At 42.4% G+C, this 71,192-nt stretch overlaps 4 protein-coding genes across 7 annotated transcripts; all 4 read right to left on the bottom strand.

The window, feature by feature from the left end:
* Positions 1-8,861: 8,861 nt before the first annotated feature.
* Positions 8,862-13,297, bottom strand: LOC147303194 (uncharacterized). Its single transcript, XM_086281229.1, has 8 exons — positions 13,020-13,297; positions 12,052-12,162; positions 11,354-11,447; positions 10,658-10,740; positions 10,473-10,577; positions 10,078-10,217; positions 9,711-9,823; positions 8,862-8,982 (listed from the first exon to the last, which is right to left on the bottom strand). The coding sequence occupies exons 1-8, from the start codon at positions 13,174-13,176 to the stop codon at positions 8,862-8,864; spliced, it is 924 nt and encodes a 307-aa protein (XP_086137355.1). The 5' UTR covers positions 13,177-13,297.
* Positions 13,298-32,596: 19,299 nt separating this feature from the next.
* Positions 32,597-36,864, bottom strand: LOC147303193 (C-type lectin domain family 12 member B-like). Of its 4 annotated transcripts, none has more exons than XM_086280100.1 (7): positions 36,708-36,864; positions 36,204-36,320; positions 34,608-34,718; positions 34,416-34,528; positions 34,029-34,163; positions 33,446-33,552; positions 32,597-32,717 (listed from the first exon to the last, which is right to left on the bottom strand). In XM_086280100.1, exons 1-7 carry the CDS (start codon positions 36,862-36,864, stop codon positions 32,597-32,599), a joined length of 861 nt encoding a protein of 286 aa, XP_086136226.1. The 4 variants fall into 4 exon arrangements, with proteins under 4 accessions (XP_086136226.1, XP_086136227.1, XP_086136228.1 ...); XM_086280101.1 differs by having other exon boundaries at positions 34,029-34,168; positions 34,424-34,528; XM_086280102.1 differs by having other exon boundaries at positions 34,416-34,507; positions 34,650-34,718.
* A 10,442-nt stretch (positions 36,865-47,306) lies between these two features.
* On the bottom strand, positions 47,307-59,937 carry LOC147303192 (uncharacterized). Its single transcript, XM_086279981.1, has 7 exons — positions 59,685-59,937; positions 59,456-59,566; positions 49,283-49,372; positions 49,134-49,196; positions 48,739-48,878; positions 48,156-48,262; positions 47,307-47,427 (listed from the first exon to the last, which is right to left on the bottom strand). The coding sequence occupies exons 1-7, from the start codon at positions 59,827-59,829 to the stop codon at positions 47,307-47,309; spliced, it is 777 nt and encodes a 258-aa protein (XP_086136107.1). The 5' UTR covers positions 59,830-59,937.
* Positions 59,938-61,737: 1,800 nt separating this feature from the next.
* On the bottom strand, positions 61,738-68,990 carry LOC147303191 (uncharacterized). Its single transcript, XM_086279966.1, has 9 exons — positions 68,954-68,990; positions 68,204-68,407; positions 67,025-67,135; positions 65,801-65,866; positions 63,713-63,802; positions 63,565-63,627; positions 63,170-63,309; positions 62,587-62,693; positions 61,738-61,858 (listed from the first exon to the last, which is right to left on the bottom strand). Exons 2-9 carry the CDS (start codon positions 68,346-68,348, stop codon positions 61,738-61,740), a joined length of 843 nt encoding a protein of 280 aa, XP_086136092.1. The 5' UTR covers positions 68,349-68,407; positions 68,954-68,990.
* Positions 68,991-71,192: the final 2,202 nt, after the last annotated feature.

Here is a 71,192-nt window from a genome sequence, read left to right as displayed (position 1 = left end):
CAGAAAGCTGCAGAACAACAGAGTAACACAGACGAACCGATGAGGAACACAGGCAGGCACACACTATATATACAAACACAAGGTAATCAGGTAATGACACACAGGAGGGGAGCACAGCTGAACCTAATTCACAAGACGACAGGAAGACACAAGCTGACACAGTGATAACAGACTTACTTAGACTTAGTTCCTCCTACGCCGGGCGGCGCATCGGGCAGCTAGTGATCTCCATCGATGTCGGTCAGCAGCGACTGCTTCAGCTTCGTCCCAGGCAATGTCGACAGTTCTCAGATCGTCCATAAATGTTCGACGCCATGTGGTCTTTGGTCTGCCTTGCTTTCGCTTGCCAGTGCGTGGACGCCATGTCATGGCAATCTTAGCTGGGCGATGAGGGGGTAGGCGTAAAATATGTCCTGCAAAGCGGAAGCGCCTTTCTGCAACAACATCGGCTAATGGGCGGGTGCCTGCTCTTCGTAGGACCTCCTCATTTGTTATTCGGTCCCGGTAGGAAATTCTCAGGATTCGCCGCAAGCCACGTTGTTGAAGCACATTCAGGTGTTGAATAATTGCACTTGTTGAGCGCCAGGTTTCACTAGCGTAAAGTGCAGTAGGGAAGACGATAGAGTTCAGTAGTCTGATCTTGACCCTTACATTCAGGGAGGTCGAGTTCCAAATAGGTTGGAGACGTCGCAGGACTGGCGACTGGCGTCGACATCCCGATCAGAGACCCCGTCATTCGAGATGATGCTGCCAAGATATGTAAAATTCTCCACCTCTTCAGCACGTTGTTGGTTGATCATAACAGGAATGCGGGCACGTGCATAGCCAACTCGGAGTACCTTGTTTTTTTTGGTGCTGATTCTTAATCCAACTTTCGTTGCCTCCCTCTGCAGGGCCGCGGTCAACTTTTGGAGGTCTTCCTGAGTCGAGCCCAGCAGGGCGATGTCATCTGCGAAGTCCAAGTCAGTGAGATTACGCGCTTCGTTCCATGGGCACACCGATGCCAGCTTGGTCAACTGATCGTCGCATGATGAAGTCAATTACCAACAGCAAAAGACCAACGATGGGTCGAACACTTCCGCGATACTCTGAACCAACCTGAGCCACCCCAATGGTTCGAGGCCAAAGACCTGGCACCTTCCATGGATCTTCTTCCTGTCGATATCGGACAAATCAGCATCACTGAAGTCAAGACAGCGATCCGACTCCTCAAGAGTGGAAAGGCCGCAGGCCTGGACGAAATCCTCGCCGAAATGCTGAAGCATGGCGGACCCCATCTTGAAGCCGCCCTTACAAGACTCCTAAACGCCTGCTGGTCAACATCACAGTGATAACAGACACAGACCTTCAAAGTAAAACAGGAAATTCACAAAGACAAGCTCAGGGACACGAACAGAGCACAGGAGGGAGAACACTAAAGCACTAATCACATGAACCAAACCCTAAGAACTAATACAAAATAAGAATGAACACAACACATGAGATGACACCAAAATGAACACAAAACGCTGGGTCAACGACCAGGACCATGACACCCAGAGACTTACAGAAAACCATTTTCATGTGTATGTAAGCGTTGCTGCAAAGTCCCCGTGCACTCTATGTCTCTAAGCTTTCGACCTTCGAAAGACAGAGTGCCAACTCATATGAGCACATTTGCATTGTGTATAATAAAATAATTAAAACAGCTGCATTCAATTTTCAACCCTAATAAACTAACTCCAGATTTCCCTCAGTAATCCTGATTCATGTTGTCACAGTTCACCTGGTGAAGAGCACATTCCCAAAGGATTCTTTTTTCCCAGAGCATTTTAGCATGACACTCTTTGATTACCTCTCCATCACAGATATTTGTTTTTATCACAAAGCTGCTCTTGACAGTCCTGATAGATTTGAAACCATATTGGAAAAGATTTGTGAGAGCTGTTGTAAAAACTTTATCCCACCTTAATAGATCCATCACTAATGCACTGAACTCTTTAGTAAGAATTGGGAGCTCCCCCCCAAAACTGTGTCCTGTTTTCCAATCAGCTGTTTGTGTATAAAGTGCTGTCTCTTTGAGACATCTGTTATGTTCCCTGTATGTCCCTCTGTGATCTCCAGCTCGCTCTTGTTCATTAAATATCTGGATGTTAAAGACTTCTTTTTATTCTGAGTCCTGCGTTCGAGTCCTTCCCTCTCTTCCACACCTCGACCTGACAGTTATGTCTTAGACTGGATGTCAAATAGAAGTGAAGCTGAAACATTTTGTGACTAAAAATAATATGAGACCATTTTTAGATGTTTAGGCCTCTAAATATAAATATAACTTCCATAGTTCAATGTGTTTAAATATGTGCATTTGCAAACTTTTTGTTTAATATTAATATTTTATATCATCATGAAATGTCACCACAGGGGGCAGCATAGAGCCAGAGAGTGTTAGTGTAGCTGTTCAGCCCTATAGTAAGAAACAAGAAGACTGATGAAGGAAAACACACAGGTTTGTATGAAGTCACACTAACTAACCAGCAGTAACCCACCTTTGATCAAACTGCTTTTATACAAATGATGTGAGGATGTAAAAGGAGCGTTTTGATTATTTATGAATGTATTGATTTAATATGACAATAATGGGGGTGGGGCCACCAGACCTGTCAACACTGGCTGAGTAACAAAAATATGAACACCAGACGAGAGTTAAACATTTTCATCATTTTCTTCCTGTGACTGAAAATCTCTTTGATTGTCTCTGATATCGTCTGTACTGTCGTAGATGTGCATGTCCTCTTACACTCTGATGCCTCTTCCTTCACCTTTCTGCTCAGATAGCTGAGTCACAGCTGTGCTTTACTAACAGTTATCAGAATCAGAATCAGAATCAGAATACTTTATTGATCCCTGGGGGAAATTATTTTTTGTTACAGTGCTCCATTTTAAACCAACATTAAGACAAGACAGACAATACACTAACTAAGAATAGTACAATATATACATATATATACATACATACATACATAAGTCACTTATAAATAAATATTTGGAAAAGAAACATGTGTAGCTGTAGCAGCAAACAGTGTGTTAAGTGGATGCGTTGTACAGGGAGATGGCCACAGGCAGGAATGATTTCCTGTGTCGTTCAGTGGTGCTTTTCGGTAATCTCAGTCTCTCACTGAACGAGCTCCTGTGACTGACCAACATGTCATGGAGTGGGTGGGAGGTGTTATCCAACATTGTCTTTATCTTGGACAGCATCCGCCTCTCCGACACCACCTTGAGGGAGTCCAGCTCCATCCCCACAACATTGCTGGCCTTACGGATCAGTTTATTAAGTCTGTTGGCATCTGCGACCCTCAGCCTGCTCCCCCAGCATGCAACAGCATAGAGGATCGCACTGGCCACCACAGACTCATAGAAAATCCTCAGCATTTTCTGGCAGATGTTGAAGGACCTCAGTCGCCTCAAAAAATAGAGACGACTCTGGCCCTTCCTGTAAAGTGCTGTGGTGTTTTTAGCCCAGTCCAGTTTATTGTCAATGTGTACTCCAAGGTATTTATAGTCCTCCACAATGTCAACACTGACCCCCTGGATTGAAACAGGGGTCAAGTGTTTCCTGGTCTTCCTGAAGTCCACGATCAGTTCCTTGGTCTTTGCCACGTTGAGCTGCAGATGATTCTGCTCACACCACGTGACAAAGGAGTCGACCACAGCCCGGTACTCTGTCTCATCATCCCTGCTGATGCATCCAACCACCGCAGAGTCATCAGAAAACTTCTGAAGATGGCAGGTCTCTGTGCAGTGGCTGAAGTCTGTGGTGTAGAGGGTGAAGAGGAAGGGGGAGAGGACAGTCCCCTGTGGTGCCCCTGTGTTGCTAATCACCTTGTCAGACACACACTGTGGGAGACGTACATATTGTGGTCTTCCTGTCAGGTAATCAACAATCCAGGACACCAGAGAAGCATCCACCTGCATCGCTGCTAACTTATCACCCAGGAGGGTCGGCCTGATGGTGTTGAAAGCACTGGAAAAGTCAAAAAACATGACCCTCACAGTGCTCGCCGGCTGGTCCAGATGGGTGTAGACACGATTGAGCAGGTAGATGATGGCGTCCTCTGTTCCGAGACGAGGCTGATAAGCGAACTGAAGGGGATCCAGATGTGGTCTTACTATGGGTCGCAGCTGGTCTAGGATGAGCCTTTCCAGGGTCTTCATGATGTGGGAGGTCAGTGCCACGGGCCTGTAATCCTGGGGGCCACTGGGACGAGGCGTCTTTGGTACAGGGACGAGGCATGATGTCTTCCACATCACCGGGACCCTCTGCAGACTCAGACTCAGCATAAACAGTTTATGAAAGACTCCACACAGCTGGGGGGCACAGGCCTTGAGGACAAGGGGACTCACTCCGTCTGGTCCAGCAGACTTGCCTGAGTGAAGTCTCCTCATTTGCATCTCAACCTGGTATTGAGTGAAGGTGATGGGTGGGGGAGGGGTGTCAGGAATCTCACAGGAGGCAACATGTGAAGAGAGAGGCTGGCACAGTGGTGTGGCTCTGGATTCCAGGCTGACTGCAGGTGAGGTTGTGGGGGTGGGAGCAGACACTGTGGTGTCGAATCTATTGAAAAACAGATTCAACTCGTCGGCTCTATTCTCACCTCCCTCAGCTCCCCTGCTGTTGGTTGGCCTGAATCCAGTGATGGTCTTCATGCCCCTCCACACCTCTCTCATGCTGTTCTGCTGGAGTTTCCACTCCAGCTTCCTCCTGTAATTGTCCTTAGCCTCTCTGATCTTGTCCTTTAGTAACACCTGGACCTTCCTCACCTCCTCTTTGTTGCCCCCTCTGAAAGCCCTCTTCTTGTTGTTGAGGAGGGCTTTGATGTCCTTAGTCACCCACGGCTTGTTATTTGGGTAACAATGAACAGTCTGAGCTGGAACAATGGAGTCGGTGCAGAAAGTTATGTAGTCTGTGATACACTCAGTAAGCCCATTGATGTCCTCGGCGTGAGGCTCACAGAGTGTTTCCCAGTCGGTCACCTCGAAACAGCCCTGTAGTTCCGCTATTGCCTCCTCTGACCACCTCCTAACAGTCCTGGTGGTCACAGGTTCCCTCCTCACAATTGGCACATAGCGGGGGGTGAGGTGAATCAGGTTATGATCTGACCTACCAAGTGGGGGGAGGGAGGAGGAGCTGTATGCATCCTTGACGTTAGCATACAGTAAGTCTAAAGTTTTCTCTCCCCTGGTGGGACAGTCCACATATTGTTTGAATGTTGGTAGTGTATTGTCCAGTGATACATGGTTGAAGTCACCCGAGATCACAATAAAGGCACTCGGGTGCTGAGTCTGTAGCCGAGCTATGGCAGAGTGGATAGTGTCACATGCAGCTGTGGGGTTAGCAGAGGGGGGAACATAAACAGCCACCAAGATGACGTGAGAGAATTCCCTGGGTAAATAATACGGCCTGAGTCCAACAGCACACAGTTCAGTGTCCGGGCAACAAATCCTTTCTTTGATTGTTATGTTGGCAGGGTTACACCACCGGTTGTTAACTAAAACAGCAAGCCCACCTCCTTTACGCTTACCGCTAGCGATGCTGTCCCTGTCCGCCCGAACAGTGTGGAAGCCTTCCACGGAAGCATTCTCATCGGGAATGACCTGGTGCAGCCATGATTCGGTGAAACACATCAGGCTACACTCTCGATATTCCCTCTGACTCCGTACCAGTGCTGAGAGCTCGTCGATTTTACTTGCCAACGATCGCACATTTCCCATCACGATAGACGGCAGACACGGTTTAAACCTCCTCCTCGCTTCGAGCCTCCGCTGTCTCACCGTCACCTTTTTTCTTCTCTTCTGTCCTTGACCTCTGCATCCCCGATGTGTTTTCCTCCAAATTTCAGCTGGTACTTCTGCGGGCACTTCTGCGGGCCTGGCCAGCGAGCTGGCCGGCATCAGGGCGATCAGCTGATCTCTGGAGTAAACAGTCCGTGCGTGTAGGAGATGTGCCGCGGTCCCGTTCCATGATAAAAGTAACAGTTCCACGGCCACCAGAAGAACAAAAACTCTCTCAATTCACATGATTGAGTGAAATATAATAAATGGAGGAAAATACAAGTCAGAAAAAAAAAAGAATACGTAAGAAAAAAGAGCTAAACTAAGAGAAAAGCAGGAGCGACTGTAACAGGCTGCACGCTGGTTGGCGCATACTGCTCTGTGTTCACTGTGCTTGCACACTGATGCTGTCACAGTCCTGGGTCTATGACCCAGTTTTTGAGTTTTTCTTTTGGATAATTATTTTCTAGTTCCTGATTTTATTTTTTTTGTCTCCTCAGTCTGTCATGTCCTCATGTCTGTTTATCCACAGTTAAAGTGTCAAGTTCACATATTGCCATCTGAGTCTCAGTGTGTTTTTGTTACTTCCTGTTTTACTTTGATAATCTCCCATTTTGTGTGCGTTATATTGGTGTTCATGTCTCATCAGTCAGATTCTGTTCAGCTGTGTTCCCCAGGTGTGTCCACTCTGCACTAATCTCCTCCTGAGTAAATATTGTCTGTCTCCCTCTGGTCTCTGTCATGTTGTCCCATCAAGCTGTGTTCCTGTGAATTTCATGGGTTCTGTGTCCTCCCAGTTGTTTCCCAGTTTCTTAGTTTCTAGTTTAATGTGTTGCCTGAGGTTTTGTTAGTGGTGCCAAGATGAAGCTTCATGAAGCACTGAAGCTTTCCATCCAACTGGCCACTTATGAGCCGACGCTTCATGACGTGTCACTTGCTCTACTGTGCCATCAAGTGGACAATAAATGTAAAACAGGCAAAGACATTATAATGACATAACTTTGGTGTGAAGCTTTGAATAGAACGAACAGAAAAGAATAGAATAAATAGAATAGAAAGAATAGAATTAGTGAATAATGTTTGTGATGGCAGTACATAAATTCCAAATATAATCTTAATCTGTCTTTATGATCTTTATGATACAACATGTAATTTATTTTTATATCATAATAACCTTTTATTTTTATTGAATAAAATCTTTTCCACTGTGTTTTGCTTCAGTCAGTTTCTCTTTTTTTGAGATGATTTCACCTGATTTAGAAAAAACCCTTTCACAGCTCACAGATGAAGCAGGTGTAGCCGAAGAAGCAACAGCAAGTTTATACAAGTTGGGATGAACATTTTCAGTCCTGCCCAGTACTCGTGGGGATTCTTCAGTCTTCCACTGTTTGGTTCACTCAGGTATGTTTGGACCTGCACTGTTGTGTCTGTAATAAAATTTTGAGTCCTCGTCTGCAGGACTGTGGTGTCCAAACTAGGCCTGAAAAACCAAAACCCCTGCACCACTTTTATATTTCATGATTACAATTAAAACAAAACACGACATGCAGAGAAACAGAATCAACTTTCTGGGTTTGTCCAAAGTTTATTTAACAAATTATACAGCATGTATTAATGTTATATTTTTATTTATTCATACATGATTTGAGTTTATGAACTCTACTACTCCCATAGTTATTTCTTCAGTGTTGTTTTTGGACAGAGACCATTGAAACAGTACAGAAAGTGGGGAGAGAGGGGCTGAGCTGCAGCACAGAGCCTGGGCTGAACACAAACCTGAGACTCTGCAGTACTTTTTACTGCTGCTAGTGTTTCTGTCCTGACAGATGTGATGATATCATCTGTGCTCTGTGATGTGCTGGTGCATGAAAATGTTTGCAGACTTTAGATTGGTCACTGAAAATATAAGACGTGCTGTGGTCGTTATTCTAAATGTGTTCAGAAATGTGGGAAACGATTGAAATACCCTGAAATATCTAAAGATTCAAAGTTCTAACATGGAAGTATTTGGGACAGCAGCTTCATCTAAAATGCAGCGTGGTCTTTCAGTCTGATCCCCCCATGTTTGTATGTCAATTTTTTCTGTTATTTGAGACGTCTGTTGATAAACTGATGGGGAGACTGTGCAAGTAAAGCCTTGTTTTGAGTACATTTTCCTCACCAGTTTCCACTTTAGGCGCTGAAAACACATATTAGACACCAGCTATTTATTTTGTGATTTATATAAATATATTTCATATAAACAGTCAACATGCAGTAAAAGAAATATCTAAATATGTATTTGTATGTATTATTTCCCATCCACGAGTCTGAAAATAATAATGCTGCTCTATGTTCACTGCATATCAGCACCTGTTTGTATCACTTCTGCTGATGCTGCAGACCGCTGTGTCTATTTTATATTTGAATTGGCCTTTTATATTTTCTTCTACTGTTTCTATTTTGTCTTATTTCTGTTTAAGAAAGACATGGTACAGAGAGGGTGGAGCTGCCTGCAGCTGTCTGTGGTGCTGAAGCTTTCAAACGTTTCATACCAACACTGACTACAACTGTGACCACAGGGGGGCAGCATAGAGCCAGAGAGTGTTAGTGTAGCTGTTCAGCCCTATAGTAAGAAACAAGAAGACTGATGAAGGAAAAGCTTCTTCCACTGGTGTAACACACAGGTTTGTATGAAGTCACACTAACTAACCAGCAGTAACCCACATTTGATATTTTTTGCTGAACTTTTAGAAACAAGACATTTACTGTAGTTTTAGGACCAACAGGCTGATGAATAAACCAAGTAAAGCAAAGTAAAGACAAGCTGCACTTTGACTTTTATTAGAACAATTTGCTGGAACTACAGAGTAATGAAGTACTTCAAGGTTTTGTGTGGATGACTTCCAACCTTACTGTACAGCACAGAGCACAGAGGGACAATATATGTAATCAATATATGATGCAGAATGAACAAGTAAAGACTGTAAGCTGAGTCTGAGGCTCATGCAGGACATTTCATAGTGAGGTGTCTTTGGTTGGATTATTCAAACATTTACATCAAAGCACCAAACTCATTTCTCACAGATGAAGGTCGTTGAATGAGAATAATATGACCATATCCATTTCCCATCACCGTCACAGCAGACTCCACGGTGTACAGGATAAGGATCTGACCATCCTTCTGCCCAGAACCTGTCAGAGAGATCAAATCTGATATGAAACTGGACTAAACTCATAACTATTGTCACATTCATATAAATATGCGTCTCTTTTGGAATATTTCCAATATTTGCTGTATTTCTTTCCCAGGTTTCTCGCCCACTTTCCCTCCTTTAGACTTTTCTCTGAGAATCATCATGCACACTAAAACAGCTTTCAAGCTTTGATGAATATGAAATCTTCCTGCTGTAAAAATGGAGAATAAAAAGAAGTCAGAGCTGACTTTCTGCTGTTTGAAACTGTTTTGTCAGCTGTTTACAGACATCACTTTGAAATGTGTGTCTATCAGGTCATATTTACTGAAGCTTCTTCCTTCATATGTTCTGAAGTTTTACAAACACCAAAGAAGAAGAGACAGGAATTCTCTGAAACACTTTTTGTTCTGTGAGAAAAGAAACATTACAGCACAAAAACATGAAGACAAATTGAACAAAGTGAAATGTGTCGGTCGCTGCTTTGAACATGTTTCAATCCTGATTCCTTCAAACTGACTTGTTGTAACTGAACGTCATCACAGACTGCAGATGAAGAGAGTTCAAGCACAGCTGTTCATTCAAAGGAGGATTTCTGCTTTTCTTTACATTCAGTTTGTGGGGCTGTTGGAAAATAGCTCAGCTCATGTATTGCTGATCTATCTTCCAAAACATCAGTGTTTCACTTCTAAATAATAACTCTGGAATAGAAACAAACTAATGTCTCACGTTTCTGTCAGCGCTGATCCGTCCACCCATTCCCATTCATATCCTCCTGATGTCTGTCTGGGTCTCAGACCAATCCAAGAGCGTCCTCTCATGTTCGGTTCATTGACAAATTCCTGTTTGAGAAGAGACACAAATATTGTCTCCAGTCATAATTCAGCACTTCTGTTGTAGTGACATCATCTTGTGAACATGTCTGAAGGAAGAATAACTGTGATGAAACTTTTCTTCCACTGTGCAGAAATCAGAGCGAAATCCATCAGAGTGGAGACAGGAAGCAGGTCACAGACTGACAGCAGGTCAAAGACACAAGTAACAGAGGACTGTCAGCTCCATCAAAGATCACACAGACATGAACAAACACACCCACCTGTTCCTCTTTGCTGTTTATCATCACCAGATCAGCTCCTTTATCCTGACAGGCTCTCCTGCTCTCAGACCAAGTTTTACTCTCAGTGGATTGAAAGTAACAGCTGCTTCCAAATCTCGTCCATCGATCAGGACACTTCTCTTAAAGTCAAACACATGTTTTAAAGTCAGACTTTGTGTCCTGTTGTATCACATGAATCTTTGGTTCCTGTCATTTTCCCTGTAAATGCTTCATTTAAACTCAGGTTTTCTCTCTTATTCATAATGAACTGAAACTTACATTTATACAGAGAAACTGTTACACAGCATCAAACATGTAGGATTCAAAACAAAGACACAATCAGGTTATCACTGTGTAACACTGATGTTTTCTATCAGTTATTCAAACTTTATTACCTTCTATCTTCTCCTTCAGCTTCTTCACTTCTTCCTGTAGCTGACTGTGGTTTTTACTCAGTTCATCATAACGGCTCTGTAACTGAGTCAGGCTGGTTTTTGTGTCTTTAGAAGAAAAAAGATTCAAATTAAGTTAAAATGTTCTACAAATATATCTGTGATATAAGAACTTGGTGTTTGCTTACCTTGAAGTTCATCCTGGAGCTCAGTGTGATTCTTTTTGGTGTCAATGTAAACGTGGTTCAGTTTGTCACATTTAGCATGAAGTCTTTTGTTTTCACTCTTGTTCAAAGCATCTGAAATATTTCAGTGAAACCAAAATAAAATAAAATAAAATAAAATAAAATAAAATGAGTGAAACGTTGAACAGAAATAATCTTCTTCCTCTGCTTTGTCAAATATCAATAAGAGTCAGAAACTTGCAGCCATTGTTCTTTAACATGTCCTGTGGGTGGAGGTGTTAGAACTACAGGAAATCTGATGAGCTAAATACGTATCAACTGTGAACAAAAACCACTGACAAGATTCAGAATAATTGTGCTTCAGTGTGGAGGAAGAAGGTGAAGAGTCAAACAGCATTTCTACACCTGTAGTCAGAGATGTTATCTTTAGGTTTTTGAAAGAACAGACAAGCTGCCGTGGGAATCAACACTTCCTCATATCAAAGGTGTTTCCATGTGATCAGGTACTTCCTGTGGAAGTACTGCTCTCACTGTGTGTTTCCTGTTTTACTCTGAAGGAGTTTGTAGGGCTGAGCTGCCCTTGACTGTGAACAGTTTCTCCTGTTTATGTTAGTTTGGGAGGTCAGCTGCTGTCATTTGGTTTGTTTCTTTTTTTTTATCTTAACACAAGAAGCTGATTCAAAATGTCAAATCAGTTACCTTTCAAATCCGTCTCCAACTCTGACAGTTTTTAATAGTTTCTTACCTTCCATCTCGTCCTTCAGCTGCTCTTTTTCCAAACTCACCAAAATATCTGGTTAGAAATGCAACAAAACCGAAGATTTAAAATTTAAAATGATTTAAATAAAGTTTTTCATTTTCCAATGAGATGAATGGAGCTAACATTAGCTTGTTAGCTACCTGCTTAATACACCAAGTGAACTAACTAGTCGCACAATGACAGGCGGCCACTGTCTAACATAGTGTGGCTGCACCTGCATCAGTCTGCAGCAGATGCTGCTGCCTGTCTGCTTTGTTGATGTAATCACAGAATCACCGTGTTGAGTGAAGAGTTTGAAGGAACAACAAGAACATTCACTCCACAACACACACAAGATATGAGCCAGGAATCATGCACACAGACACACACCTGCTAATCAGTGCTAAGTAACAGACTGATGAAATACTAGAAGCTCAGTCAGCAAAACCAACGTGTTGGTCAGGCTGTACCACACAGCAGCTCATATTATTGATCAGAGAATTCCATTTAAAATGCCACCGTGCAGTTTTTATGAAGAGGAAACTATCCTTAGAGACCAAAACTCATTTGGTCCTGAATGGAAACATGTTTTTACTGCAGCAAAGGTGCTCATTTTAACATGGGAGTGTATCATGAGCATGATAATAAAACTCCTCACAGCGTGTTGTGATTCCAGCCAGAATCAGCAGATACAGAACCACCAGCTTCACTTCAACAGCTCTGAAACGGCTTCTTTTCACAGCTGGAAGCTTCTTCTGGGCTTTTATTTCTACGAAGGCAAAATGGAGAGAAAAGAATTTGTTAATTTAATTATTAAACATGTTTTAATCATAATTTGTTTCCCATTTTTCAAGCGTATTTTATTGGTTTATCGTCAGAAAGACTTTCCACCTGCAGCCGACCTGATGATGAGCTGAACAAGTTCATTCCAGCAGTTTTGATATTTACAGGAGACTTTGTCACATGTTTGTCTTCAGGTGACTTTTACATATGTGAGAACAGAGACTCTGATTGACAGAGAAACGCTTTGATGTGACTCAGAAACAGACGAATGTGTATCAGCGTGTTTCACACAAAGACCAGATCATGAGGACAATGTTGGTTATTATAACATGAATATTATGTCATTAAAACAATATCTCCATGATTTGCTGAAATGAAAACAGAGTTGTTATTCATTGGTCTGATTTCCTGTCAGCTAAAACTAGCTGTGACAAGTGTGCTTCGAGTAGTTTCTGTGGTTATACTCGCTCCACAGTGTCGAGCAACACTTCCTTGTTTCTTATATTTCTGCCTTCACCACTGATCTGTGAGATAACTCCTCCAACACTTTTCTGTCAGCTTGTTTCTACACTTACTAAAATAACACACTGATACTTTAAACTAGACACTTTTTATCATTTATTCTCTAAATAAACAGAAAACATTAAAAAATATAGAAACATATAAACCATGATAAGAGCAGAGACTGCACACCTTCACCAAAGCTTGAACTTTCCTCCACACCATGAATAAACTGAGTCTCTGGATCCAAAAGCTTTGATGGATCTGTATTAGTTTGATATTTTATTGAGAAGATGGAAACAGTCTCTCCTGATTCCTGATGCCTCAGTATTTGATACTTACCTCCGTCCTGTGTTGAAACATGGACCTGACGGTCTGTGCAGGAGTCCACATTCTCATGGAGGAGGACCAGTCCCTCCAGTCTCTCTCCTCTGTCCCCTCCTTTGCTGTATTTCACATTCATGCTCAACTCTGGATCCTCATCAATGATGGAAGACATTTTAAGATGCTCAGTTTTCAGCAGTATCAGTTTCCTGTGCAGCAGAGCCGTCACTCAGTCGCTGTGTTTCTCTGTTAACTGGAGCTTTTCTATGTGAAGCTGATTCTGATTCTGCAGTAAATCATAAGTAAACGTTGGTCCTCTGTATTCTGATGCTGCTGTCGCTTCGCTGTCTCTGTCTCTCTGTGAGCTGCTTTCAACAGGAGGTACAGACGTCATGACAGGAAAAGCTAAACCACATTTTGTTCATAGTTAGAATTAAAACTGATAACACAAAGTCCAGATAAACAGAATCAACTTTCTGGGTTTATTCAACAAATTAAACTAAATTTCCTTCAAAATAAAATGTTTGCATTTTATTTTATTTATTTATTCATTCATGACTTGAGTTTATGAACTCTACTTTTTCACAGATATTTCTTTGTTCTTGTTTTTTGGACAGAGACCATTGAAACAGTAAAGAAAGTGGAGAGAGAGGGGCTGAGCTGCAGCACAGAGCCTGGGCTGAACATGAACCTGAGCCTCTGCAGTACTTTTTACTGCTGCTAGTCTTTCTGTCCTGACAGATGTGATGATCTGATCTGTGACTAAATAAGAACACAGACGTGTTTATATGACAGCCGAGTCACATGATGGAACAAATTTATAGGACAAAATGATAAAAGTGCATCTGAACGGTTTCTGAAAATATTTTTCTTATCTGATATGAAACTCACGAATACGTTGTGCAACATTTAATGTGCCACGCATCCTCGTGTCCTCATTTGACATCATCAGATGTTACAGCCGAGATAAAATGGAGGGGGGGGGGGAGAGAGAGAGAGAGAGAGAGAGAGAGAGAGAGAGAGAGAGAGAGAGATTGACAGCGAGTCTTGAGATGTGAGAGACTTGTCATGTTTAGTGTGTTTGGAGTGTGTAGATAGCAGTGTCAGGAAAGTTCCTATGAAAAAGTAATTAATTATAGTAACTAGTTACTTCTTCAAAAAGTAACTGAGTTACTAGATTCTAAAAGTAATTAATTACTTGAAAAGTAACTTTTGTGTTACTTTAAAAAAATGTTTAACACTCTGGGGTCCAGGGTATAATCCATTTTTAACTACTTTTGATGTTTCCTCCACATTTCACCTTTAAAAACTATTTACTTGCCTTGTTTGGTCTCATTCTCTTCAGCACAACCTCACGTGTCTGAATTTACAGTCATGTTTTCATTTTGACAAACTGTATTAACACAACTGATCAAAATCAGACAAAAAACTGTAACAACCACAAACATGTTTAATGATCATATTTCATAACTTTAAATGCAAATATAAACTGTCAATTTTAAAATCCTATGCACAAGTTTTGCAAACAACAAAGTTATTTGCATCCATTTAATTTTACCTTGATTTTTTAAATAACCATTTCAAACTATTTACAGAACAATCAGCTGTTCTTCAACAAGATGTCACACAAATTATTTGTGCCAAATATTTCTGTCCACTATAAAGGAAACATCACAGCCTGATACCTGCAGGTCTGACAGCAGCAGGTGTGACACTCCTGTTCCTACCTGGAGACAGCAGTCGCCTCATTGTTCTGACACACAACACAAAACTATCCACAACACTACACACTAACTACACAAGACAACACACTAACCACACACTCCAAACACACTAAACGTCACAAATCTCTCTCTCTCTCTCTGTCACTCCTAAAACATCTCCCTCTTCCTAAACAACCAAATGTCATGTTGCCATATCATTTTTTAATTGGTTGACATGGTGCATTTTTCCACCAACACAAAATGGATGTTTTTGTTTTGTTTTTTTTATTTTTTGCTCATAAGCAGAGAGGTCTCGCTGCGCTGTCCTTAGACAGCAAACGTGACGAAACTATTGAGGGAAAAACGCTGCGTATATATTGTTTATCATGACTCTGGTTTTACGTGGCACAATTTACAAACCTTGTTGCTTTGTCATCTTGAAGTGGTCATGTGATTGGCTTACCACGACTACTTTATTCTTCCTCAGTCAAACAGCAGCACTCGTGCCATTGTTTTGCCCCCTGAGCTCCAGGTGTTGTGCCAAAAACTGATCGTCTACCAGAAAGTGATTGCTGTCCGTGGGCAATCTGTAGCGTCCAGATTACTTACAGCTACTCACGTGCAACTGATATAAGATGCAGTAAGCTGAACACAGCTTCAACCGTCTGTTTGTTGAAAAATAGTAACGCGAGTGCATTTTCTTGTTAGTAACCACAGCTGGACTGGCGGTGATTTTTTGTTTTTACGGCCGATGATTATTTATTTCATTTTTTTAGTAACGGTATAAACAATGAAAGGTGTTGGATTGGCCAGATGCTGGCCGATGTGTCAAAATAACTCAGTTGTTTGGTGGTGGCTGTGGCGGAGCTTCCACAGAGGCCAGCAGGTGGATGTTCATAAGGTTAGTTAGTAGAGTTGCCGTCCCGTACAAACGGAATCGTCCCACATTCAGAGAAAATATTACGCGGTAAATGACGTCAGTGCGCACACTGTGTCTGAGGAGGATGTGCGGAAGTGCTTCAGGAAGGTGAACGCACGCAAAGCTACTGGTCCGGACGGGATTCTCGGCCGCGTCCTCAAGTCATGCGCGGCTCAGCTGTCTGGAGTGTTCACGCACATCTTCAACCTTTCCCTCTCTCTGTCTGTAGTCCCAGCCTGCTTCAAAATGGCCACCGTCGTCCCTGTACCCAAATCCTCCACCATCTCCTCATTGAACGACTGGCGACCTGTAGCCCTGACCCCCATCGTAAGCAAATGCTTCGAGAAGCTGGTCAGGGACTTCATCTGCTCTGCACTACCCGACTCACTGGACCCTCTACAATTTGCATACCGCCACAACAGGTCCACCTCTCCCCCCTTCACCCTGCCCCTCCCCAATCAAGACTCAACGACCACCCCCACCCTCCCCAATCCAGACTCAACGACCACCACCACACCTCTCACCCCCCTTTCCTCCTCCCTGAAACTCAGAATACACACTCAGGATGTGAGCCGACTATTCCAGAAACAGAAGCCCAGGAAAGCCCCCGGACCAGACGTTGTCTCACCCTCCTGCCTCAAAACCTGTGCTGAACAGCTGGCTCCCATCTTTACTCGCATCTTCAACACATCCCTGGAGCTGTGTGAAGCTCCCTCCTGCTTCAAACGCTCCACCATCATCCCTGTTCCCAAGAAACCCACCATCACAGGACTGAATGACTACAGACCTGTCGCCTTGACGTCTGTGGTCATGAAATCCTTCGAACGACTAGCCCATCTGAAAGACATTACAGGCCACCAGCTGGACCCTCTGCAGTTTGCCTACCGGGCAAACAGGTCGGTGGATGATGCAGTGAACATGGGGCTGCATTACATCCTGCAACACCTTGACCGCCCGGGAACTTATGCCAGGGTCCTGTTTGTGGACTTTAGTTCGGCTTTTAACACCATTGTGCCTGAACTTCTTTCCTCCAAACTCTCCCAGGTCATCGTGTCACCAGCTACCTGTCTGTGGATCACCAGCTTCCTGACAGACAGAAAGCAACAAGTGAGGCTGGGGGAGATCACCTCTGAAACCCGGTCCCTCAAGGATGTGTCCTCTCACCACTACTGTTCTCCCTCTACACTAACGACTGCACCTCCAAGAACTCGGCTGTCAAACTCCTAAAGTTTGCAGATGACACCACTGTCATTGGCCTCATTCAAGATGGTGATGAGTCTGCATACCGGCAGGAAGTTGAGCAGCTGGTACTCTGGTGCAGTCAGCACAATCTGGAGCTGAACACGCTTAAGACTGTAGAGATGACAGTGGACTTCAGGAGACATCCCTCAACTCTGCTCCCCCTCACCATATCAGACAGCCCTGTGTCAGCTGTGAAGATCTTCAAGTTCCTTGAAGAGGATGTACTTCCTGAGACAACTGGGGGAGTACAGTCGACACAGGAGCTGCTGATCCAGTTCTACACTGCGGTCATTGAGTCTGTCCTGTGCTCCTCCATCACAGTCTGGTATGGAGCAGCCACTAAACAGGACAGGAGCAGACTGCAGCGGACTGTACGGGCAGCAGAAAGGATCATCGGCGCCCCCCTGCCCTCCATCCAGGATCTGTACCTCTCAAGAACCAGGAAACGGGCAGGGAAAATCATCGCAGACCCCTCACACCCTGCACACAGACTTTTTGATCTGCTGCCCTCTGGCAGACGGTACAGAAGCCTGCAGACCAGGACCACCCGACACAGGAACAGTTTCTTTCCCCTCGCCATCTCCCTTCTTAACAGTTGACCTGTCACACTGCTCCCACTGCCAGACTGCATCTGCACCTTATGTACATTTTGTAGTATTCATTCCACCTCATTCATTTCTGTATTTTATGTATATAAGTTTAGATTCGTTATTTATAGTTGGTTTAACTCAGCTTTGTGTATGTATGTGTAATGTGTATATATAGACACGTGTGTGTCTGTGTGTGTGTGCGTGTGTGCGTGTGTGTGTGTGTGTGTGTGTGTGATTTACATTGCTGTGCTTGAGAGCCACCATCTACCGGAACCAAATTCCCTGTATGTGTCTGCACATATACTTGGCCAATAAACACGATTCTGATTCTGATTCTGATGATGCCATAGCCCTGACACTACACACTGCCCTGTCACACCTGGAGAAGAGAGACACGTATGTGAGGATGCTGTTTGTAGATTACAGCTCAGCATTCAATACCATCGTTCCCTCAAAGCTGGACAGGAAACTGCAGGATCTAGGACTGAGCAGCTCCCTCTGCAGCTGGATCCTTAGCTTCCTGTCTGACAGACGCCAAGTGGTCAGACTGGGCAGCATCACCTCATCCCCCATCACACTGAACACTGGTGCTCCACAGGGGTGTGTACTGAGCCCTCTCCTGTACTCACTCTACACCTACGACTGCACGGCCACTAACAACTCCAACATCATTGTGAAGTTTGCGGACGACACTACAGTGGTGGGTCTTATCACCAACGGTGATGAGACGGCTTACAGGGAGGAGGTCAGCGCCCTGACCCACTGGTGTCAAGACAACCATCTCACCCTCAACGTTGCAAAGACAAAGGAGTTGATAGTGGACTTCCGGAGGTGCAGAGAAGTACACACCCCCATCACCATCAATGGCGCTGCTGTGGAGAGAGTGAGCAGCTTCCGCTTCCTTGGTGTACATCTGGCTGAGGATCTTACGTGGTCAGTACACACAAACAAAACAGTGAAGAAGGCGCAGCAGCGCCTCTTCTTTCTCAGGAGACTGAAAAGATTCGGCATGAGCCCCCGCATCCTCAGGACCTTCTATCACTGTGCCATTGAGAGCATCCTCACTGGATGCATCACCACCTGGTACGGCAACAGCACCGCTTACAACCGCAAAGCTCTCCAGAGAGTAGTGCGGTGCTCTGAACAGATAATTGGAGGTGAGCTTCCCTCCCTCCAGGACATCTACAGGAAGCGGTGCCTGAGGAAAGCGGGGAGGATCATCAAGGACTCCAGTCACCCCAGCCATAAACTGTTCAGACTGCTTCCATCAGGAAGGAGGTTCTGCAGCATCCGGTCCCGAACCAGCAGACTGAGAGACAGCTTCTTCCATCAGGCCATCAGACTGCTGAACACTTCATAGACACCTCAGCTTCACTACTGGAACTTCAACATTATGCACTCCACACTGTATATAAATGCCACTTGTTTTGCACATGTCCAACTACCAACCTCTGTATATTTTATGTATTTTATCTTATTGTTTACTCTATTTAATTTGTAAAATATGTACATACGCACGCACACACACACACACACACACACACACACACACACACACACACACACACACACACACACATATGTACACACACGTAGAAAAACATATTTAGTATACACATTCAGTAATATGCCATTCTTATATTTTGCTTGTTCTTATGGTATTGTATTTTTGCACACCTCTGTTGCTTGTGAAGATCGCACACAAGAATTTCACTCACATGTAGTGTACCAGTGTACCTGCACATGTGATGTGACTATAAAAGTCATTTGATTTGATTTGAAAAGGAACACAGTTTGTCCCGGACTTCAGCTTGAATGAAAAAAGAAACAAATGTAACCCTTGTAAGATTTACAGCAATCAGAAGTACAGGGTTCTTTGAATGCATCGTAGTTCTCGTCTGATAGTTTAATTCCCGGGCTTGCCCTGAAGGCATCACCTGCATCTCGGTGCGCATGAAGGTGTGGTGTAGAAGAACAAAGACGGCAAGGAAAACCTCCATGCTGCCGCGGAGCACGGTTTTTCCCAGTTGAAAGAGAGAAAAGAGGTTCAATTAATATTTGTGAGAGAGCTGTCGTTAGCGGTGAACCAAAGACGGGTACCTACCTCGAAGGAGTCGGAGTGTTTCTTCGAGCCTTTTGAACTATTCTGGTGAGTTAGCCTAGCTCACATAGCACCGCTATTGCAGTTCAATGCACTGTGACAAAAAAACAACTAACCAGTCAGAATAGTAGTAAATGTGTTTAATTATGTTTAAGATGTGTTTTCATAGTATTGCAATGTTGTGACAGTTTTGTTTATTATGAGTGTTTAGTGTTTTTTCCTTTCTTGAGCCTGCTAGTTCAACCGCGGCCAGCTAAGTGGTTATGCGATTAGGGTTGCCAACCGTCCCTTAAAAAACGGAATCGTCCCGTATTTAGAAACAAAAGAACACGTCCCGTATTGAGCTAATAAGGGACGCACTTTGTCCCGTAATACAGTGAGAATCAAAAGTAGTCTATAAATGTTAATGGAATTAACACTTTGTTTGAAAACATAATTCCCAGCCCCTCTCCTGCTTTGTGACCAATGAGCTGACAGCACACTTATGACAATTCGAGTATGACAATTCAGATTACCGCTCATCTCATTGGTCGAGGAAAGGTCACTTAGGGAGAAAATACCGGAAGACAACAGGTGACCACAACAAGAAGCATGGCCAACAGGGAAACAAACGCCGACACTGCGGTGCAAGTCTCGGACGACAGTACACCTAAAGCTGGGCAAACACTGTGCGATTTTTTTCAGTCACGTTATTCAGCTCCTGCTCAAACTGCACGATTGACTCGCAGGGGTTAGAAGTTGGTAGGTCACGATGCAGGTCTCACACTATACGGCCCGATGCTCTGATGCGACCTGAGTGCTCACACTGTGCCTCCATAACATGAAGGTTATAACAGAAAATCTGTCGCTCTCCCTCTCTGTCTTTCACTCACACAGACACACCACCACCATCAACTTTGCTAAATTGCTAATGAAAAACATGATCAGGCAGCTGTGATTGAGCAGCATGTAAATCCAACTATTTTCATGGTTGTTGTGGTCGTGATAATTTTGTGATGCCACATGGAAAAGGCTCGGATGAGCTTTCCAAAGTTTTACAAGTTGTGCCTCCATCGCTTGTGTCCAGATCACAGGCTGCACAGCCGTGCTGCTCCATCTTTTTCACCGACGTTTACGTGTTTGCGCGTGAGCAGTGTGCTTCTCGTTATCCCACGTATACTACACGATGCACGATGAAGGCCAAAATCGGGCCGATCACCAAGTCGGTCGCATGACTCAAAAATCGTCTCAAAATGGGCCAAAATTCACACAGTGTGCGCCCAGCATTAGAGCAGCAATGTTTGTTCGCTCAGAGAAAGAAAAAAAAGGCTGCAAAAGTACAGGGAGGAATGGGAAAAGGGAAACACCTGGCTGGAAAAGTGCACGATAACACCTATAAAGCGCACTGCACTGTGTGCCGGCGCACTTTTTCCATAGGCATGCTTCTAGTGGTGGGCACATGAAGAACATGAGGGGCGTGAAAGCTCGGGGAACCCTTAACCAATTTCTTGTCCACCAGGCCACGGCAGAAGCAGATATGGTATGTAAATGTAACCCATGGTTATTTTATTGCCAATTGTATTCTGTTTTTATTCTAATTTGAAGTGTTACTGTTTTGTTAAATGCTGAGTTTTCCCCATGTACCGTGAATGCACCATAGCGCGTGCGTGGTGACTTTCTTTCACTGCATCCGCCTGCACGGAGCTAGATGCGCAAAGCTGTGTGGATATTCAGTCCTGTAACGTGTTGCGCTACGGAATTAATGTTTTCTATGAAGAATATCCTGGTGAGTCTCACAGTTGCAGTTTCAGTTGTGATTCATAGTCCAGTTTCTGAGCATAAAACCAGTCAGGATACTATGCTTGTCGGAAATGTGATGTTTGTCTTAGAACCTGCTAACGATTGCTTAGCTGTGTTAGCCTGTGGAAAGTATGCTAGCGTACCCACATGTGCTCCCTGGGCTAATGCGCTTACATGTGAAGTTTTAGCTAACACACCACGGAGACACTTTTCATGCTTCATGATTTGCAGTGAAATGTATTTTTGTTGTTGATAAATTGTTATTGGCCAATAAGAACTGTATAGGTGTGTGATGTGTGAGGGGGAACAAAAAGGGATAACACTAGAGAAACGCATGTTTTGTTTTACAAGTGAGTGATTGCACTGCACGCTGTGTGCAGGCTGGTTTTTTTTATGTAGTAGAAATCTGCTGCAAGGACCGAGCGGTGCCATCTAAGGACTGGATGCCACTGGAGGTGCCTAGAAAGGACGTTCTCAATCTGAAGGCCACCTGTTTCCTTGGAGGGTGGTAGGATACAACGATTTGCAATTTTTTTTTGGATTAACGTTTTTTTCTGAGATCCCAGGACACTTTATGTTGTTACTTTTTTCTTTTTTTGGGTCAGATCTGATTCCACTTAACACAAAAAAAAAGCAAAAACTGTGACTAAAGACAATTAACACTTACTAAGAACACTGAATACTAAGTGCACTGAACTGAAATGGACAGCCTACCTGATACATTTATGGACACTTTAAGTGATATGTTGTACATTGTTGACATTTACATGTTTGAAATGATTTAAATGTTTTGTTCATGTCTATGTTTTGGACCATTTAAATGTTGAATACACTCAAATCACTTTTCTCCCTTTAAGTTGTTGTCAGTGTCTCATTCTGAGTGGAGGGATATTCCTTCTTTAAGTTGAGTTACCACTGCCAGTCTCCTTACGATCCTAACTGAACCCAACAAGAGTAGATTCCCAAATATAGTTTTTTTCCTTGACTTTGTATGACAGATTACTGTGGATTTGACTGATTTTGGACTACTCAGTAAAAAAGGGTGACAATTAGTGGCGAGCCAGCCAGGAGATTGGCATAGTGGTTTTACCTCCAACTCATATGACACACTGAGTGATACTTTTATTTTCGAAAATGGCACTTGACCTTTGTGAACGTTTTAGAGTTGATAGCCAGAAAACCCTGCTTATTACAGGTATTGAAAGACATCGTAGTGAACATGATATAACTAATGTTTTTGAAGTCAATGGTAAGATCTCTAACATTGTCAGGGTCCCTGATGAGTCACATCAGCCCGAAGGCAGAACACTTATAGTGTATGAGTCTGAACAGGCTATCTTAAAGATAGACCCTTCCACCTTAGGGGAAGTTGTCAGCCCTGTAGACCCTACAGTGAAATGGGTTTCCAAAACCATCAGAGATATCACCCAAGAAGAAATGGGCAAGGAAGTGGCCCGTAGATACCTGAAGGAACTTGAGTTTATGGGGGGCAGTGGGAGGGCAGGCTTCCTCAGTATTTTCCAAGGCGAGTTGCAGGCCAGCCCTACCCCCCAGACTGAGACACAGTCACCCGTTGACCATAACGTTAATACGACAGCTGACATCATTCCCAATACTGATTCAAGTGAACCCGTAGAACCCACAAGTGCTTTCAGCCCACATACTGACACTTTTGCTGGTCCAGTACATGTAGACGAGAGCATCTACAACCCTTCGCATATTCAGAAAGTAGTGGTTGAACATGTTATTCGTAATGAGCCAAGTCACGCACCCCTTGCTCATGCTAAGATACGTACCTTCTCAGGCCGACTTCCACGGCCCAACGGTGAAGTCGACTATGAGACATGGCGTACCCAAGTCGATCTTCTACTCAGTGACCCTTTTCTGACTGATGCCCTCAAAGTGAGGAAGATACTTGAGAGCTTACTTAGCCCTGCATCTGAAATTGTAAAGCCTCTGGGGGTCACTGCGACACCAAGCACTTATGTCACTCAGCTTGATTCAGCCTTTGGAGTTGTTGAGGACGGTGAAGAGCTTTACACTGCCTTTCTTGGCTCGAATCAAAACAGCGGAGAAAACCCATCTGCCTTCTTGAACCGTCTTCACAGCCTTCTCACACGAGTCATTTCTAGAGGGGGAGCCCCTCCTACAAATGTAAATGAACTGCTTCTTAAGCAATTCATTAGAGGTTGCTGGGACCAAAGCTTGATAGTAAGTCTCCAGCTTGAAGCAAAAAAGAGCTTTCCACCCTCATTTTCGGAGCTTCTCCTCATGTTAAGGACTGAGGAAGAGCGTCGTTTCGCCAAGTTGGACCGCATGAAGAAACATTTGGGTGCAACAAAAGCTGCTGCACATGCACACTCAGTTTTTAGTATGCCCACCTTTGGCCAAGCGCCACTTGCGACTCCTACTCCAACCGACAGTGAAGCTGTGAAACTCGAACAAAAAGTCAATGAGCTCGCAAAGCAAGTTGAACAGTTAACTTTAACTCAAAGGCCAAGGAGCACCACCCCAAGTACTGAACCTCTTGTAAGCACTAAATCCAAATCTGTGAACCCAAAACTGAATGAAACTGCCAAGCTTGAAAGTCAAATAGCCGAGTTGACCAAACAAGTCCAAATGCTTGTCCAAAGCCAAAGACATTTAACCAAACCTGAGAAATATGAGCCCAAAAATTCTCTAGCTGTCAACACCAGAAACTCACAGGCATTTGCTAAAGTTCCTGGCACACCTAGGGCATGGTTTTGCTTTAAGTGTGGGGAAGACAATCATATTGCAGTAAGCTGCACAAATGACGCTAATCCCACACTTGTCCGAGAAAAGCATGCAGAGTTGAGAAAGAAACAGGCTGATTTTGCTGCACGACAGGCCACAGCCCCGTTTGCTTTAAACTAGTGGCAGCTCCTGTCGTGGGACACCCAGGAGCTGAAACCCTTGATTCCCCCAGTCCCGAGACATTAGCTTGTGGTCCTGAAGTGCAAATCACAGAACCCATTCATCCCATAGACAGCCTAGATCCTAACTTCCTCTTCCCTCAAGGTCTCATAGGCCCACGCTGTGCAGCCTCAGTACTTGTTGACGGGGTACCCTGTGAATCCATAATGGACTCAGGCTCACAGGTTACGACCATTTCTGAGTCTTTTCACAAGATGCACCTTTCCCACCTTCCCATCCAGCCAATACATGCTCTTCTTGAAATTGAAGGAGCAGGAGGGCAAAACGTGCCATACTTGGGATATGTTCAGACTTGCATTACATTTCCCGAAAATATTGCAGGCAAAGAACAACAATTAGCTGTTTTGGCCCTTGTTGTTCCTGAGTGTCACTTTAACAGTAGAATTCCGCTGTTGATAGGGACAAATGTGCTTTTACGGGTTTATGGACAGTTAGTACATCAAGATGGTCCCAAGTTCATTCGTAAGCTACACTCTAAGCAGTTTGCAACGATCCTTCAACATGTTGCCCAAGTACAAAGAAATGATACTCATTCCTGCCCTGTCATGTTGCATAGCAAAGGGGCAGTGACAATCCCTGCAAGACACAAACAATGCCTAATGGGAAATGTGAGGTTAAGAAAGAACAACCGGAACACAAGTTTTGTCCTTGAGCCGCATGAGCAATACAAGTTACCAGGTGGATTGCTTCTTGAATCGGCTTTAGTAGACATTCCTTTTAATTCCAGCAGTAAAGTACCTGTCACTGTACACAATGTTAGTGAACATGCTGTTACGTTGCAGTCAAATAGCATTGTCGCTCAAGCTTGTGCAGCCCAACACGTTTCCCCACTAGCATCAAGTCAAACTCGGAATCCTCCAAGTCAAAATGAACCAGACAGCGACAACCTCACATTCAACCTTGATGATTCTCCCATCCCAGAGCAATGGAAAGAGCGAATTCTGGGAAAACTGAGATCCATCCCTGAAGTTTTTGCTCTCAATGACATGTCCCATGGCCACACCACAGCTGTGAAGCACCAAATCAAATTGAACAATGAAACACCTTTCAAAGAACGGCCAAGGCCCATACACCCAAGTGACAGAGAAGCTGTCAAACAACATTTAAGAGAATTACTGGATGCAGGCATCATTCGAGAGTCACAAAGTCCTTTCGCCTCACCAATTGTATTGGTAAGGAAAAAGAATGGCTCGATAAGGCTATGCATAGATTACCGTAGACTAAATCTAAGAACTATTCGAGATGCATATGCCCTGCCAAATATTGAGGAGACATTCACAGCTCTGAGTGGAGCTAAATGGTTTTCGGTCATGGACCTTAAGTCCGGTTACTATCAGGTGGAGGTAGCCGAGGAGGACAAGCCTAAGACAGCTTTTGTGTGTCCTCTTGGCTTCTATGAATTTAATAGGATGCCACAGGGTGTTACAAATGCCCCAAGCACCTTCCAACGCCTGATGGAGAAGTGTGTGGGTGATCTCCACCTCACCGAAGTGCTTGTCTTTTTAGACGACCTGATTGTGTTCTCAGACACATTGGAAGAGCACGAATCCAGGCTAATGAAAGTTCTTAGTCGCTTGAGAGACTACGGTCTTAAATTATCCCCAGAAAAATGCCACTTCTTCAAAACATCTGTGAAGTATTTAGGGCATGTTGTGGATGCTCACGGAGTCCACACCGATCCTGAAAAGATCTCTGCTCTGAAATGTTGGCCGCGCCCATCCAATTTCAAAGAGCTTAAATGTTTTTTAGGCTTCGCTGGATACTATAGACGTTTCGTTGAAGGGTACTCCAAGATAGCCAAACCGTTGAATCGTCTCACTGCCGGCTACCGGCCACCGAAGAAGAGAGGCAAGATTTACAAGAGAGAACCACCCAGACTTTCTTACAGTCCCACTCAGCCTCTCGGGGAACAATGGACTCATGAGTGTGAAACCTCCTTCCGAACAATAATCGAAAAGCTGACTTCTGCACCAATTCTTGCTTTTGCCAACCCTCAACTCCCCTATGTATTGCACACGGATGCTTGTCGGGATGGGTTGGGAGCTGCGCTCTATCAGGAGCAAGAGGGGAGGCTGAGAGCAGTTGCTTACGCTAGCAGGGGGCTTTCTAAGAGTGAACAGAACTATCCCACACACAAACTTGAATTCTTAGCCCTCAAGTGGGCTGTGTGTGAAAAGTTCAATGACTACCTTTACGGTTCTAGCTTCACAGTCCTGACCGACAATAACCCGCTAACTTATGTTTTGACAACTGCAAAATTAGATGCGGCAGGACACAGGTGGCTGGCTGCCTTGTCTACTTACAATTTCAATATTAAGTACAGGGCAGGTCAAGCAAACAAAGATGCTGATGGGTTGTCACGGCGGCCCCAAGAGCCTCCTCATGAAGATGAGGCATTTGTCAAAGAAAAAGCTCGCATTGATGATATGAAAGAACGTCTCATTAACATGCAAAACAATCTTGACCATGAAACGTTTTCTGCCTTGTGTCAGCGTCACTCAGTGTCATGCCATTCAGAAACCCTCTCAGTTGTCGAGAGTCTTGCTATTGACCCCAGCTCAGTCACTGAGGCTTATGGAGAAGACATCTTACCCTCAATGACAGATGCTGATTGGTGCGCTGCACAAAAGGATGATCCTTCTCTCGCTCGTGTTATAGCCCTGTTGAGAAGAGGCTTGAAACCCAGCCCCAAAGAAGCAAATCTTGAATCGTCAGATGTTAAACTCCTTCTGAAACAATGGAACAAACTCGAGCTCAGTAATGGCGTGCTTTACAGGAAATTCAATGACAGAGATTCCCTTGTGTACCAGTTAGTACTGCCCCAAAAGTACCGCGACAGAGCCCTGAAAGGTGTACATGACGAGGTTGGTCACCTCGGGGTTGAGCGTGCCTTACATCTCGCTCGGGCAAGGTTCTACTGGCCACGAATGGCTCAGTCTATTGAAGAGAAGTGTAAGAAATGCTCACGTTGTCTCATGAGGAAGGCCCTTCCCCAAAAGGCTGCTCTACTACAGAATATCCAGGCAACTTACCCTCTTGAGCTAGTGTGCATTGATTACTTGTGTATTGAGCCCGATAGTCGAGACACCAGAAATGTGTTAGTATTGACGGACCATTTCACAAAATTTGCAGTTGCGGTCCCGACAAAAGATCAAAAGGCTAAGACAATAGCCAGGGCTCTTTGGGATCACCTTATCATCCCCTATGGCATCCCTAGCCGTCTGCTTAGTGACCAAGGCAGAGATTTTGAATCTAAGCTTGTGAAAGAGCTCTGCACATTGATTGGGACAAGCAAAATTCGCACAACGCCCTATCATCCACGAGGAAACCCGGTGGAAAGGTACAATAGGACTCTCTTAGACATGTTAGGCACACTGGAGGACAAAGACAAGTATCATTGGAGAGACTTTGTTAGGCCATTAACACATGCCTACAACTGTACACGAAATGACACAACAGGGTACTGTCCATACGAACTTATGTTCGGCAGACAGCCGAGGTTGCCTATTGATCTTGTCCTTGGTACTCACCCGGGCAAAACCAGTCCAAAGTCTTACTCTGACTATGTTAAAGGTCTTCGCCAAAACCTCCAAGAGAGTTACACCCTTGCCAGCGAACACTCACAAAAGATGGGTGAGAAGAATAAAATGAGGTTTGATAAAAAGATCAAAGCTGCAGAACTGTTTCCAGGTGACAGTTTTAGTAAGGAACGTGAATGTTAGAGGGAAGCACAAACTTGCTAACCGTTGGGAACAAAATATTCACATTGTTGTCAAACGGGTCAAAGACAGCCCAGTGTATGTTGTCAGACTGGAAAACGGAGACGGGCCCCAGCGTACATTGCACAGGGATTTGCTTCTCCCTTGCGGGTTCTTACCTGTTGAAGATCGGGTTGGATCGGACTCTCAAAATGGGAATCAAAGGAAAATGAGGACCAGGAGTAAACCAAACTGCACAAAAGGCAACGACAAGGATAATGGAGGAGAGTACAGTGATGAGATGAGTGATGAAGAGGAATTATGTTTTGGCATATGGAATCCACAAATCATCACAAAAGCCCCTTACATTCAAATTGAGTCAGCTCATCCTAAAGCCCAACAGCAATTGGACAGTCATCCCCCTGTATCATCCCCTGACACTGCTGTACCGGAAACGTCCTTACCTGATATTGGAAAACCTACCTTGACACAACCTGAAGTCTCTAACACAAGTCATGTGGACTATGTTCCTTCCGATGCGAGGTCTTCAGACCATGTTGTGATTGACATTCCCGAACCCAACTTGACACCTACCATGACTGATGCAGATCTCACTCCACCAGAGCCTGCAGTCATTAATGATGATGCTGTTAGTACTGATGCTGGTGCTACAGAACCAGTGAGGTTGAGGCGCTCTGACAGAGAAAGACGCCCACCTCAGAAATTCACTTATGATGAGTTAGGAGAGCCACTGACCTTGGCTATTAGCTCCTTTTTCCAAACCTTAGGCGTTGCATTCTCCAAAACTGTCATGTCACCTTTACCAGGCCCCAGTTGGTCTATGATGCATGAAGGGACTCATGCCGTTTAGAGGGGGAGAGTGTAACCCATGGTTATTTTATTGCCAATTGTATTCTGTTTTTATTCTAATTTGAAGTGTTACTGTTTTGTTAAATGCTGAGTTTTCCCCATGTACCGTGAATGCACCATAGCGCGTGCGTGGTGACTTTCTTTCACTGCATCCGCCTGCACGGAGCTAGATGCGCAAAGCTGTGTGGATATTCAGTCCTGTAACGTGTTGCGCTACGGAATTAATGTTTTCTATGAAGAATATCCTGGTGAGTCTCACAGTTGCAGTTTCAGTTGTGATTCATAGTCCAGTTTCTGAGCATAAAACCAGTCAGGATACTATGCTTGTCGGAAATGTGATGTTTGTCTTAGAACCTGCTAACGATTGCTTAGCTGTGTTAGCCTGTGGAAAGTATGCTAGCGTACCCACATGTGCTCCCTGGGCTAATGCGCTTACATGTGAAGTTTTAGCTAACACACCACGGAGACACTTTTCATGCTTCATGATTTGCAGTGAAATGTATTTTTGTTGTTGATAAATTGTTATTGGCCAATAAGAACTGTATAGGTGTGTGATGTGTGAGGGGGAACAAAAAGGGATAACACTAGAGAAACGCATGTTTTGTTTTACAAGTGAGTGATTGCACTGCACGCTGTGTGCAGGCTGGTTTTTTTTATGTAGTAGAAATCTGCTGCAAGGACCGAGCGGTGCCATCTAAGGACTGGATGCCACTGGAGGTGCCTAGAAAGGACGTTCTCAATCTGAAGGCCACCTGTTTCCTTGGAGGGTGGTAGGATACAACGATTTGCAATTTTTTTTTGGATTAACGTTTTTTTCTGAGATCCCAGGACACTTTATGTTGTTACTTTTTTCTTTTTTTTGGGTCAGATCTGATTCCACTTAACACAAAAAAAAAGCAAAAACTGTGACTAAAGACAATTAACACTTACTAAGAACACTGAATACTAAGTGCACTGAACTGAAATGGACAGCCTACCTGATACATTTATGGACACTTTAAGTGATATGTTGTACATTGTTGACATTTACATGTTTGAAATGATTTAAATGTTTTGTTCATGTCTATGTTTTGGACCATTTAAATGTTGAATACACTCAAATCACTTTTCTCCCTTTAAGTTGTTGTCAGTGTCTCATTCTGAGTGGAGGGATATTCCTTCTTTAAGTTGAGTTACCACTGCCAGTCTCCTTACGATCCTAACTGAACCCAACAAGAGTAGATTCCCAAATATAGTTTTTTTTCCTTGACTTTGTATGACAGATTACTGTGGATTTGACTGATTTTGGACTACTCAGTAAAAAAGGGTGACATAAACACTGTTTGTTTTTTTAAACCCTCTGGTTAAGGTTAATATGGGCATGTGCAGTGAATATCAGCTCTATGTGGCCAGAAGTGTGATAATATAATTTATTTTGTGTAATAAACAACTGCAAGGATAGATGATTACAACAAATAGATGACTAATACATAAAAGTAATACATAGATGAATAATGATGATGAGTTATGATGCGTAATCATGGGAACAAGCGGGTTTACAAACAGGAGCAGCTGATTAGCTTTAGAAAAACTGAAATAATACCTCAACTGAAGCCAATTGTACTAAATGCACTATATGTGCACTGTTACAAGAATATTTTTGTTCTATTGTTTTATATTAATTTATATAATTTTAAGTTAAGCAGGACAGAGTTCTTTTAAAGAAAGATTTACTTATATTCTCAAAAGTTAAGCATGACAGGCTTCTGTTTAAGAAGGAGACCTGTTTTACTGTGTTAATGTTGTCATTTTGAGCTAAAAATAAACGGCTAAATGATCATTTGTTTCCCATATGGTCATATCACAAAGAATATGCATCTGCTTAAATCAAATTCAAGTCAAATGGTTAAAAAATAATTTCACACACAAAAAAAAGAGCTACAAAATTCACCACACTGGGAAGGGTGAACTGGGTTGCCCGGCCCTGGCCACGAGGTGTCCCTTATTTATTTTTCAGGGAGTTGGCAACCCTAGTACAGGCTGACATTAGCTGGATGCTAACTTCAGTTCATATATAGATGTGTTGAACATCACATCAGAGATGTTTTCTTTATATTCTGTTAGTCAAGTCAGTCAAGTCAAGTTTATTTATAGAGCACATTTAAAAACAACCAAGGCTGACCAAAGTGCTGTACAGTAAATACAGATAAAAATACAATAGAACACAATTTCGTAAAACACCTCGCTGATCAAATAAAAAATAAATAAACAAATAAATTAAACCTTTCTAAAAGCCAATGAAAAGAGGTGAGTTTTAAGAGCAGTTTTAAAAGTTTCTAGGCTTTTGGAGAATCTGACGTGAGGAGGTAAACTGTTCCACAGTCTGGGTGCAGCCACAGCAAACGCCCTCTCTCCCTTTGTCTTTAATTTATACCTGGGAACATCTAAAAGCATCAGATCGGCTGACCTCAAAGATCTCCTGGGGCGATAAGTACTAAGGAGTTCTGACAGGTAAGAAGGTGCAGTGCCATTTAAAACCTTAAAAGCCAGCAGTAAGATTTTAAAATCAATCCTAAAAGCAACTGGGAGCCAGTGGAGAGAGCAGAGAACCGGAGTGATGTGGTCTCTTTTTTTTGAACCGGTCAACAGGCGAGCGGCAGCGTTCTGCACCAGTTGAAGGCGATGTAGACAGGAACGATCTAGGCCAGCATAGAGGGAATTACAGTAGTCCAGCCGTGAAGTAATAAAAGCATGGACCACTCTTTCTAGATTGTTCCTGCAAAGGTAAGACTTGACTTTGGCTAAAATCCGTAAATGATAAAAAGATCCCTTAACTACAGAGCTAATTTGTTTATCAAGTTTAAAAGCATTGTAAAAAATAACTCCAAGACTCTTAATGGAAGAAGTGCAATCAGAGGTTAGGGGTCCCAAAAAGTCAAGAGAGAAGTTGGGATCTTTAGGAAGCCCAAACACAATGACTTCAGTTTTGCTTTCATTAAGGTGTAAGAAGTTAAGAGTCATCCAAGTCTTAATGTCAGACAAGCAGGAGAGTTGATGTTTTGAAATATTTCAAAGTGTCTCCAAGTTAAATGTTGAACCTTTAATATAGCGACACTTAGAGCTCTGAAGCCGTTTTCTCTCGTTTACAATTCAACCAATAAGTTACTGAGTAAGTTAATTTATCTGTAATTAAAGTCATCAACACTTAAAGCTTTATATGAAATATTTGTTTTTCAAATCCATCATACAAAAAATTAAATACAACTTCCATATAAAATGCAAAACTAAATATACATGACTCACATAACACAATTAACATTTGATGTCTTTCTGTCACTTTCACATACACAGAGGTTTAAAAATGTCCTTCTGATGTTCCAGCTGATCAGAACATTTAAAATTCTTATTAATCAAACATATTTTTTTCTGAACTTTTTGAAACAAGACCAAGAACTGTAGTTTTAGGACCAACAGACTGATGAATAAACCAAGTAAAGCAAAGTAAAGACAAGCTGCACTTTGACTTTTATTAGAACAATTTGCTGGAACTACAGAGTAATGAAGTACTTCAAGGTTTTGTGTGGATGACTTCCAACCTTACTGTACAGCACAGAGCACAGAGGGACAATATATGTAATCAATATATGATGCAGAATGAACAAGTAAAGACTGTAAGCTGAGTCTGAGGCTCATGCAGGACATTTCATAGTGAGGTGTCTTTGGTTGGATTATTCAAACATTTACATCAAAGCACCAAACTCATTTCTCACAGATGAAGGTCTTTGATTCAGAATAATATGACCGTCTCCATTTCCCATAATAGTCACAGCAGACTCCATAGTAACCATAATAAGGATCTGACTGTCCTGCTGCCCAGAACCTGTCAGAGAGATCAAATCTGATATGAAACTGGACTAAACTCATAACTATTGTCACATTCATATAAATATGCGTCTCTTTTGGAATATTTCCAATATTTGCTGTATTTCTTTCCCAGGTTTCTCGCCCACTTTCCCTCCTTTAGACTTTTCTCTGAGAATCATCATGCACACTAAAACAGCTTTCAAGCTTTGATGAATATGAAATCTTCCTGCTGTAAAAATGGAGAATAAAAAGAAGTCAGAGCTGACTTTCTGCTGTTTGAAACTGTTTTGTCAGCTGTTTACAGACATCACTTTGAAATGTGTGTCTATCAGGTCATATTTACTGAAGCTTCTTCCTTCATATGTTCTGAAGTTTTACAAACACCAAAGAAGAAGAGACAGGAATTCTCTGAAACACTTTTTGTTCTGTGAGAAAAGAAACATTACAGCACAAAAACATGAAGACAAATTGAACAAAGTGAAATGTGTCGGTCGCTGCTTTGAACATGTTTCAATCCTGATTCCTTCAAACTGACTTGTTGTAACTGAACGTCATCACAGACTGCAGATGAAGAGAGTTCAAGCACAGCTGTTCATTCAAAGGAGGATTTCTGCTTTTCTTTACATTCAGTTTGTGGGGCTGTTGGAAAATAGCTCAGCTCATGTATTGCTGATCTATCTTCCAAAACATCAGTGTTTCACTTCTAAATAATAACTCTGGAATAGAAACAAACTAATGTCTCACGTTTCTGTCAGCACTGATCCGTCCACCCATTCCCATTCATATCCTCCTGATGTCCATTTAGCTTCCAGACCAATCCAAGAGTGTCCTCTGAAATTACTGACAAATTCCTGTTTGAGAAGAGACACAAATATTGTCTCCAGTCATAATTCAGCACTTCTGTTGTAGTGACATCATCTTGTGAACATGTCTGAAGGAAGAATAACTGTGATGAAACTTTTCTTCCATTGTGCAGAAATCAGAAAGAGCCAAAGAATCAATGAATATCAGCTCCTCCTGTAGCTCAGTCAGTGTTGCAGTGGAATCAGTGTTAACAAATCATTTGATTCAGTTGGATTGAATCAGAAAAATAATCTGGATTATGAGGATTTCTCTCATTTTATAACATTTCTGTGTAAATTAAATGTTTGTCAAATGTGTAAAAACTTTACGTTTGAATGTGTCTGCAACAAAAAAGGAGAATCCAAGAAATCCATCAGAGTGGAGACAGGAAGCAGGTCACAGACTGACAGCAGGTCAAAGACACAAGTAACAGGTGACTGTCAGCTCCATCAAAGATCACACAGACATGAACAAACACACCCACCTGTTCCTCTTTGCTGTTTATCATCACCAGATCAGCTCCTTTATCCTGACAGGCTCTCCTGCTCTCAGACCAAGTTTTCCTCTCAGTGGATTTAAAGTAGCAGCTGCTTCCAAATCTCATCCATCGATCAGGACACTTCTCTTAAAGTCAAACACATGTTTTAAAGACAGACTTTGTGTCCTGTTGTATCACATGAATCTTTGGTTCCTGTCATTTTCCCTGTAAATGCTTCATTTAAACTCAGGTTTTCTCTCTTATTCATAATGAACTGAAACTTACATTTATACAGAGAAACTGTTACACAGCATCAAACATGTAGGATTCAAAACAAAGACACAATCAGGTTATCACTGTGTAACACTGATGTTTTCTATCAGTTATTCAAACTTTATTACCTTCTATCTTCTCCTTCAGCTTCTTCACTTCTTCCTGTAGCTGACTGTGGTTTTTACTCAGTTCATCATAACGGCTCTGTAACTGAGTCAGGCTGGTTTTTGTGCCTTTAGAGTAAAAAGATTCAAATTAAGTTAAAATGTTCTACAAATATATCTGTGATATAAGAACTTGGTGTTTGCTTACCTTGAAGTTCATCCTGGAGCTCAGTGTGATTCTTTTTGGTGTCATTGTAAACGTGGTTCAGTTTGTCACATTTAGCATGAAGTCTTTTGTTTTCACTCTTGTTCAAAGCATCTGAAATATTTCAGTGAAACCAAAATAAAATAAAATAAAATAAAATGAGTGAAACGTTGAACAGAAATAATCTTCTTCCTCTGCTTTGTCAAATATCAATAAGAGTCAGAAACTTGCAGCCATTGCTCTTTAACATGTCCTGTGGGTGGAGGTGTTAGAACTACAGGAAATCTGATGAGCTAAATACGTATCAACTGTGAACAAAAACCACTGACAAGATTCAGAATAATTGTGCTTCAGTGTGGAGGAAGAAGGTGAAGAGTCAAACAGCATTTCTACACCTGTAGTCAGAGATGTTATCTATATGCTTTGAAAGAATAGATTCTGACTCATGTGACATGTGCCTGTTCTCACTGAAAATATGTCTTTTTACATTCAGTCAAAGCTGCTCTGAGGCTTCAACACTTCCTCTTTCTGCTTATTTATAATTAATAAATGTTTCTTCCTGCAGCTTCCAGGAACTTCCTGCTTTCAGACGTCCTTTTGCAGGCGTCTCTGTTCTCACATCATAGATTTGTGATGTTTCTGCTGATCCAGCATTAAGTCTGTCACAGCTCCACCAGGAGCTAAAGGTCAGCTGAAGATCATCAACTGATTTAAAACATAGAATCAAACCACCTTAAAATCCAAACATCAGCAGCTGCTGGAAGTTTTCTCTGTGTTGTTGTTTTTGTTATTGTGGAGTCTTTACCTGATAATATAAAGAACCTCGAGGCAACTGTTGTTGTGATTTGATGTAATAAAAAAAGATTAATTGATATATCCCAGCAGATGAATGGAGCTAACATTAGCTTGTTAGCTACCTGCTTAATACAGCAAGTGAACTAACTAGTCGCACAATGACAGACGGCCACTGTCTAACATAGTGTGGCTGCACCTGCATCAGTCTGCAGCAGATGCTGCTGCCTGTCTGCTTTGTTGATGTAATCACAGAATCACCGTGTTGAGTGAAGAGTTTGAAGGAACAACAAGAACATTCACTCCACAACACACACAAGATATGAGCCAGGAATCATGCACACAGACACACACCTGCTAATCAGTGCTAAGTAACAGACTCATGAAATACTAGAAGCTCAGTCAGCAAAACCAACGTGTTGGTCAGGCTGTACCACACAGCAGCTCATATTATTGATCAGAGAATTCCATTTAAAATGCCACCGTGCAGTTTTTATGAAGAGGAAACTATCCTTAGAGACCAAAACTCATTTGGTCCTGAATGGAAACATGTTTTTACTGCAGCAAAGGTGCTCATGTTAACATGGGAGTCTGTGGGGACTGACTCGCTTTCAGCATCAGCCTCCAGTGGTCATTAAAGGAACTGCAGTGTTTGCTGCTTCTGTGTTGGCTTCATGTACTTCCTGTATTTGCTGTGGCAGAAGGACACGTTCTGGTTGTGAAGCTGCATGTTTGTTGGCTGCTGGGATTCAGTATCAGTCATACATTCATTTGCAGGAGAAGTTCAGAGGTTGTATCTTATCTTACAGCATATGGACAGGATGATGATCCCAGCTAACATCAGGAGGCACAGCACTCTTAGACCCAGTGTAGCACATCTGAAAGAGCCCTTCAGGACTGAAGGAGGATTCAGAGTCTGTGGTCCTGTTAGAAAGCAGTGTGGATGTTGGTTTGTGCTTATTTCCTGTCAGTCTGTGATTAACACATAGTGGTCACTACAGGCTGTCTTGTATTTGTGTCAGTGTTGATGGTCTACTTACACATAAACCACTACATTGGACACTGATGCGTCACTCCATACCAAATACTTAATTTCAAATGTATGTTGTCCACCTAAGTGGACATGTAAAAAACTCTTTGAAAAGTAATTCATGCATGAAAGGCTTAATAGACCTGCGGTTGAGGTTGTATCAGCTTAGCCAAAAACAAAAGAAATATAACATCTGCGCTGTGACTAAAGTGTGTAAATAAATTTCCTGTTCACAGAGCTCTACAAACTCTACAGTACATTTGTTTTTATAATTGACTTACCTCCTTCCTCCGATTGAAAATGATCATAACTATCTCTGATCTCATCTGCACTCTCGTAGATATCCACCTCCCTCTGCTCCCACTCTGCTCCGTCCTCCTTTCTGCTGTATCTCACCTTCTTTGATAGATCTGGTTCAGCATAAATATCTGAGGACATCGTGAGAGGACTGAGACGCTGAGCAGGAGTTTAAGCTGTACTCTAACAGTTCTGCAGTACTGACCCTGGTAGATATCAAGCTGTTCTGTACTGATGCTGCTCTCAGTGTTTCTTGTCCAGCCTTCTGTCTGCTTTCAGACAGGAAGAAGCTTTGAGGAAGTGGCAGCATGCAAAGAACCACAGACCCAAACTTTCATTTAATTAATGTGAATAAAAACCTCCAGTGTGGTGGAACACACAAATAGAACATTTCATTGTATTTATATTTGCAAAGCCACTCAGAAAAGTGTAAAAACATTTTGCATGAAACAAAAATAATTTCATTTTTCTTTGTTTAACTAAAGGTGAGCTCATGGTGAAACAAACCACAACCACATTCACACCTCATGCTCACAGTGTGCACAAAGCAGGAAATGTCTCTTTGTCAGCAACACCTTTTTCTTTTGCCTGATAGAAAAACATGTTAAGTTTTAACACTTGCTCTTGACGAAGGAGGTCGCACTTTTCTCCTCCCCTCCTCCTCCTCTCCCTTAGCTTCCCTGCTTAGCCTCTTATGTCCTTCTCTAGTCTCGTGTTTTTTGTATTACTTTCCCTGGAACATTCTCTCACAGTCTGTTCTCTAAAACGTAAAAGAGGAATTATGGATTTGATCAACTGGTCCCTGAATGCAATTGACACCCTTTTCTCAACGAGAAGTCTGGGCTCGGGTGAGCCTGAGTGCTGAAGATATCGACCTATTCGGAACCATGATAACAGGGTCCTTGCTGATCGGAGCTGGCTTGGCCCTGACTTATCGAAGAATTAAAAAAGCGGAACCGGCTGTTCAAACCCCCACAAGGCTGCCCGCTGGGATTGAAATGATGGGACGAGGCGTGAGTTTCTCAAAATGGGCTCATTGAGTGCAGCACGGATAAGATCTTGGAGAAGCTTACGGCTGCCGTGAATACTCAGAATAAGACCTCTGAGTGCAAACTAGATTACATCTTGGAGGGGCTCGCTCGGAATAACACTGAAAGAAGAAGAAGAAGTGAAAACCTGAACAGAATCTTAATAAAATGCTCCTCCTCATCCTCACTTCATCCCTCATCTCCTGAGCTGAAGTCAGGAGTCTAACACATGAAACGTGCATAGACATACTTATTTTTTCTTGATATTGTAACAATTACTTATTGTCAGCAGATTAGACATGCAACCCGCTCATCGCAAAGGAACAAGAGAAGGACAGCAAACATAACAACAGCATGGTATAAGCTATTATTATACCAGCAGATGTTAGGCTCAAGTGTTCTAAAAATCACACTTACACTTTGGTAAATAGTTTGATTTCATTCTCACATAATAGGAGGCTTTATTCACTCAACGTTAAAGCCCAACAAAGTTACTGCCACTTCAAAGAAAGCTTGATTAACAATAGTGAACAGCAGCTAACAAAGGCTAAAAGCAGCTAACAGAGGCTAACCACAGCTAAGAACAGCAAACAGAGGCTAACCACGGCTAACAGCAGCTAACAAAGGCCAACCAAAGCTAACAGCAGCTAACGGAGGCTAACCATGGTTAACAGTGGCAAAAACACAGCACTATACACTAAAGTAAAGTAAATATACACTAGTATATGTGTCTATTTGCTCCCCTTACCTCAGTCTCAAAGTATATATATATATTTATTCTTATTATTATTCTTATTCTTCCTAGATTTATTGTTTTCTCTTGCACTGTATGGAACTGGAGCCTCGTTGTCTCGTCTCTCTTTAAACTGAACTTTATATAGCAGAGATATTAAAGTTTACTTTGACTTCAACTACCAACATTTCAACCTATCTTCAAACCTCAGTATGGCTGAGCTTCCCTGACTCCTTTCACAAAGTTTTATGACACTTTCCAGAGTAAATAAAGATTGATGTTTATCACTCATTGACAGCTGAGGAAAACAGTGGAGTGTCAGCCTTCCAAAGATAGGAAAAACTGTGGGCAGATCCGGTCCAACTACTGGTAGAAGCATGCAGGCTGCCTGCCACTGTTATGGGGTCCAATCTAAATGTTATGTTTTTGTCTCACTATAACATGTTTGTCATATAGCAGCCACTTCAGCTATAACTATGCACTTGAACTGGGTGGGTAAAAAAAAGATCCCAATGCAAATATGCTAAAAGCAGAAATGGTAAAATATCTTGTTACCTTCAGTTTCCTGTCACGTTTGTTAATATAATCAAAGAACTATGAGTGGTCTGAAGCAACCATCGAACATTTACTCAACAACAGAGAGCCATGCTGTCAAAAGCCTGTAAGAAAAACATGTCATGGTTTGGGTCATTGTGACCCAGTGTTTTTGAGTTCTTGTGTTTTGGTGTCATTTTTGTATTATGGTTTATGTTTTAGGTTCATTAGCAGTCTTTATGTTTGCCCTTGTGTGTATTTATGGCTGCATCTCCCTCTGTCCTGCGTTGCGGTCTCCCTCATACCCAGCTGTGTGTTCTGTTCATAGTCTAGTTTCTAAGTCTCTGTCTTTAAGAGATTCCTGCAGTTTAACTAATTGGTGTGTGTTATCTGGCTTCATGGACAGATAGAATTGGGTGTCATCTGCATAGCAGTGAAACTGTATGCTATGTCTTCTCACGATCCTGCCTAAGGGTAGAGAATTCTAACAATTAGTATAACTTGGAGGTGTTGATTCATTGAAACTAATATAATCATCCTGCTGTAAACATGTTTCTGTAAGCCAGAGTAAGACAGTTTTGATGATCATTATTAATTCATGTACTCACAGAGATTTGGAAGAGAGACACCTAATGTTTAATAATCCACATTCTTCATTTGTTTTTTGTTGGTTTGGGTGCAGACACAGTCTCTAAGTACATGGGGTTTTGGAGAGATAACACAACATGGTAATAAAATTTCTCACAGCGTGTCGTGATTGCAGCCAGAATCAGCAGATACAGCACTCCCAGGTTCACTTCAAAACCTCTGAAACTGCTTCGTTTCCCAGCTGGAAGCTTCTTCTGAGTGTCAACACCTAAAAGGGAAAAAACCCAACTTTTTTATATAATAATATTACTGATTTCTTTTTAATTGAGATTTTTAATACTGGAGCATGCCTTAATTAAATGGATCTGCCTTGTAGTAATAATGATATCTCCAACAAGTTGATCTTGTATATTTGAGAATTACAGGAAATCAGGTAAAATGTTCTACTGGAGGAAAACATGGTTGATATAATTTGGTGCAAAATCATATCTTTAGTTTATTCCCACATGTATTGATTCTTCAACAGTGTCTGACAAACCTCTTTTAAAGCAAAGGACAATATTAATAATGATAATTATGAATAATCTTCATAATTTGCTCACAGGAAGACTTATTTTGAGATGTTAGGTCCCAGCCAAGCAGGCATAGAGACCACTTAATGATGGCCAGTTTAACTCATTGGTGTGTGGCTTGATAGACAGATGAAGGTGGGTATCATCTGCACAGCAGTGGTAATGTCTGCTATGCCTTATGATGATACTGCCTAACAGAAGCATGTATAATGTAAACAAAACTGGTCCTAACACTGAACCCTGTGGAACTCCATAATTCACTTTTGTGTATGAAGATTCTTCTTTAACATTTACCTTCAAAGTAAAAGTTGAACCTTTTGTACAAACTGGCTTTAGCAACTTTAACCCTGGAGGTAAATGTTCTCTGTTTCTAGTTTGCATCGCACTCGATGCAACACACTTGATCACTTCCACACAAACGTTGCAAGACCAATCTACCAGCAATAGTGTACGAAGGCCACCAATGGGTTACTAACTTGTGTCTAGGCCTGTGTCACTGAAGCCTAAAAAAAACCTAATATTATAATTGGCTCTGAAAAATGTACATCAACTTGTTTTCTGAGGTTATTTGTGCTCCACACAGTTTCTAGCAAGTTTGTTTTTAAACTTCTGTTGCACCACCGAAGAGCTCCTGCTGGATAAGCCATTAGAGTCATGCAGCACTTCCCTCCTTCATTGTAAACTTTTGAAATGTTTGTTGCTTCCTACTTACCAGCTTCTTGTATCCCAACATCAGGATGCTGCTCTCCATCGTCTATCATCTGCACCTCGCTGTACTCTCTCTGTCGTCCATCACTGTGGGTCCTTCTGCTGTATTTCACTCGAAAATCTGCTGCAGCTTGAATTTCTGCGGACATCTTGGTGGGTGAGAGTGTTTGACGAGGCTTCAGTGTCTGTCTGGTTTGTTTCTGAGTCGGGCAGCTTTTAATAGACATCAAACAGGAAGTAGCAGCAGACCAAACCACCAACAGAGGGGCCAACTTCATTTCTGCTTTGCATTGTGGTTAGCAAACTTTTTACTGAGAGTTTGTTTAAAATAAAAAAAGAAGCTAAAAAGTTATTTATAAATATAAGTCAGCAGCAATAATCGGCACATAATGCCTTTTTCATGAGTCTTCCTGGTTTCATGACTCTGTACACATCATAAGTACGTAGAAGCACATGAGTGTCACAGGAAATATGAGGTCGGGCCCTGTGTCACTGGTGTGTTTCTCTCAGCACAGACTGGCCACCACAGCCTCTTCAGGTCACACACTTTATTTTCCAACACACACATGAAATGTTTCTGACTGAGCTGCTCTGCTGTTGAGCCCGACTGAGGGAAATGTGTTTTATAGGATTTAGTTCCAGCTTCTCCCAACCGGCCACAGTGAGCTTGTCCACTTACTGCGTGTGTCTTCAGGTCTTAGACACCACCAAAATAGAGATGCAGTCACTCTGTTTTTCAACTGAAGCTTGTCGTGTTCAAAATGTCAGAAGGAATTTCAGGAGAAAATATCTGTCTATTAAAAAGATTTCATTTGCTTTGGTATTTGAAATTCCAATTTTACAGCACTGGACTGTGATGTGATGCCAGAGTCAGCCTCACACCAAAGATGACCCTCAGAGCGGGCGGTACAGTTTTATACTACAAGAGGAACATGTATTATTATGACTATGTTCTTCCAGAAGCGGCGTGGCAGTCTGCTACAACTCCTCATTCACTCCACGTCTGCTGCTCCCTCGACCTCCTATCTGCTTCTTTTCCTGGAATCAGAGACACAAGGACACAAAAACACACCCTGCGTAGCCTTGGTTATCTAATGTTGTTATTTATTGTTCTTCTACTGATTCTAAGGTCTGGTTCAGGATACCTAGTTTGGACTCTCTGACCCAGTGTCACAGCTGGTGCAGCTATCGTGTGGTGGCATGAATGGGGACCCGAGTTGCAGACAGTGGTGGAGATGCGAGTGAGGTTTATTTACAGTGCTCAGTAACAAAAGTGAGGGCGGAACTGAACAAAACCCTGAACTGGGGAGAACTAAAAATAACAAAACACAAAACCGTAACTCACAAGGTCACAATCAGGGAAACACATAAAGAGGTGAGCTGGGAACAAAGAGCAGGCTGTGGAGCAGAAAGCTGCAGAACAACAGCGTAACACAGACGAACCAATGAGGAACACAGGCAGGCACACACTATATATACAAACACAAGGTAATCAGGTAATGACACACAGGAGGGGAGCACAGCTGAACCTAATTCACAAGACGACAGGAAGACACAAGCTGACACAGTGATAACAGACACAGACCTTCAAAGTAAAACAGGAAATTCACAAAGACAAGCTCAGGGACACAAACAGAGCACAGGAGGGAGAACACTAAAGCACTAACCACACGAACCAAACCCTAAGAACTAATACAAAATAAGAATGAACACAACACATGAGATGACACCAAAATGAACACAAAACGCTGGGTCAACGACCAGGACCATGACACCCAGAGACTTACAGAAAACCATTTTCATGTGTATGTAAGCGTTGCTGCAAAGTCCCCGTGCACTCTATGTCTCTAAGCTTTCGACCTTCGAAAGACAGAGTGCCAACTCATATGAGCACATTTGCATTGTGTATAATAAAATAATTCAAACAGCTGCCTTCAATTTTCAACCCTAATAAACTAACTCCAGATTTCCCTCAGTAATCCTGATTCATGTTGTCACAGTTCACCTGGTGAAGAGCACATTCCCAAAGGATTCTTTTTTCCCAGAGTATTTTAGCATGACACTCTTTGATTACCTCTCCATCACAGATATTTGTTTTTATCACAAAGCTGCTCTTGACAGTCCTGATAGATTTGAAACCATATTGGAAAAGATTTGTGAGAGCTGTTGTAAAAACTTTATCCCACCTTAATAGATCCATCACTAATGCACTGAACTCTTTAGTAAGAATTGGGAGCTCCCCCCCAAAACTGTGTCCTGTTTTCCAATCAGCTGTTTGTGTATAAAGTGCTGTCTCTTTGAGACATCTGTTATGTTCCCTGTATGTCCCTCTGTGATCTCCAGCTCGCTCTTGTTCATTATATATCTGGATGTTAAAGACTTCTTTTTATTCTGAGTCCTGCGTTCGAGTCCTTCCCTCTCTTCCACACCTCGACCTGACAGTTATGTCTTAGACTGGATGTCAAATAGAAGTGAAGCTGAAACATTTTGTGACTAAAATAATATGAGACCATTTTTAGATGTTTAGGCCTCTAAATATAAATATAACTTCCATAGTTCAATGTGTTTAAATATGTGCATTTGCAAACTTTTTGTTTAATATTAATATTTTATATCATCATGAAATGTCACCACAGGGGGCAGCATAGAGCCAGAGAGTGTTAGTGTAGCTGTTCAGCCCTATAGTAAGAAACAAGAAGACTGATGAAGGAAAACACACAGGTTTTGTATGAAGTCACACTAACTAACCAGCAGTAACCCACCTTTGATCAAACTGCTTTTATACAAATGATGTGAGGATGTAAAAGGAGCGTTTTGATTATTTATGAATGTATTGATTTAATATGACAATAATGGGGGTGGGGCCACCAGACCTGTCAACACTGGCTGAGTAACAAAAATATGAACACCAGACGAGAGTTAAACATTTTCATCATTTTCTTCCTGTGACTGAAAATCTCTTTGATTGTCTCTGATATCGTCTGTACTGTCGTAGATGTGCATGTCCTCTTACACTCTGATGCCTCTTCCTTCACCTTTCTGCTCAGACAGCTGAGTCACAGCTGTGCTTTACTAACAGTTACTGCTCTGTGTTCACTGTGCTTGCACACTGATGCTGTCACAGTCCTGGGTCTATGACCCAGTTTTTGAGTTTTTCTTTTGGATAATTATTTTCTAGTTCCTGATTTTATTTTTTTTGTCTCCTCAGTCTGTCATGTCCTCATGTCTGTTTATCCACAGTTAAAGTGTCAAGTTCACATATTGCCATCTGAGTCTCAGTGTGTTTTTGTTACTTCCTGTTTTACTTTGATAATCTCCCATTTTGTGTGCGTTATATTGGTGTTCATGTCTCATCAGTCAGATTCTGTTCAGCTGTGTTCCCCAGGTGTGTCCACTCTGCACTAATCTCCTCCTGAGTAAATATTGTCTGTCTCCCTCTGGTCTCTGTCATGTTGTCCCATCAAGCTGTGTTCCTGTGAATTTCATGGGTTCTGTGTCCTCCCAGTTGTTTCCCAGTTTCTTAGTTTCTAGTTTAATGTGTTGCCTGAGGTTTTGTTAGTGGTGCCAAGATGAAGCTTCATGAAGCACTGAAGCTTTCCATCCAACTGGCCACTTATGAGCCGACGCTTCATGACGTGTCACTTGCTCTACTGTGCCATCAAGTGGACAATAAATGTAAAACAGGCAAAGACATTATAATGACATAACTTTGGTGTGAAGCTTTGAATAGAACGAATAGAATAGAATAGAATAAATAGAATAGAAAGAATAGAATTAGTGAATAATGTTTGTGATGGCAGTACATAAATTCCAAATATAATCTTAATCTGTCTTTATGATCTTTATGATACAACATGTAATTTATTTTTATATCATAATAACCTTTTATTTTTATTTAATAAAATCTTTTCCACTGTGTTTTGCTTCAGTCAGTTTCTCTTTTTTTGAGATGATTTCACCTGATTTAGAAAAAACCCTTTCACAGCTCACAGATGAAGCAGGTGTAGCCGAAGAAGCAACAGCAAGTTTATACAAGTTGGGATGAACATTTTCAGTCCTGCCCAGTACTCGTGGGGATTCTTCAGTCTTCCACTGTTTGGTTCACTCAGGTATGTTTGGACCTGCACTGTTGTGTCTGTAATAAAATTTTGAGTCCTCGTCTGCAGGACTGTGGTGTCCAAACTAGGCCTGAAAAACCAAAACCCCTGCACCACTTTTATATTTCATGATTAAAATTAAAACAAAACACAACATGCAGAGAAACAGAATCAACTTTCTGGGTTTGTCCAAAGTTTATTTAACAAATTATACAGCATGTATTAATGTTATATTTTTATTTATTCATACATGATTTGAGTTTATGAACTCTACTACTCCCATAGTTATTTCTTCAGTGTTGTTTTTGGACAGAGACCATTGAAACAGTACAGAAAGTGGGGAGAGAGGGGCTGAGCTGCAGCACAGAGCCTGGGCTGAACACAAACCTGAGACTCTGCAGTACTTTTTACTGCTGCTAGTGTTTCTGTCCTGACAGATGTGATGATATCATCTGTGCTCTGTGATGTGCTGGTGCATGAAAATGTTTGCAGACTTTAGATTGGTCACTGAAAATATAAGACGTGCTGTGGTCGTTATTCTAAATGTGTTCAGAAATGTGGGAAACGATTGAAATACCCTGAAATATCTAAAGATTCAAAGTTCTAACATGGAAGTATTTGGGACAGCAGCTTCATCTAAAATGCAGCGTGGTCTTTCAGTCTGATCCCCCCATGTTTGTATGTCAATTTTTTCTGTTATTTGAGACGTCTGTTGATAAACTGATGGGGAGACTGTGCAAGTAAAGCCTTGTTTTGAGTACATTTTCCTCACCAGTTTCCACTTTAGGCGCTGAAAACACATATTAGACACCAGCTATTTATTTTGTGATTTATATAAATATATTTCATATAAACAGTCAACATGCAGTAAAAGAAATATCTAAATATGTATTTGTATGTATTATTTCCCATCCACGAGTCTGAAAATAATAATGCTGCTCTATGTTCACTGCATATCAGCACCTGTTTGTATCACTTCTGCTGATGCTGCAGACCGCTGTGTCTATTTTATATTTGAATTGGCCTTTTATATTTTCTTCTACTGTTTCTATTTTGTCTTATTTCTGTTTAAGAAAGACATGGTACAGAGAGGGTGGAGCTGCCTGCAGCTGTCTGTGGTGCTGAAGCTTTCAAACATTTCATACCAACACTGACTACAACTGTGACCACAGGGGGGCAGCATAGAGCCAGAGAGTGTTAGTGTAGCTGTTCAGCCCTATAGTAAGAAACAAGAAGACTGATGAAGGAAAAGCTTCTTCCACTGGTGTAACACACAGGTTTGTATGAAGTCACACTAACTAACCAGCAGTAACCCACATTTGATCAAAGCAGGGGCAGAACTTTAATAACAGGTTATAATGTGTCATCACAGTTGTTGTCAATCCAAACACACTTTTTGATTGTTGCTGTTTATTGTAAAAGAACAACACACTTGTGGTCTGACCTAATGCTGTAGTACAACAACAACTATACAAATGTGAGCTCAGTGCAGACTATGCTGGCTCACTGCAGCCTCTTGTGGTACAAAGTGGTATTACATGAGAGTACAGGCTGACATCAGCTGGATGCTAACTTCAGTTCATATGTAGATGTGTTGAACATGACGTCAGAGATGTTTTCTTTATATTCTGTTGATGTTTTGAAATATTTCAAAGTGTCTCCAAGTTAAATGTTGAACCTTTAATATAGCGACACTTAGAGCTCTGAAGCCGTTTTCTCTCTTTTACAATTCAACCAATAAGTTACTGAGTAAGTTATTTTATCTGTAATTAAAGTCATCAACACTTAAAGCTTTATATGAAATATTTGTTTTTCAAATCAGAATACAACTTCCATATAAAATGCAAAACTAAATATATATGACTCACATAACACAATTAACATTTAATGTCTTTCTGTCACTTTCACATACACAGAGGTTTAAAAATGTCCTTCTGATGTTCCAGCTGATCAGAACCTTTAAAATTCTTATTAATCAAACATATTTTTTGCTGAATTTTTAGAAACAAGACATTTACTGAAGTTTTAGGACCAACAGACTGATGAATAAACCAAGTAAAGCAAAGTAAAGACAAGCTGCACTTTGACTTTTATTAGAACAATTTGCTGGAACTACAGAGTAATGAAGTACTTCAAGGTTTTGTGTGGATGACTTCCAACCTTACTGTACAGCACAGAGCACAGAGGGACAATATATGTAATCAATATATGATGCAGAATGAACAAGTAAAGACTGTAAGCTGAGTCTGAGGCTCATGCAGGACATTTCATAGTGAGGTGTCTTTGGTTGGATTATTCAAACATTTACATCAAAGCACCAAACTCATTTCTCACAGATGAAGGTCTTTGAATAAGAATAATATGACCGTGTCCATTTCCCATCATCGTCACAGCAGACTCCATAGTAACCATAACGGGGATTCTCATGTCCTGCTGCCCAGAACCTGTCAGAGAGATCAAATCTGATATGAAACTGGACTAAACGCATAACTATTGTCACATTCATATAAATATGCGTCTCTTTTGGAATATTTCCAATATTTGCTGTATTTCTTTCCCAGGTTTCTCGCCCACTTTCCCTCCTTTAGACTTTTCTCTGAGAATCATCATGCACACTAAAACAGCTTTCAAGCTTTGATGAATATGAAATCTTCCTGCTGTAAAAATGGAGAATAAAAAGAAGTCAGAGCTGACTTTCTGCTGTTTGAAACTGTTTTGTCAGCTGTTTACAGACATCACTTTGAAATGTGTGTCTATCAGGTCATATTTACTGAAGCTTCTTCCTTCATATGTTCTGAAGTTTTACAAACACCAAAGAAGAAGAGACAGGAATTCTCTGAAACACTTTTTGTTCTGTGAGAAAAGAAACATTACAGCACAAAAACATGAAGACAAATTGAACAAAGTGAAATGTGTCGGTCGCTGCTTTGAACATGTTTCAATCCTGATTCCTTCAAACTGACTTGTTGTAACTGAACGTCATCACAGACTGCAGATGAAGAGAGTTCAAGCACAGCTGTTCATTCAAAGGAGGATTTCTGCTTTTCTTTACATTCAGTTTGTGGGGCTGTTGGAAAATAGCTCAGCTCATGTATTGCTGATCTATCTTCCAAAACATCCATGTTTCACTTCTAAATAATAACTCTGGAATAGAAACAAACTAATGTCTCACGTTTGTGTCAGCGCTGATCCGTCCACCCATTCCCATTTATATCCTCCTGATGTCTGTTTGGCTTCCAGACCAATCCAAGAGTGTCCTCCAAATTTACTGACAAATTCCTGTTTGAGAAGAGACACAAATATTGTCTCCAGTCATAATTCAGCACTTCTGTTGTAGTGACATCATCTTGTGAACATGTCTGAAGGAAGAATAACTGTGATGAAACTTTTCTTCCATTGTGCAGAAATCAGAAAGAGCCAAAGAATCAATGAATATCAGCTCCTCCTGTAGCTCAGTCAGTGTTGCAGTGGAATCAGTGTTAACAAATCATTTGATTCAGTTGGATTGAATCAGAAAAATAATCTGGATTATGAGGATTTCTCTCATTTTATAACATTTCTGTGTAAATTAAATGTTTGTCAAATGTGTAAAAACTTTACGTTTGAATGTGTCTGCAACAAAAAAGGAGAATCCAAGAAATCCATCAGAGTGGAGACAGGAAGCAGGTCACAGACTGACAGCAGGTCAAAGACACAAGTAACAGATGACTGTCAGCTCCATCAAAGATCACACAGACATGAACAAACACACCCACCTGTTCCTCTTTGCTGTTTATCATCACCAGATCAGCTCCTTTATCCTGACAGGCTCTCCTGCTGTCAGACCAAGTTTTCTTCTCAGTGGATTGAAAGTAGCAGCTGCTTCCAAATCTCGTCCATCCTTCTGGACACTTCTCTTAAAGTCAAACACATGTTTTAAAGTCAGACTTTGTGTCCTGTTGTATCACATTAATCTTTGGTTCCTGTCATTTTCCCTGTAAATGCTTCATTTAAACTCAGGTTTTCTCTCTTATTCATAATGAACTGAAACTTACATTTATACAGAGAAACTGTTACACAGCATCAAACATTTAGGATTCAAAACAAAGACACAATCAGGTTATCACTGTGTAACACTGATGTTTTCTATCAGTTATTCAAACTTTATTACCTTCTATCTTCTCCTTCAGCTTCTTCACTTCTTCCTGTAACTGACTGTTGAGTCGTTTTGTTTCTGTAGAAAAAAAACATGTTAAAAAATGTAAATATAAATTTTATCTGACATTAGTATTTTCTTGTTAATTTTAAATACTTTCTTACCTTGATGTTCAGTCTGTAGCTCGTTGTAACTGTGGTTCAGTTTATTGTGTTTGAAGTGAAGTTTGTTGTTTTCACTCTTGTTCAAAGCATCTGAAATATTTCAGTGAAATCAAAATAAAATAAAATAAAATAAAATGAGTGAAACGTTGAACAGAAATAATCTTCTTCCTCTGCTTTGTCAAATATCAATAAGAGTCAGAAACTTGCAGCCATTGCTCTTTAACATGTCCTGTGGGTGGAGGTGTTAGAACTACAGGAAATCTGATGAGCTAAATACGTATCAACTGTGAACAAAAACCACTGACAAGATTCAGAATAATTGTGCTTCAGTGTGGAGGAAGAAGGTGAAGAGTCAAACAGCATTTCTACACCTGTAGTCAGAGATGTTATCTATATGCTTTGAAAGAATAGATTCTGACTCATGTGACATGTGCCTGTTCTCACTGAAAATATGTCTTTTTACATTCAGTCAAAGCTGCTCTGAGGCTTCAACACTTCAACACTTCCTGCTGATGAGTCCAACCACGGTTGTGTCATCATCAAACTTGATGATTGGTTGGAGCTGTGTAGGGCGGTGCAATCGTGTGTCAGTAGCGTGAACAACAGTGGGCTGAGAACACAGCCCTGAGGAGCTCCTGTGCTCAGTCTGATGGTGCTGGAGGTGTTGTTGCCGATTCGGACGGACTGAGGCCTCTCTGACAGGAAATCTAGTATCCAGTAGCAGAGAGAGCTGCTCAGTCCCAACTTGCTGAGTTTGTCAAACATTTTTTGGGGAATAATGGTGCTGAATGCTGAGCTCAAGTCCATGAACACCATTCTGACATAGGTGTCTTTCTTGTCCCGGTGGGAGAAGGAGAGGTGAAGTGGAGTGGAAATAGTATCCTCGGTCGACCTGTTCGGCCAGTATGCAAACTGCAGTGGATCCAGTGAGCAGGGGAGGTTGCTTTTCACATGTGCCATGACAAGTCTCTCGAAGCACTTCATGATGATGAGGGTCAGGGCGATAAAATTCAGGCAGGATGCTGAGGATTTCTTTGGCACCGGGATAATGGTGGTGGACTTAAAGCATGCTGGGACAATCATCTGGCTCAGAGATGAATTGAAAATGTCTGTGAAGACATCGACCAGCTCATCAGCGCAGTCTCTCAGCACGCAACCTGGGATGTTGTCTGGTCCAGCAACTTTCCGTGGGTTGACCTTGGTGAAAGTTCTCCTCAGGTCAGCTGCAGGCAGAGAGATGGTATGGTCGGTGGTGGTGGGCATGGCTTTCTTTGCCTGTGGTTTGTTCAGTGCATCAAACCATGCGTATAACTTGTTCAGCTCCTCAGGAAACCAGGTATCCGTGAGGATGAAAACACAAAAGTTCTTAACTTTGTGCTGGGTCGAATGCTGGAGCCAAAGTGTTACGTTCCCCTGAGGGGTCTAGGCGGGGAGGGGGGAAGTAACAAAAGTGACCGGGTCAGAAAAAGGAGTAAAGGAGGCAAAAGGGTTAAATTAAAGAGTTTTATTAAAGTTTCAATTTATACTAACTAAAAGAGACGGACAAGCCGCTATCACCATTTAAGAAAACAAACAAAACTCAGGCGTTGGTCAATAAAGTAAAACGTAAGTCAAAAAGAAAGAGAGCAGCTCACTAGCTGCAAACCACAATAACACAGCTCACTAGCTGTAACCACTCTACTGGCACTCTGGCCCAGGGCTCACCTTTCCCTGGGCTTAAATCTCCTTAATTACTGACGTGAGTCAGCTGTGTAAAAGGGAAAGGTGGCACCTCAGGCAGAAGAGGTAGTGTGACACGCCCACACAGGCACCTTCAGGAGGAGAGAGGCCCTGCTAGGGCCGTAACAAAAGATAATCGATTTAACTGTCCAGGGAGTGAACGCTGGAGAGCGGGATGGATGGAAGTGCCCGGCGGAACAGGTTAGCCTTTAGCCTAGCGCTAGCACCGACACGCTTTCCTCGCTTTCGTTTACGTGCAAAGCGCCTCGCTGCCTCGGTGGGCGGTGGGGGAGTTAACAAACCCAGACTCCAAAGTTTCTCTGTCGGCAGATTAGTCATGGAAATTGTGCTCTTTTCACTGATTCTGATTAGAAATTGTTTATTGTAGGTGGTACGCATCGTGCCTCGGTCTTGAAAAAAAAACTAAACAAAACAAAAAGATCAGCCGCTGCCTGCTCATGACACCGCCGGTGTTTTTGAGGAGGCACAGCACTCTTCGACCCAGTGTAGCACATCTGAAAGAGCCCTTCTGGAGTGAAGGAGGATTCTGAGTCTGTGGTCCTGTTAGAAATCAGTGTGGATGTTTCTAACCACAAACACAGAATGACCTCTAGAACAAACAAGTCTGTGATTTTGACCATTTTACAAGTTAAAAATCATGCAACTGCTAAGTGTCTGTGAAGGTTCTCAGTCATCCAGGTCATCGTAGTCAAAGGAGCTTGCAAAGAAAAAGCGTCTGGACTTCTTTAAGTTACTTGAAGAGGTTTCACCTCTCATCCGAGAAGCTTCTTCAGTTCTAAGGTCTGAGGTTTGACTCCCATCACCCTCTGGAACACAAACTTGGAGTAATTAGGACCCTACACCACCGGGCCAAACAGGTTCCCTCTAAGCTTGAAGGAAAAAAGAACGAACACACGCATGTAAAGGAAGCACTCAAAACGTGCGGCTATCCTAAATGGGCGTTCTTAAAGTCAGCAAAGAGGCACAGAAAAGAAGAACAGACACCAGCGAGGGAGGATAAGAAGGACAGACGCAACAACATTGTCATCCCCTATGTAGCCGGTGTATCAGAGAAACTCAGGAGGGTTTTCTCCAAGCATGACATCCCAGTGCATTTCAGACCCAGCAACACGCTCAGACAAAAACTGGTTCACCCGAAAGACAAAACGCCAAAACACAGACTTAACAATGTGGTGTATGCTGTACAGTGCAGCGAGGAATGCCCAGACCTCTACATTGGAGAGACCAAACAGCCACTTTACAAGCGCATGGCACAACATAGAAGAGCCACCTCCACAGGACAAGACTCAGCAGTCCATCTGCATCTTAAGGATAAAGGACACTCTTTTGAGGATGCCAATGTTCACATTTTGGACAGAGAGGACAGATGGTTTGAAAGAGGAGTGAATGAAGCCATCTATGTCCACTGTGAGCGACCATCTTTGAACAGAGGCGGGGTTTACGACACCAACTCTCTGCCATCTATAATCCAGTTTTGAGATCCTTCCCAGACGCCTTAACGCCCACTCACATCCTGGGCCATCTGACCTCAGGAATTCGCATGATAAGGTGGGGCCAGGTTTCACAATGAGCTCACCTGAAACCCTGGCTGATTGGGACCCACACCCAGTTTCACACCTTGGCTCAGGCGATTAGAGGATCATCAGGGGGTCCTTTTGTCCCTCTGTGGGGGGAAACTCCCACTAGGTTTAAATCTGGGACTCTCCACCATTTGACCTTAGAACTGAAGAAGCTTCTCAAATGAGAGGTGAAACGTCTTCAAGCAACTTAAAGAAGTCCAGACGCTTTTCTTTGCAAGCTCCTTTGAATGCAACTGCTAAATTAACACATCTCAAATTTATTCTTTTCCTGAAATTGGTTTATTCTTCATGTACTAAATTTTGGGACATGTGTAATGAATAGGAAAAAAAATTACAACCACTTAAATCAAGAACCACGGAAGGTTCCTCTGGGTTGTCCTTCACTTGGTGTTCGCCCTCTCTGAGTATCACTTCCTGTTCCTGTTATAACACATACTTGTGTTTTTGTGTAGCGTATCTGCATAGCCAATTTCATTAACAATTTATAGATGACAACTTATTTCAGATAAGTCGTCAGAGGGTGTGCTTCATCAACAGTACACTCTATGTGTTCACTCACTAATTATATTTACAGTATTCACTCACTGTATCTTTACTGTTTAGCGTAGCTTAGCTCGTAGCCAACTCGCTACCAGCATGGCCTCTTCACCCGTCCCTGCTGCACTTTCCTGCTCATTATGTCAGAATTTTAGTTACTCCTCAACCTCCTTTAGCAGTAATGATACCTGTAATAACTGTAGCCTATTTGCAGCTCTGGAGGCCAGGATCCTTGAATTGGAGATTCGGCTTCACACCCTTGAAAAATCTGTAGCTAGACATGGCCATGTAGTCGATGCAGCAGCAGGTAGCGTAGGCCCTACTAGCTGTCCCACGGCAGACTGCCCTGAGCAGCTGGGGAAACAAGATGGCTGGGTGACGGTGAGGAGGAAGTGTAGTCCTAAATAGAATACCCAGGTACACCACCAGCCTTTTCTGTGTCTAACGGTTTTTCCCCACTCAGCAAAACACCCAGCAGGGGTCAAACTCTGGTAATTGGTGATTCTGGAGGAAACCTGGTCTTGTTCCCAGTCCTCCACTTTGGATGGAGCAGCTCCCATTTCTAGAAATATAGACAAATTTAGTAAATGCCCCAGACCATGGCTATCCAGATTTGGGACCAGGAAGCAGAGTTGCAATGTTACACGCCTCTCTGCAGCTTCCCTCCTCCTGTTACCCCCCCGAAAAACCCATCTACATAGAGACTGTGTCAGCTCCCAAACAGACAAAAAACAAACTAAAAACCAGCAATAAACAATTTAAACAAAAAATCACAAAGAAAGAACAATACAGTATCCACATCTGAACCAAAGAGTAAAACAGTGAAATGTGGATTATTAAATATTAGGTCTCTCTCCTCCAAGTCTCTGTTAGTACATGACTTAATAATTGATCAACAAATCGATTTACTCTGCCTTACAGAAACCTGGTTGCAGCAGGATGATTATGTTAGTTTAAATGAATCAACACCCCCGAGTCATTCTAACTACCAGAAACCTCGAAGCAGAGGCCGAGGGGGCGGTGTGGCAGCAATTTTTCACACCAGCCTATTAATCAACCAAAGACCCAGACAGACTTTTAATTAATTTGAAAGCCTGATGCTTAGCCTCGTCCACCCTGAGTGTTTGTATATGTGTGCATGAGGGTGGGAATGCATGTTTGTGTCTGTGTGTGCCTGTTTGTCTGTGTCTATATGTCAGGTCGGGTCTTAGACTCCACCTCTCTGGGAACTCCCAGGCCCTCCAAGGCCTATCTCCCCTCACCACACTCCCTGCCGGTGACTGATGCCCTCAGGGGTCGGTGCATTGGTGGTTCTTGGTTTCCGGGGCTGGGCACTCAGGTATGTACCGGCTCACTCCCGATGGCTACCTGGCGGGGCCTGGGGCCTGTTGCTCGGTCAGGCCTCCTCCGGGGTGCGGGGGGCCCTCGGGCCTCCGGCCTCTGGGCCTGCGGCTCGGTTCACTCTGGCACAGCTGGCTGCCGGCAGAGCCGGTCAGGCACGCCGGTGCAGCCCCCTCTAGCTTCTGCTCGGTGGCTACTGGGTGACGCCTCGTCTGGGGATCCTCAGCCCTTCCCCTCAGCCTCGTCTCGACTGAGGACGCCATCATCTACCTGCTCAATCGTGTCTACACCCATCTGGACCAGCCGGCGAGCACTGTGAGGGTCATGTTTTTTGACTTTTCCAGTGCTTTCAACACCATCAGGCCGACCCTCCTGGGTGATAAGTTAGCAGCGATGCAGGTGGATGCTTCTCTGGTGTCCTGGATTGTTGATTACCTGACAGGAAGACCACAATATGTACGTCTCCCACAGTGTGTGTCTGACAAGGTGATCAGCAACACAGGGGCACCACAGGGGACTGTCCTCTCCCCCTTCCTCTTCACCCTCTACACCACAGACTTCAGCCACTGCACAGAGACCTCCATCTTCAGAAGTTTTCTGATGACTCTGCGGTGGTTGGATGCATCAGCAGGGACGATGAGACAGAGTACCGGGCTGTGGTCGACTCCTTTGTCACGTGGTGTGAGCAGAATCATCTGCAGCTCAACGTGGCAAAGACCAAGGAACTGATCGTGGACTTCAGGAAGACCAGGAAACACTTGACCCCTGTTTCAATCCAGGGGGTCAGTGTTGACATTGTGGAGGACTATAAATACCTTGGAGTACACATTGACAATAAACTGGACTGGGCTAAAAACATCACAGCACTTTACAGGAAGGGCCAGAGGCGACGCTATTTTTTGAGGCGACTGAGGTCCTTCAACATATGCCAGAAAATGCTGAGGATTTTCTACGAGTCTGTTGTGGTCAGTGCAATCCTCTATGCTGTTGCATGCTGGGGGAGCAGGCTGAGGGTCGCAGATGCCAACAGACTTAATAAACTGATCCGTAAGGCCAGTAATGTTGTGGGGATGGAGCTGGACTCCCTCAAGGTGGTGTCGGAGAGGCGGATGCTGTCCAAGATAAAGACAATGTTGGATAACACCTCCCACCCACTCCATGACATGCTGGTCAGTCACAGGAGCTCGTTCAGTGAGAGACTGAGATTACCCATGATGCACCACTGAACGACACAGGAAATCTTTCCTGCATGTGGCTCCCTGTACAACGCATCTACTTAACACACTGGTTACTGCAACAGCTACACACGTTTCTTTTCCAGCTATTTATTTATGAGTGACTTATGAGTGACTATGTATATATTGTACTATTCTTAGTTAGCATATTGTCTGTCTTGTCTTAATGTTGGTTTATAATGGAGCACTGTAACAAAAAATAATTTCCCCCAGGGATCAATAAAGTATTCTGATTCTGATTCTGATTTGACCTTGAGAAATTGACCTTGCTTTATAAAAAAGCCCTCCGTACAGTTAGAAAATCCCCAAAGTTTGATACTGTTCATCTGGACGTAGGGTGTCCAAATTCAGAGGCTGCATAGTCAAGTAGTCAAGTATTTATTTATTGTCATTGTCAAAGAACAATGAAATTGCGTTTGGGGCTTCCATCCACCTGAGGACCCGGCTTTCGCGGTCCAAAGCTGGGCAAACACTGTGCGACTTTTTTCAGTCACGTTATTCAGCTTCTGCTCAAACTGTACAATTGACTCTCAGAGTTTAGAAATTCGTAGGTCACGATGCAGGGTCTCACACTCTACGGCCCGATGATCTGATGCTGATGCTGACACTGTGCGTCCATAACATGAAGCTTATAACACAAAATCTGTCTCCCTTTCTGTCTTTTACTCACACAGACACACACACCACCACCATCAACTTTTCTAAATTGCTAATGGAAGACATTGATCAGGCAGCTGTGATTGAGCAGCAATGTCCATCAAACTCTTTTCACAGTTGCTGCGGTCGTCATGATTTTGTGAGGCCACATCGAAAAGGCTCAGATGAGCCAAAGTTCTACAAGTTGTGCCTCCATCGCTTGTGTCCAGATCACATGCTGCTCCGTCTTTTCACTTTCATTTCTGTGTTTGCACATGTGCAGCGTGAGAGGCTGCGGTGACACTCTCACAACGGCTGACAGGATTTCAAACAGGTTTAATTTTCTTAAGACCAAACGATTGATGATCGGGAGCTGGTCATGAGGTGTTAATCGCTTCTCATTAGCCCATGTATACTACACGATGCACGACACACGACGAGGCTGAACCTCGGGCTGATCCCCAAAACGGTCGCACGACTGAAAAATCGGCTCAAAATGAGCCAAAAGTCGCACAGTGTATGCCCAGCATAAGTGGGCGGGGTCCTCTGAAAGCCAGATAGGCTGGAAGTGAGTGACTGTGAGATTGGACTGTCGAGCCTTCAGAATTACGTCACCGCTGTCTCGGTGGAGTGAAACTCAGCCGTCTGCTCCTTGCTATCTAAAATGTAACCGGACGCTGGTGTAAATTCTTGACTGTCTCATACTTCTGTTTAATCAGTTTTCTGTTTGACGTTTATTCAGCTGTGTGAAAACCCCAGAGGAACGCTCCCGAGGGATTAATAAAGTTTTATTTAATCTAATCTAATAACTTTAATGTCAGCCAAACCGATTTACTCACAAACAAATAAAACACTGAAAAAGCCAAACAATAACATTTTTAAGTTTTCTAAGTGACTTATATATCATGTTTAACCTGAGTAGCGAAAAACTGCGGGGGTCTGAAAACGATGTGCCGGGAGTTGTTGCTGTTCTCGCCGGCTCAGATATTAGAAGTTTACACAGGTGTAGTCTCCCCAACCGGTCGCAGCAGATGGCCCCACCCCTCCCTGAGCCTGGTTCTGCCGGAGGTTTCTTCCTGTTACCAAAGTGCTTGCTCATAGGGGGTCACATGATTGTTGGGATTTTCTCTGTATGTATTATTGTACGATCTACTGTACAATATAAAGCGCCTTGAGGCGACTGCTGTTGTGATTTGGGGCTGTATAAATAAAATTGAATTGAATCGCCTGAAAATATGTTAAAAGTTTATTTTGAGACCCAGAAAGAGTAATAAGAGTAATATTAAAACGAAGTAGCTGCTTAGTAAATCCATTGTTGGAAACTAGAATTCTGAATTCTGGGATATGGTTTTTCAATTTTGTTGGAAAATCAGGAGAAATTCCATAATGTTCAAAATCAGCACGATGGGAACTGAAGAGTAATGTTTCTCTACTTCCAGGTAGAGACAGAGATCGAAGCGACTACCTATGAGAGCACATCAAGCCTGACATATGATTTAGTATTAAATACATTAGGTTACATAAAACTGGAGCCAGCTGTGATCTTCAAAGTGATACGTGACGAGTGAATCCTTTCCAGTGTGTCCTCAGCTTTAGTTGCTGGTGGTTAGCCACTAATGTTTAGGGATGGGTACCGGTATCCGGTGCCAATATGGCACCAGTTCTGACATAAACAGTAGTAACCAGAACGAAATGCAGCGCACATTTCGGTGCTTTATTTTGGTGCTTTTTTTTCCTAAGATGTCATACACTTTGGATTCTAGCCAATCATTTTACGTTTCCGAGGATAGTAGGCGCACTCAGGTACGTACGTTCTTTTAGAGCAGAGCTACAGATTAAAAATGCCCAAAGCGAAGCGGTCAAAAGTCTGGCTGTACTTCACAGCAAAAGATGCAAACTCAGCAGCCTGCAACAAGTGCTTTAAGCTGATACTGTGATACTGTCAAAGGAGGTAACACCTCAAATCCGATGAAACACCTGGCAATGTATAGCATTTTGTTAAAAGCCGAGAAATGCGCCATATTTGATAGCTTGCTGCGAGAGCTCACACCGTGCACATCTACTGCGGGTGTGGTGCCTGTTATCGGACCCGGAGTTAGCAACATCCCCCAAGAACCCGAAGAGGAGAGTCCTGGCCCCTAGCCCTGCCAGTGTAGCAGAAATGATGAGGATGATGATGCAGCAGCAGCCGTTCTTCTCTGCGTGAGTAGCTTAATGTTGTTCGTGTGTAATTTACATTGAGTAGGCTAACCACGTTATTACATTAATGCATGTAAGGTGAACTAGCAAACATCATCATAGCTACATGTGGCTGTCTTCTTGTTTGATGGCAGATACTCCCTTCACCCTGGCCAAAAAGGATGACCAAAGAAAAAGAGGGAAACAGCTAAACATGAGAGGTTTTTGGACATATTTTGTGTTCTCCATTCTTTAAGCACCGTTTAAGCACCGGTTTCAAAAGTACCAGTTTGGTACTGGTATCGGATAAAACCCAACCGATACCCATCCCTACTAACGTTAAAGGGTTATGGTAAATGGCCTGTATTTGTATAGCGCTTTACTAGTCCCTAAGGACCCCAAAGCGCTTTACACAACCAGTCATTCACACACACAGTCGCACACTGGTGACAGCAGCTACATTGAAGCCACAGCCACCCTGGGGCGCACTGACAGAGGCGAGGCTGCCGGACACTGGCGCCACCAGGCCCTCTGACCACCAGAGGGAAGTGTCTTGCCCAAGGACACAACAACCAAGACTGTCCAAGCCAGGGCTCGAACTGGCAACCTTCCGATTACAAGGCAAACTCCCAACTCTTGAGCCACGATAGCCTCGATAGCCTCGATAGCCTTGTATTAAGTTAATTTACTTTAGTGTAGATCTCATCAGTTAGCTGGGCCCCAGCACATTTGTAACCAGCCTGTAGGTAGTGAACATATTTCAGCAGTAGTGTAACATATATAAGAAAACTCTGCAGAGTGACTGTTTCTAACTATAACATGAAGAGAGAACAGGAAGTGAACAGAATCAGGTCAACAACATCAAATAATTTCCCTTAAAATGTTAAAAAAATCACAAATCTAACATGATAAATAAAGTTGCTCACAGCGTGTTAAGATTCCAGCCAGAATCAGCAGATACAGCACTCCCAGGGTCACTTCAAACGCTCTGAAACAGCTGCTGTCCACAGCTGGAAGCTTTCTCTGGGTGTGTTCATCTACAGAGAAAATACACAAAGAGTCCATTCATGGAGCACTAATGAGGGGCTCTGGAGCTCCTTCTTCTTCCTCCCTTTTATTATCTGTAGTTTGTATTTTTAGTTCGTTCCTACTTACCAGCTTCTTGTAATCCACCAGCAGGGTTCTGCTCTCCATCGTCTAACATCTCCACCTCGATTTGCTCTCTTCCTCCTCCATCCTCATGGGTCCCTCTGCTGTATTTCACCCTGGAGTCATGGACACCTTGAGTTTGTGTCGACATCTTAAGCTAAGAAGATATTTGACCGTCCGTCACTGTCTGCCTGTTTCTTTGAGTCAGGCAGCTTTGAACTGAAAATATCCAGGAAGTCAAACCAGAAGAGAGCCACAGTTTTCCTGTCACGTCATGATGTGTGAAACGCTGAGTTATTTAGGAGCACTAACAGCATCCAACAAGATCTGAAGTTCAGTTCACTTCAAATGCAAAACTTTGACTGATGCAGTTTTAATTGATGACAAATGTGAACGAGTCAGAAACAGCAGAACAAACCACGAACACAACAAAGACTTCAAAAAGTCATTAAAACACCTCCAGAACATTCTGAACATTTCCTGTCTGAATATCTCAGAGACACTGAGGCTGAACTCAGCAGCAGCAACGTGCACATCAATGCCTTTGTTAGATGCTGCTTTCATGAGTTTCTACATGTTGTAAGTCCACAGAATGAGAAGAGAGAAGAAGAGTTTGTGACACAGGAAATATGACGTCAGTGTGAACTAAGCTAACGGGGCGTCACGGCGTTGCAGAGGTTCGCTCTGTCACTGTCACCGTCTCCAGTTGGAAACAGACAAACAAACAGATTTCAACAAGACCTGAAGTTCAGATTTATCAGTTTAATTACTGAGATTTCATTGATGCCGTTGTGATTAATTACAAATGTGAACGAGTCAGAAACGAACAGCAGAATAAAGCACAAACACAGACAGCTTAAATACTTTTCTCCATTTATTTGGAAAACTTTTCCATTACATGCATTAATACATAGATACTTGTACACCAATACAAGCAAAGACACAAATGTATTTGAAATGTTTGTCATAATGCACAGACACTGAGCTTGAACTTAGCAGCAGCAACTTAAAAATAGCTTTCTCAGAAGCTGCTGTCATCACACAATATATAATGTTAGTAATGAGCGAATGTTTCTGATGCAGGAAATATGGCGTCAGTGTGAACTTCAGTTATTTCGAGTTTACCAGCAGAGAAACTCACAGCATGCAACAAGATCTGAAGTCAGTTTGATGAATTGAAACGCTGAAATGTCTTTGATGCAGTTAGAATTCAATGAAATGCTGAAAATCATCTGAAGCGAAACACAACCAGGGTCTGTGGTCATTAGTTAAAAGCTTTGCACCAATCACATGTGGACACATACAGGCTGCAGGTAAAGGGTCCAAAGCAGGAAGTGTGTCACATGGAAACTGGCTCTGAAACTGTCTGATTCATGAAGACGACTAAGGCCCACGTTACAAAAAGACCCGAGTCATGTTCAGAGTCATCAACAGACTTTAACCGTGTCCACTGTGAGGGTTGTTGTTTCTGGACTTTTCCTTTCTGCCATGCTGAAATGAACTTTGACCTTCAGTGTGTTAACGCTGTGCAGGCAGCTCGCTGCAAACTAAGCAGGAAGGTAAAGTTGTGTTTTGATGTAAGTGAAGAAGAAGAAGGAAAGTTGTTTTAAACGGATTCATCTTCACTTATTCACACGTTGTAAGTTTGACAAACTGAATTTGTGCTGGTTTCAGTCTCTTGGTTCCTGATTTGTAGCTAAAAGTAAGAAGCAGCAACTTTCAGCTGTTTGAGAGAAACTGAAGAAGATATTTACTGAAGTTTTAGGACCAACAGGCTGATGAATAAACCAAGTAAACCAAAGTAAAGACAAGCTGCACTTTGACTTTTATTAGAACAATTTGCTGGAACTACAGAGTAATGAAGTACTTCAAGGTTTTGTGTGGATGACTTCCAACCTTACTGTACAGCACAGAGCACAGAGGGACAATATATGTAATCAATATATGATGCAGAATGAACAAGTAAAGACTGTAAGCTGAGTCTGAGGCTCATGCAGGACATTTCATAGTGAGGTGTCTTTGGTTGGATTATTCAAACATTTACATCAAAGCACCAAACTCATTTCTCACAGATGAAGGTCTTTGAATAAGAATAATATGACCGTCTCCATTTCCCATCACCGTCACAGCAGACTCCATAGTAACCAGAATCAGGATCTGACTGTCCTGTTCCCCTGAACCTGTCAGAGAGATCAAATCTGATATGAAACTGGACTAAACTCATAACTATTGTCACATTCATATAAATATGCGTCTCTTTTGGAATATTTCCAATATTTGCTGTATTTCTTTCCCAGGTTTCTCGCCCACTTTCCCTCCTTTAGACTTTTCTCTGAGAATCATCATGCACACTAAAACAGCTTTCAAGCTTTGATGAATATGAAATCTTCCTGCTGTAAAAATGGAGAATAAAAAGAAGTCAGAGCTGACTTTCTGCTGTTTGAAACTGTTTTGTCAGCTGTTTACAGACATCACTTTGAAATGTGTGTCTATCAGGTCATATTTACTGAAGCTTCTTCCTTCATATGTTCTGAAGTTTTACAAACACCAAAGAAGAAGAGACAGGAATTCTCTGAAACACTTTTTGTTCTGTGAGAAAAGAAACATTACAGCACAAAAACATGAAGACAAATTGAACAAAGTGAAATGTGTCGGTCGCTGCTTTGAACATGTTTCAATCCTGATTCCTTCAAACTGACTTGTTGTAACTGAACGTCATCACAGACTGCAGATGAAGAGAGTTCAAGCACAGCTGTTCATTCAAAGGAGGATTTCTGCTTTTCTTTACATTCAGTTTGTGGGGCTGTTGGAAAATAGCTCAGCTCATGTATTGCTGATCTATCTTCCAAAACATCAGTGTTTCACTTCTAAATAATAACTCTGGAATAGAAACAAACTAATGTCTCACCTTTCTGTCAGCGCTGATCCGTCCACCCATTCCCATTTATATCCTCCTGATGTCTGTTTGGCTCTCAGACCAATCCAATAGTATCCTCTGAAATTACTGACAAATTCCTGTTTGAGAAGAGACACAAATATTGTCTCCAGTCATAATTCAGCACTTCTGTTGTAGTGACATCATCTTGTGAACATGTCTGAAGGAAGAATAACTGTGATGAAACTTTTCTTCCATTGTGCAGAAATCAGAAAGAGCCAAAGAATCAATGAATATCAGCTCCTCCTGTAGCTCAGTCAGTGTTGCAGTGGAATCAGTGTTAACAAATCATTTGATTCAGTTGGATTGAATCAGAAAAATAATCTGGATTATGAGGATTTCTCTCATTTTATAACATTTCTGTGTAAATTAAATGTTTGTCAAATGTGTAAAAACTTTACGTTTGAATGTGTCTGCAACAAAAAAGGAGAATCCAAGAAATCCATCAGAGTGGAGACAGGAAGCAGGTCACAGACTGACAGCAGGTCAAAGATACAAGTAACAGGTGACTGTCAGCTCCATCAAAGATCACACAGACATGAACAAACACACCCACCTGTTCCTCTTTGCTGTTTATCACCACCAGATCAGCTCCTCTGGTCTTACAGTGGTTTTGACTCTCAGGCCAAGTTTCACTCTCAGTGGATTGAAAGTAGCAGCTGCTTCCAAATCTCGTCCATCCTTCTGGACACTTCTCTTAAAGTCAAACACATGTTTTAAAGACAGACTTTGTGTCCTGTTGTATCACATTAATCTTTGGTTCCTGTCATTTTCCCTGTAAATGCTTCATTTAAACTCAGGTTTTCTCTCTTATTCATAATGAACTGAAACTTACATTTATACAGAGAAACTGTTACACAGCATCAAACATGTAGGATTCAAAACAAAGACACAATCAGGTTATCACTGTGTAACACTGATGTTTTCTATCAGTTATTCAAACTTTATTACCTTCTATCTTCTCCTTCAGCTTCTTCACTTCTTCCTGTAACTGACTGTTGAGTCGTTTTGTTTCTGTAGAAAAAAACATGTTAAAAAATGTAAATATAAATTTTATCTGACATTAGTATTTTCTTGTTAATTTTAAAAACTTTCTTACCTTGATGTTCAGTCTGTAGCTCGTTGTAACTGTGGTTCAGTTTATTGTGTTTGAAGTGAAGTTTGTTGTTCTCACTCTTGTTCAAAGCATCTGAAATATTTCAGTGAAATCAAAATAAAATAAAATAAAATAAAATGAGTGAAACGTTGAACAGAAATAATCTTCTTCCTCTGCTTTGTCAAATATCAATAAGAGTCAGAAACTTGCAGCCATTGTTCTTTAACATGTCCTGTGGGTGGAGGTGTTAGAACTACAGGAAATCTGATGAGCTAAATACGTATCAACTGTGAACAAAAACCACTGACAAGATTCAGAATAATTGTGCTTCAGTGTGGAGGAAGAAGGTGAAGAGTCAAACAGCATTTCTACACCTGTAGTCAAAGATGTTATCTATATGCTTTGAAAGAATAGATTCTGACTCATGTGACATGTGCCTGTTCTCACTGAAAATATGTCTTTTTACATTCAGTCAAAGCTGCTCTGAGGCTTCAACACTTCCTCATATCAAAGGTGTTTCCATGTGATCAGGTACTTCCTGTATTTGCTGTGGCAGAAGGACACGTTCTGGTTGTGAAGCTGCATGTTTGTTGGCTGCTGGGATTCAGTATCAGTCATACATTCATTTGCAGCCAAGATCCCATCTTTGTAGCTCAGACTGCTGAAGACTCACACTGACTGCCTGCAGCATCTCATATAGCACACACAGCATCAGTGTCTATGATACAGTAACAGACTGAACTTTGACCTGTTGTTATGACTGTCATCATATTTGTGTCATTTTTTGTAACTGCTGTGTTTTTCTGTCCTTCATGCAAAGCTCTGCATGCTGCGCCTCAGCTGTGACTGAATGAGAGGATGATAACGGGCATGTGCAGGTACTCTGCTGTGATTGGTGCACCAACATGCTGCTTTATGATTACATAAAGAGCCAAGATGGCCGCCGTCTGCAGACGACTCATTCAGCTTTTCCTTGTTCCAACCTGCCACACCTGTGCAGCTCTCACTCTGTGTTTCCTGATGAGTTTGAAGCAGGTTGTGTTATGGTCCTGGGTCTGTTATATGTGATTTAGATTTTTTTTGGCCTTTCTATTATTTTTATGTAACTTTAACTCTTTGGCTTTATATTCATATGCTACTTTTGCATGTTATATTTTCAGTGTTCTGCCCTTTTGTGTAAAGTTTCTGTCAGTGTTGGAGCCATTTTATGTTTTTGGTGCTATTGCAATTTCTCAGCACAAGAGGGAGTAGTAACCCTACTTGCCACTGTCGCCATAACCTTTTAATCCAGGTTCAGTGGTGCTCAGGTGTGATGAGATGGGACAGAGGCAAACAGTGTTTTGACCGTGTATCAGTGTGAATCAGGTCGTGTGAGATCCTTTTGGTGTCATCTTCAGAAATTAGAAGAATAAAGAATACATTTTTAATTTAATGGAAATGATTAATGGACACTTTGCACAGGTCAGAGCACCTGTCACTCATCATCTTGATCTTCGATTAGCGATGTTTGGCCCTACAGTCAGTGATGTTTCCTTTGTTTGATTACTTCCTGTTTAACCTTTGTTTAACCTGTGTCTGCTGTGTTTGGCATTTAGTTTACTTTCCTTCTGTTTTCCTGTGATTAGGTTCAGCTGTGTTCCCCTCCTGTTTCATCGTCCCACATTACCTCATGTATTCATTCCCATTGTTTCCCTCACCCTTTGTCCAGTCGTCTCACGAGCTGTGCTGTTCCTAATGTTTTTGCCTGTTTTTCTTTCTTATGGACTTTAATGTTTCCTGTTTCTCCACCATCTGTACTTTCCTGGAATAAACACACTTTATGTTTAACATTTGCCCACCATGTTCTGCATTTGGGTCCTGAAGCTTCCACCACACCGTGGACAACATAACCTGATAGTTTGTAGGGCTGAGCTGCCTTTGACCTTGAACAGTTTTCTCCTGTTTATGTTAGTTTGGGAGGTCAGCAGCTGCAACTTGTTTTGTTTCTTTTTATCAGATTATCTTTACACAAGAATCTGATTTAAAACATAAAATTAGCCCACTCTCAAATACAGTCATCTCCAACTTTAATACTTCTTAATAGTTTCTTACCTTCCATCTTGTCCTTCAGCTTCACTTCTTTCTGCAGCTGCTCTTTTTCCAAACTCACTAAAATATCTGGTTAGAAATGCAACAAAACAGGAAATTAATTTAAAATCATTGCACTTTCCCAGATGGACTTTTTTATTCTCACTTTAGATGAATGGAACTAACATGAACTTGTTAGCTAGCTGTTTAATACACCAAGTGAACTAACTAGTCGCACAATGACAGGCGGCCACTGTCTAACATAGTGTGACTGCACCTGTATCAGTCTGCAGCAGATGCTGCTTCAACTGCTTTTTAAAAGAATCAGTGGAGTCTGTACAGCATACTGCATTTCGTTGCCTTGTACCTGTGACATGTGCAATGACAATAAAGTGGAATTCTATTCTATTCTATTTTATTCTATTCTATAAAACCAGTGGGAGAGAATTCCACAACATTGGTGCCGCTGCCTGAAAGGCCCGATCACCACTAGTTTTAAATCAAGTGCTTGGGGCCACCAACTGTCTCTGACCTGATGACCGTAGAGCTCGTTTCAGCAGGTCACATATGTACTGGGGAGCCTGAACCTAAAGGTTAAAACTAAAATTTTAAAATGAAACCTAAAACTTACAGGCAACCAGTGAAGGGAGGCCAAAACTAGAATAATATGGGATCTTCTCTTGGTGCCTGTAAAGAGTCGTGCTGCCACATTCTGCACAGTCTGAAGACGATTTAAAGCTGATTTGTTAAAACAAGTAAAAAGGGCATTACAAAAAAATGATAAAAGTATGAATTATCATCTTAAGTTCAGCCTTTGACCCCATTAGTCTGACTTTTGAAATATTCCTTAAATGATAAAAATGCCACCGTGCAGTTTTTATGAAGAGGAAACTATCCTTAGAGACCAAAACTCATTTGGTCCTGAATGGAAACATGTTTTTACTGCAGCAAAGGTGCTCATTTTAACATGGGAGTCTGTGGGGACTGACTCGCTTTCAGCATCAGCCTCCAGTGGTCATTAAAGGAACTGCAGTTTTTGCTGCTTCTGTGTTGGCTTCATGTACCTTCCTTGAAGGAAGTACATGACATTATAGTAACAAGTTTGCTGTTTGTGTGTTTTCCAGTGAAGTAGGAGAAACACAGCAGTGTGGGAACAGGAACTAAACACAATCAGGTCTGCAGCATCAAATCATTTCACTTCTAATGTTCAAAATCAAACATCTAACATATTGGAATCAAATTCCTCACAGCGTGTCATGATTCCCACCACAATCAGCAGATACAGCACTCCCAGGTTCACTTCAAAAGCTCTGAACCAGCTTCTTCTCACAGCTGGAAGCTTCTTCTCGGTGTGAACATCTACAAAGATAAAACAAAAAGTCCATTTATGAAGCACTAATGAGAGACTTTGGAGCTTTTTATTAATCCTCACTGTAGGAATGATCCCAGTAGAAAGTAAATCAGATTTACCAAACAAATTAGTCGAGTTTGTTAAAAAGTTACAGGAACTCAAACAAGGACAAAGTAACATTAGTCCATTCCAGCTGTTGTGATCGGTCGGTGCATTTCTGGCCACTTCTTGGTCGCAGCTTTTGAATAGATCAGTGAGAGAAAAACAATCCTCCTCTCAATATAAGGACTAAATGAGCAAAACTATCCTGATGGACGTGAGGGAACGTAGAAAGAAGTGTAGAAACCTGAGGGACAAATATGGAGGAGAGTCCCAGAATATTCGTTTGTATGATGATCATCTGCACGCGGGTCAGAGCTGTGAGGAAAGTGTAATGCTGAGGAACAACCATGAACTGTGGAAACTTTAAACTCACAATGAATCTGCATCTTTCTGTTCCTGTTGTCAGACCACAGAACAACTATGACCTACTGATTTAAACGTGCTGCATTAACTACAGGGGGAAGCTGCTAACACACTGCAGCTGCATACCAAGCTGCTGCTCTGCACCTCTGAAAGACGCATTTTTGGAAGCACAACACTGTCGGACAAACTCGACATTCACATATGTTTAAAACAATGACTGTGTGGACAATCTGGCTGTATTTACAGTCATGTTATCACTTGGAGAGGAAGCAGAAAGAGCTGTGCTGCTCCTATTGGCTGCTTCTCTCTGTCACTCACAGACCTCTTCCTGAAAGCAGAGCAGCAGCTGAACCAGTTTGACTTGAAGCCACAGACACTGAAACAGTCAGACGGTTAGAAACGGAGCTCCTAACTGGGAGTAAACAGGCCCAGTGCAACAAATGATCTGTGTGCCAGTTTGGACTGAAACTGGAAACATATTCTGGGCACATGTGACACGAACACTAATATGTCTTAAAGTGGTCGGATATCAGAGCTTTAAAAGACACTGAACAACACTTTCATCACCAACATTTTCTTTGGTTTGGTCACTTTGATGATTTCCTGCTTACCAGCTTCTTGTAGGCCAACGTCAGGGTGCTGCTCTCCATCATCTAACACCTCCACCTCACTCTGCTCTCTCACTCCTCCATCCTCCTGGGACCCTCTGCTGTATTTCACCCTGAAATCTTCAACACTTTGAATTTCTGTAGACATTTTGAGCTGAAAGATCTTTGAGCAGCTTCACCGTCTGTCTGTGTCTTTAAGTCCGACAGCTTTGAAGAGAAAACAAAGAGGAAGTAAAACAGGACGAGTCACAGTTCTTCTGACACGTCAGGAGGCGTCAAACTGTCAGTTATGTACAAATGAAAACAAGATTCAACAAGATCTGAAGTTCAGTTACAAGAATGTAAAACACTGAAAGAAGTTTTGTTTTTAATATTTTCTATCACAGAGATAATAAGCTTTAACTCAGCAGCTGCAGTATGTTTGTAATAACACGGCTTTGTTAGACGCTGCCTTCTACAAACTGTAAGTACATCGAAGCAGCAGAGAGAAGAAGTGTTTGTGACACAGGAAATATGTCAGAGTGAACTATTTATTCATCTTTATTTTTACCAGCACAGAAACTAACAGGGCAGCGTGGTGCTGCAGTGGTGAGCACCATCACTTCTCAGAAAGAGAGTTCCTGTTTTTGTTATGTGACGGCTGTGTGCAGGCAAGAAAAGGACCCAAGGTGCAGACTCCAGAGACAAACGTAAACTGAAACAGCTTTGATGCTGAACTCAAACAGAACAAAAGTAAGAATCCAAATAACTTACACAGGCAGACAAAACACACAGCAAAATAAACGGTAGATCACGACAATGACAAACTGCAACACAGGGCTTAAATACATCGAGGGAGCAATCAGGGAATGGACAACAGGAGGGAAACACAGCTGGGGCAAATCAGAACTGACGAGACGAGACAACACTGAGATAAGACAGAGACCTTCAAAGTAAAACAGGAAACACATAACACAGACTCAACAAAGACACAGACTCACACTGCCTGTGAGTCTGCACTACAACAGAGGGAACAGAGACGTGGGACCAGGGCAGACACAGACACTGACTGGACACGGGGAGACAGCAACTAAGGATTACACAGAGACAAACCATAAGACATGACTCTAACAAAAACCCAAAGACTAGAAATTATAAATAATATAATAAACTCAAAAAACCCTGGGTCAACGACCCAGGCATCCTAACACTTTTGGGTGGAGGCTCATGGTCCTGGTCTGTGAGCCAGCGTTTGTGTTTGACGTCTGATTCTGGTTCATTTCATGTTCTGAGGTGAAGTTTTGGTCATGATTGTTGTGTCTCTGTTTGTGTCCCAGGTCTTAGTTTGTTATCTAGCCTCAGGTTTTGTGTTATCATCCCTCCTCTGTGTCCCCGCCCTCTTCCTGTGTTAGTATCTCTCTGTGAAGTCAGTCTTGTCTCCATGCTGATTGGCCTGTTCCCCAGTCGTGTCTCTGTGTTTCTGCTGTTTCCTGTTTTACTCTGACAGTCTCTCGTCCTGTGTGCATCTTGTTTAGTTTTGCTTCCTGGTCTCGTTCGTTTGATTATGTTCAGCTTTGTTCCCACCTGTGATCTGTTCCCTTGTGTTTCTTCTCACAGCCTCCTTCATTCCCTCCAGCTGTGTGTTCGTCTGTTTAGTATTTCTTGGTCTAGTTATGGTGTTTTTGTAGTCAGTAATAATTGTCTTTAAGTTTGGTTTCTGTCTCCGACTCCCACATTTTATCTGCTATCCTGCCTTGCCTCACACAGCGGTACATGACAGGAGATCTCGAGCACTAAAATAAAGCAGCAGACTCCGACCTACAAGTGGCAGCAAGTAGCCATTTCCTTTCTTGAGGAAAAGCTGAAGTGGAAGCGTTGGCTCACCCCTGGTAGGAGCACATTTTCAGTGGTACTCACCGGGCTCTAAGGGGTCCTCAAAGACGCCGTGTTCGTCCACCTGCTGCCCTGCCTGCACCTGATGCTCTGCAGCTGAAAGTGGGCATCATCCACCCATCTCTGGTTGCTCACGGTTGTTGATGAGCCTCTCTGCTGCCCACTCATTGGCCTGCCTCCTCATAAGCTCTTCCACCTCGATCCTCAAAGAGTTTCCTGTCTGGGGCCATCAGAGGCTCAATTATCCGGTTTCCCTTTTTCCTTCACCAAGAAGAAAAAAGTGCAGATTTCCTTCTCACGTGGAGCAACAACCTATCACCAGCTGCCGACTCCACCTGGATGATGCAGTTTTGCTCGCCGGAGATTTTACGGGCCGGCTCATCACAGGCTCTTCAGCTGGAATGATGTTGCATCAGCAGCTCCAAACTCTCCTGTTTCCTCAGGCCGGAGGAGACGACGCTCCTACTATCCTCCCTCTGTGAGTAAAACTGACGATTAGACTCTGCTCTTTGTTCCCACCTGTGGTCTGTTCCCTTATTGTTTGTATTCATTGTCTGCATTCCCTTGTGTTGCTTGTTGTTGGGTCTGAACATACGACCCTGCTGGATTCAGACCACGAGAGACTGCAAACAGAACACAAGAGCCACTGGTACGGTTTGCTTGCAAGGGGAGATTGCCTCCCAGAACTGACACAAGCTCCCTGTAGCCAACTCCAAACTCCCCTCACAGCCTTTTATTCAGAGAACACACACTGTGAATGTGTTTGTATGTGTGTGTGTGTGTGTCTGTATACGTGACTTCCTGCTACACAACATATGTTTACAACCATTTAACAACATCCCTATTCATAAAAGGGTCGTCTCCCCCCACCCTGTATATGGCTTAACCCCCTTAATGGTCCACCATATACAAGCATAGGTGAGCCCATGAAGGGCAGGAAGTGGACGTTCCTGAGCAAATAAGCAAACCAGAATCTTTACCTGGAATGTGCCTGCAGTTGAACACTATAGCTGTAGCCTCCCCCACCATCCTACATGCAGGGAGGAGAACAGAAACAAGAATATCTTCAATCATGCAGTTTAAACAAGGTTCACAATTTGAAGCACAACAATGACAATTT

Source organism: Aulonocara sp. 'chitande type north' Nkhata Bay, linkage group LG22 (assembly GCF_057382095.1).
Source record: "Aulonocara sp. 'chitande type north' Nkhata Bay isolate Kocher_YH1m ecotype deep benthic linkage group LG22, A_spYH_male_GT1.1, whole genome shotgun sequence".
Classification (NCBI taxonomy): domain Eukaryota; kingdom Metazoa; phylum Chordata; class Actinopteri; order Cichliformes; family Cichlidae; genus Aulonocara; species Aulonocara sp. 'chitande type north' Nkhata Bay.
The sequence above is the reverse complement of the archived record's forward strand: the minus strand, read 5'-3'. Positions and strand labels throughout refer to the sequence as shown.

Bases quoted from the DNA above. Each gene is read 5' to 3' on its own strand.
- LOC147303194 (XM_086281229.1), bottom strand. From the start codon at position 13,176: ATGTCTTCCATCATTGATGAGGATCCAGAGTTGAGCATGAATGTGAAA. The intron at 11,448-12,051 runs GTGAGGAGTTTT...ATTTCTAACCAG, and splicing joins GGCTGGAATCACAACACGCT to ATATTTTGGTGAGTTTGGAA. The intron at 10,218-10,472 runs GTAATAAAGTTT...TTTGACTTTAAG, and splicing joins GCTGAAGGAGAAGATAGAAG to AGAAGTGTCCTGATCGATGG.
- LOC147303192 (XM_086279981.1), bottom strand. From the start codon at position 59,829: ATGTCGACACAAACTCAAGGTGTCCATGACTCCAGGGTGAAATACAGC. The intron at 49,373-59,455 runs GTGAGCAACTTT...GAAATATTTCAG, and splicing joins GGCTGGAATCTTAACACGCT to ATGCTTTGAACAAGAGTGAA. The intron at 47,428-48,155 runs GTGAGACATTAG...TCTCTCTGACAG, and splicing joins GGATCAGCGCTGACACAAAC to GTTCTGGGCAGCAGGACATG.
- LOC147303191 (XM_086279966.1), bottom strand. From the start codon at position 68,348: ATGTCTACAGAAATTCAAAGTGTTGAAGATTTCAGGGTGAAATACAGC. The intron at 63,628-63,712 runs GTAAGAAAGTTT...TTTTTTCTACAG, and splicing joins GCTACAGACTGAACATCAAG to AAACAAAACGACTCAACAGT. The intron at 63,310-63,564 runs GTAATAAAGTTT...TTTGACTTTAAG, and splicing joins GCTGAAGGAGAAGATAGAAG to AGAAGTGTCCAGAAGGATGG.
- LOC147303193 (XM_086280100.1), bottom strand. From the start codon at position 36,864: ATGTCCTCAGATATTTATGCTGAACCAGATCTATCAAAGAAGGTGAGA. The intron at 34,529-34,607 runs GTAAGCAAACAC...TTTACTCTAAAG, and splicing joins GCTCCAGGATGAACTTCAAG to GCACAAAAACCAGCCTGACT. The intron at 32,718-33,445 runs GTGAGACATTAG...TCTCTCTGACAG, and splicing joins GGATCAGTGCTGACAGAAAC to GTTCTGGGCAGCAGGACAGT.